The 67,912-nt window shown below is 44.8% G+C and overlaps 1 protein-coding gene across 1 annotated transcript; it reads right to left on the bottom strand.

Annotated features, from left to right (window-relative positions):
• Positions 1-8,373: 8,373 nt before the first annotated feature.
• Positions 8,374-65,766, bottom strand: LOC126981390 (uncharacterized; the record flags this gene model as incomplete). The annotated part of the gene is made up of 4 exons (XM_050832407.1): positions 8,374-9,302; positions 12,557-12,723; positions 36,265-36,401; positions 65,591-65,766. Coding segments are annotated over 4 exons (615 nt in total), but the record flags the coding sequence as incomplete, so codon positions are not given.
• Positions 65,767-67,912: the final 2,146 nt, after the last annotated feature.

The following is a 67,912-nucleotide window of genomic DNA, read 5'->3' as shown; positions in this document are numbered from 1 at the left end:
ATATCTCCGTCGTGAGCAGGGCTCGACACTCAGCCTGTCAGGCCGCAGAGCCGCTGCCAGAGCTTTATCTATTGAGTAACGGAGCAATGTGTGTGTGTGTGTGTGTGTGTGTGTGTGTGTGTGTGTGTGTGTGTGTGATTATCTGAACATGGGGTAGGGGGTAAGGGGTAGGAAAGGCCGATCATTGAAAAACTTTTATTGCTATATACTGCAGAATAATACATGATAAATTGTTCATCTGGTCCGCTGACTTAGGCGCATGCGTCACGGGGTCGTCGCCAAGCTGCTGCCGCCATGCACGTCCTCACACGCCACCACCACCACCGCCGCCACCATTCCCACACACCACTCGCTCACACTCACCAACATTACCACCACCACCCCCATCGCCACCACCACTTTGGCATTCATTCGACACACACCACACCAGCACACACCACTCGTTCACACCTCACCGCCACCACCACTGTGCCATCCACTCCTCACCCACGCCCCTCGTTCACACCTCACCAACATCACCACCTCATCATTCATACCTTCACCTACAACACTCACCAAGACTGCTCCTTCACCTCACCACCACTATACCATCACCACTTCTTACCACCAAGACCACTGCCTCAGTAACACACTCAGTCACACACCATCTCAGCCACCACTTACACCTTACCACCACTACCACAAAATCCACTCCTACATCTCAGTCACCACTCACATAACCTCACATCCCTACTACCACGACCACTACAGCTCTCATCACCCTTCCCCTCACGTCACCACGCCATCAGCATGCGTCACCTCAAACTGTCATTCCCTAGTCACCACTCAAAACAATTCACGTCATCACGCTCTTCACCTTACCCAGCTCATTCACGCCCTGCCCACGCCTTGCACCCTAAGCTCCCTAATTAACATCTCGCATTCACCACACGCGGCAGTCAGCTGACGGCACCGCACACAACCATCACCACATACTCCTCCAGCACACAGTCACAAAGAGTCACAATTTAGCATTCAAGTGTAATAGAGACTGTGATGATTTAGCCTAGTTGTACTGAAATAACAATGAAGAATAATCAAGTCTCCTTTGTGCCTCAAAATTACAATAAGTAATCATAGTTATGCGTGGTAGGATGACGGATTGGCGGGATTACCAATACCTCACCCTAGGATAATTCGGGTGGATGACCATTATTTAACATTTCTTCGATGTTGAACAATTAGTTTCATAAGAAGACAATTTGCAGAGCTTTCATGAATACAGTCGGTCAATGCACCTCACTGATAATGATAACAACAAAAAACATGTTAATGAAACCGGTAATAATGATAATAATGATAATAATAATAATAATAATAATGATAATAATGATAATAATAATAATAATAATAATAATAATAATAATAATAATAATAATAATAATTGTGAAGGCAACATGTGCTGGCTGGAAAATGTTGCTCTCGAGGTCTCGGCTTGATGTTCGGTAGGTGTACTTGGCAAGTTAGTGCGCATGCGCCATGAAAGAGAGGGTAGGAGAGTGGGGAGGCAGGACGCTCGACTTGATGCCCCTCCGTCCTGACGGCACTAGAGCTGGCCCTCGGAGAGGCCTTGAGACGCAGTAAAGAGAGCCACAGCTCGAGATGATTCTTGGGAAGCCAAGTGTTCCTCATCTCTCACGTGTCGGATCAGAGGTCACGCCAAGCCGAGTCAGCATCGTGCCGAGTCCTCCAGGCCCCGGGGAGGAGAGTGACTGCTCCTTCTAGCCGCCACTCTGTTAGTAGTTATTAGTGGTATTATTAATAGTTATAAGTAGTGCAAGTTCCTGGCGCTCTCATTTTGTTCTGCCATCGTGAAAATAAAAGTTTACCCGTGGGAGTATAACGCTGTTGTATGTTTTCACAAAATAACAACAGGTGTGTCAACTTAGAAACACTATTGCAACCTGCTATTGCTCGTCATTCAGTGTTCTGTATGTGGGTGCCCGCGCGTGTTTTGTATGTATATAATGTTTGTTTGTTTGTGTGTGTGTGTGTGTGTGTGTGTGTGTGTGTGTGTGTGTGTGTGTGTGTGTGTGTGTGTGAGACAATTATATGACTGGCCGACCCGTGGCGTCAGAAATGTGAAGTGAACTTGCTTGTGCTCCGTGCCCCGGGGAGGTGTAGAGGTGAGGGCCAAAGCGGCAGGCGTAATAATCTACCGGGTGGTTGGAGTTGTGGACACAAGCGCGACCCCCCGTATAAGGCGGAGCCTCAGTTTTTGGAGGGTCAGCTGGCTGGCCGGTTGGGGAATATGTGATCCTCCCTAGACCGGAAGCTGTTATAATTACTGAAAGGTCTAGGGTGAGGAAGCCCGACTGTAAGTGGTGTGGGGTTGAAGGGGGTCGGAGCCCTCTCTCCCCGTCGGAAGTCAGTTTAAGATAGATTTACTTGACTAAATCTAACCTAATTTTCCTCAGCCAGACAGCCACTCCTCGGTAGATTCAGCCGTCGCATTGTGGTGGGGACACCGCTAGTGTCTACAGCCCCAACCTGGCTAGACTTGGGAAATTGTAGCCAGAAATGACCTATTTGTAGGAGGGCGGCTTAGAAGCTCAGAGGTGAGGCAGCTGACTAGTGACGTCTGACCGGTAGCGTGTATGATTCATTTTGTAAAACTATGGTTCCTCTGATGCACTTCAGAAATGGAAGGGGAATCGTATTTTGATACTGTGTTGGTTTTGTAACACCGGTGAACTTTTATATAACATATTTGGCGCCGACTGTCCCTTGGTGCTAAATCACGACGGCAAAGTCGCAAAGCGCGCTCCCCCTCCACCCTTGCGGAAGGTCACCGTCCTTCGATACACCTCCGGAGACACAGCATCGGCCACAGCCACGCATTACAGAGGGCGGCCCTCGGGTTCAGGGGGAAGGTAACGTGGTAATTTTGAGTAAGGCTCACAGAGCACAATGAAAACTCCAGGAACTCTCCCACCACCAGTCCCCTCCTTCGGGCTGGGGATGGGGTGTTGCTACTCTATCAAACTAACATAATGAATATTTGCGAATGCTAATCTCAAGGTCATTTGGATAAACTCTTGGCAATACCTGGTTTACACCCTACTGAGGTTAGCAGGATTACTGTCACTTTTCATCCTCTCACTCCTAAACTACTCCAAGCCCAGCGTGTGGGTCTCGAAAACAAGTAGGGAGTCGCTCTAGCTGGCTGGGAGTTGACTCTGATACATACGTATGGTGCTAATGCCTTCATAGTTAAGGATAGGTTTTGAGTGGAAAGGAAATCAACTCTAAAGACGTGAGTCGGGTAGAGTTTTCTGTTAAGTTTTTAAGCTCAGTTGCGCGCCTTGGTCAGCGCTGACGGCTTAGGGAAGCGAGTGTACGAATATTTTAGCCCAACGTCCAAAGTTCTGGCTCAGCTTCTCCCAAGCGAGCCCCGCGGGATTACAGCGCTTCCTCGTGTCTCCCGCGGCCAGCACGACCCTGCGGACCCTGCGGCCTGCACTGGGAGCACTCTTTTTTTTATCATCCCTTGTACTGATATAATGTGCTGAAGGTGGCTTTCAAATTCAATTAATACTATTGCAAATTTTTCATACCCGGCACATCAATATTTATAATTACATATTTTAGCAAGATTTATTTTAAAATAGCAAATAATGAATAGGCTGCATGTGAGTGAAGGTTAGGACAATCAATGTGCGAGAGGCGGCGCCACTGCCAGCTCCCTCCGGCCTGCTGAGCGGCGGGGAGCAGTGCACACACGCCCCGCGGCACACAGCCGATGGGTCGCCAGGACTTCAGCGTTGCTCGGCACCGTGGCGCGCCGCGGGGACACATGGGGCTGGATCCTCCCGGGGCTTGTCGATCCACAATATTCGTGTCTAATCAGAGTCCGTGCGATCAATCGTTAACCTTAAAAATATAATTCCCACTAATCACATTATTAATAGTAATAATAATATAAGACGTAGCGTCACTATTATGCCGTCATAAAAATAAATGTTCATTATCACTTGGGGATCAAACAAGAACAATCAGTCACTCAGGTCTACACTTCCTCCAGCAGCCATCCAGGAGGCGCGGCTCCTCGTGGCTAAGGTAACCTCGAGCTCATGTGATTCTCCTGCGAAGATGATGAGAATATTCCTACGACACAGCCGGCGCCGAGTGTCCTACAGGCAGCTTATACATGATTACGGCGCCTTAGTGTCCTAAAGAGAGACAGAAAAAACAGACACGAACGGAAAAATTCATACCCAAAAGGCGTCATATACCTAATGCAGATACAGTATTATAATATGGCATTACCAGGGTTTGGCGCATCGCCGGCTGCTGATGCGCGTCAACACGTTACGTAACTGTTGTCCCACAGGCAACTGATACGTGGTGCAGTTCAAGGCACCACCTACCAAGTGCTGCGAACAGAAGGTGGCACGCAGGCCCTACGGAGTTTTATTCATACAAAAGAGCGTTACTAAGTGTCCTACAGAATCAACGAAGGGTGGACGCGACTACCTGTATGTGTCCAGTATACGGGGGTCAGGGGCTCCTCAGAGGGTTCGTTTTACAGGGGGAGGGGAGGGGGAAGGGGGAAGGCTGGGGCACGAGCGGCTCTCTGCCTCTTCTGTGGCTGTACAAATGAAGCCAATGACAAGACTCTTCTGCCTTGCTTTTCCTGATTTTCGTTTTATATATTTTCTTAAAGACACCCTAATAATACACCACTTATTCTCTTGATGCTAAAGTCTCTCCGTAGACCCCAAGATAATGACGATGGAAGGCAGGAGAATGGTGAAGGCTCCTGACTCCTTAGGATGACGCTTGTACAACCATCTCTGAGGCCACCGTACTGTGAGTCCAGCCTCTTCTAACTAGCTAAAAAGACGGGGGGTGGGGTGGGGGGGGAGGCACGCGACGAGGGTGGGTAATAAGATAGGGGGAGGAAGAGAGACGGGGGAGGGGGAGGGGGAGGGGGTATAGCTTGATATGTAACCCAAACACATGAGGAACACTCAAACCAATACTGAAAAATAGATATGTACAAAAATATCCGATCAAATGAAGACCACTAAAACCTCACTCAAGTCAATGCAGAGGAACGTGACCTTAATTAAGTTCATAATACATTTTGTTCTTCCCCGTGACCAGTCTTGCAGCCTTTACTTTCATCAACGCGAACATTTTGGCAATTGGTCAACGGGTATAGCAGCAATGATGGCTCCTGTTGTTTGCTTGTTTGCTTGCGTGCTGGCTGGATAGTTTGCTTTCCTGCTTGCTCGTGTGTTCCTCTCCACTTGCTTGTCCTTCAATTCCTCCGACAGCTGTCTAGCTCTCCCTCCACTTCACGCACGAGGCCAACCTCCTTTTTTTAACATTTTTTTATCCGCCACAGCCATGGAGGCACAGCTGAAGAGGGACGTGAAAAGGCGGGAGTAAAGAGGAGAATGTGAGGGTCATAGAAATTCCGGTAAGAGAGAGAGAGAGAGAGAGAGAGAGAGAGAGAGAGAGAGAGAGAGAGAGAGAGAGAGAGAGAGAGAGAGAGAGAGAGAGAGAGAGAGAGAGAGACTGGACATAAAAGACAAGTTTGGGAAGCACAATAAAAACTGGGTCTACACGAATAAAGTGGATTAATATAGATATTTCCAGTGAGGTAAAGGAGGGCAAAAAGCTTCTGGCTCGATGTCGTGATGGGAAGGAGAGGGAATGCAAGATACAAGACGAAAAATAGAACAGGGCAGGCAGCAAAATGGTATACGAGGGAAGGGGAAGGGAGGTGGGATTTGAGGGAGATGACGGAGGGGTTTGGATGACCAGACGAGAATATAAGGACGTACTTAGTAATAGCCTTCACAGAGCACAGATTAAAAGTTACCGAAAAAAAATAACAGACGGCCTATAAGAAGACACGTCGCCATTTCATTATTTTTTGTTATAGGCGTTACAGGTACACAACACGAACCAACATCACGGACAACGGCGACACGTACAGGCACAGAACGGACACATGGGGCTAAAGAGGCACATTAACACATGCATTTCCACTAGAGCGCTAGGACTATTAAGTTTTGTGTGACCCTGAACTCTTGAAGCTTAACATCCTTCATCTCTATAGGGTCATCCAAGGGCAACACGGAGGCGAGGGCAGGGAAGGAGGGACTGAGGGCAAAGGGAAAAGGTAGGAAGGAAGGAAGGAAAATGTAGCAGTGTTGGTCCGCTGAGACTAAGATAGCAACGGTAATGGATCACGACACGGAGAGGAAGGAAGGAGGTAAAAGGAGGAGGAGGAGGGAGAGGAGGAGGAAGAGAAGAAGCGACAGGGCACCACCACCACTAACTCTCTTTGTATAGGGCGAAGGACAATAATGTTTTTTCCAGTATTGCTGCCGACGGCCGGGCGAGGAAGTGCTTTACCGGAAAAATGGCTCAGTTTAATCTTTTCGCGCCTGCAGGAAGAGAGTCAGCTGCGAAAAAATGGGAAAACGCTAATACTGAAACTGTTCGTGTGCTGGGTTTGAGTGTGTGTATGTCTCTGTGTTTTCTCTGTTTGTTTATGTGTTTGTTTACTTATATGTTTGCTTGTTTGTTTGTTTGCTTGTTTGTTTACTTATTCTTTGTTTGTTTGTTTGTGTTTTAATATGTGTAGGGTATGGCAGTTAATTCATACACATCATTTCAATTACAGAACTCTTTTTCATGTACTCAAAAAATCATGTCGCGGTATAAACACGAGATGTCAGTTATAGAATGTTTGTCAAGCTTCACTTCGGCTGTACCGGTAGTTCATTTCTGTGCTCTATTTCCCTGGATAGCTTTCCCGTCGCGTGAGTAGGTACCGACTGGAACGATTTATCTGTATGTGTGTGTGTGTGTGTGTGTGTGTGTGTGTGTGTGTGTATGCGATAGCTATATAAAATTATGTCTCCTGGGAGCAGTGACGCATTATTAAGCCGACCGACAGCGACGAGGACGAGCACGAAAGCTTCCTTACAGAAATCGAACCTAAGAGGCCTTATAAAAGTTACGCTACGGCTGCATGGTGCGGGCAACACTGCAGTCTCCTCTCGGGTTTTGGCACTGTGAGCAGGAACGCATAGTGAGGCGTGGGGTCGCGAGGCCGCTGACCTAGCTGATAATTTTCTCTTGAACTTAGTTTTCTTAAAGTGGTGACGTTGCGGACTTGACCTGCCACGCTTACGGCTGCAGGTACGAAGCGTCCTGAGTGCAGTGTTGCCACGCCACAGCCAAGGCGGACACCACGAATAGGACCAACACGGCGACACGTCCTTCGGTGGGGAAAAAGGTGGAGGAGGAGGACGAGGGGGAGGAAGACGTGAGGAAGTGGCTTGTTGCGTGCGCCAGGGGCTCTTGGGATGCGGGGTATAACTTTTTTTGAGCCGCAAGAGTGATGCAGAGAAAACGGGAAGGAAACATAAAGATGGGGCAGCTAATTAGATTAATTAGGTTGCTGCCTTGACTCAGACTACAGGGATGTGTACCTCTTGAGAGGGGAAGGAAGAGAAAAGAAGGAAGCCTTTTACAAAATGAAGGAAGTGTTTTATAAAATAAGTCAGAGGCACCGCTGAACTATATATGTGTGGGAGAAGAGTATTTTGAAACCGTGGGAAGAAAAAAAATAGTGGAGGTTGGGAAAGCTTTAAGAGTTAATGGAGGGGAAAAATCTATAATACGAGGGATCGAGAAAGGCCGGAGGCTTTCTGAGGGACGCTAGGAGCAACTCAGAGGGACACCGAGGCCAGAAAGATAATTCAGTGTGAGCCGCCTGTAAGTGGCAGCCGTCGTCGAGGAACAGTTGAAGAAAAGTGTTGCATGCAGCGTTCGGGGAAGTGAGAACTGAGACAGGGGGAGGCGAAGAGGCAACGGAAAACACCTGACAAAAATCTAGAATGAAAGGAAGGACAACAAAGAAAGCAAAAAGAAAAATGGCTGTGAATCATAACGAAGAGGAACTGAAAATAATGAATGGGGATTTGAGAAAGACGAGATATAGGGAAAAAAAAGCAATCAATTTTAGTTAGAGATTAGAGATAGCGGAGGAGTAATTGGAGAGATCGAAGGAAACAGAGAGAGAGAGAGAGAGAGAGAGAGAGAGAGAGAGAGAGAGAGAGAGAGAGAGAGAGAGAGAGAGAGAGAGAGAGAGAGAGAGAGAGAGAGAGAGAGAGAGAGAGAGAGAGAGAGAGAGAGAGAGAGAGAGAGAGAGAGAGAGAGAGAGAGGAGAGAGAGAGAGAGAGAGAGAGAGAGAGAGAGAGAGAGAGAGAGAGAGAGAGAGAGAGAGAGAGAGAGAGAGAGAGAGAGAGAGAGAGAGAGAGGAGAGAGAGAGAGAGAGAGAGAGAGAGAGAAGTTTTGAGAGAGAAGAGCCGAGGAGTCTTGGGGCGGGTGTTCAGAACTGTGGGGCTTATACCAGTGACGGAGGGAGGTGGGTGGGTCACTTGCTGGTGTGGTGGTGACCGTGACTTGGGTAGTGGTTGAGGCAGGGGTGGTGGTTGTCCTCTTGGTTGTCTTTACAGGGGCAGTGCAATGGAGTGAATGGGGGAGTCCTGGTTGAGTGTGTTGTACTTTTGGCTTGGCTTGGTGGGGAAAGTTTGGTTGAGAATACTGCTGGTGAAGGGGGTGGGAGAAATGGGTTATGACAGAGTGATGACATGGTGGGTGATAGAGAAATAGGGTTTGTTTTGTTTGTTTTTGATGATTTGATTTGATGGAGTGGGTGAAGAAGGAATGATGCTTGGTTTATCGAAGTGGTGAATCTGAAGGAAAGATTGAAAGTCTGATAGATAGCATAGATAGCATAGATAGCTAGTGATACAGGTGATTCTGATAAAGGTGTATAGTGTGGTTTTGAGTTTTCAGGAGGTTGAGATGTAGATGGTTCTGATAGAGACGCTGGAGGAATGGTATTGGAGGCTGAGGAAGTGAGATGGGACTGCAGGTGTTGGCTGCTCGGAAAGTGGAAGAGTAGATGCTTCTGATAGAGACGATGGAGGAATGATGTTGGATGCTGAGGTGGTACTAATGAAAGATGATAAAGGGGAGGAGGAGGAAGAGGAGGAGGAAGAGGGGATGGTGTTGTTGTTGTTGGTGGTGGCTGTTGTGGAGGGGGTGGTAATGGTGGGGGTGATGGAGTGACGGGAGAACTAGACTCTGGGGCATTACAAGTAGGCGGGTTTGCATGTACAACAGAGGGAGCTCATGTTGCGGTACAGCGATCGCCGGGTTCTCTTTTTGCTCCAGATGCTGAACATGTCCTCGCCGGTGAGCGCCAGGTTTCGCGAGCCGGCCTCCTCCTGCCATAAGGGGAAGAAACACAGACTTTAAAATGGATTGCTGCTCTCTTTCTCTGTTTGTTTGTCTGTCTCTCTCTCTCTCTCTCTCTCTCTCTCTCTCTCTCTCTGCGTGTGTGAGTGTGTGTGTGTGTGGGTCTACACACACAGAGAGAGAGAGAGAGAGAGAGAGAGAGAGAGAGAGAGAGAGAGAGAGAGAGAGAGAGAGAGAGAGAGAGAGAGAGAGAGAGAGAGAGAGAGAATATGAGTGAGTTATCGAGTGATTTTGTGTGTGTGTGTGTGTGGCTATATAAAGGCACGTATAATTGTATTTGTCGTGAATGCACTATTGAAATCTGTGTGTCATTACTTTGAAAAGGAAAGGTGCCAAGGGCCGCGCGAGCGTTACTGAATATCGTTGCTATATTTATATTTTTAAGAAGCGTTGCAAAAGATGAAAGGTTTCGAAGTATTTTTTTTTTTTTTACAGCTAAGGAGACAGTTCAAGGGCGTAAAGAAAAATATATAAACAAAAGCCCGCTACTTACTCCTCCTGAATAGAGGTCAAAGGAGTGTCCAAAAAGAGAGGTCAATTTCGGGAGGAGAGGTGTCTCATATGCTTATCCTTGGAATCTCACCCCCGCAGCCTTTTCATACCCTACTTAAAGGTTAAATACTCGTCTATAATGCGTTACGAAATCATGAAAAATAGCTGCGAATCATAACGAAGAGGAGCTGAAAATAATGAATGGGGATTTGAGAAAGACGAGATATAGGGAAAAAAAAGCAATCAATTTTAGTTAGAGATTAGAGATGATAGTTTTACCAGATTTTAGACATAGGAGCGAAATTCAAATAGTTGCTACTTATGTTTCGGAACACAAACAATGCTAGTCAAAGATCTGCATAACAACATGACATTTTGCTTGACTTAATATTCTTCTGTAATAAGCAAAAAATATCCTGATAACTAAATCTAAGTTAAGTTAAAGAGCTATTTTCCCCAGGCTTTAGACAGAGGATCAGAATTCTCTCAGCACGTGAATTTCAGAGCTAAGCTAACGAAAATATCCACCTTCCCTTACTGTAAAAAAAAAAAAAAGGATATCCTCGTAGTTGCGTAGCAGTAAGAAGAGGCTTAAGAATACTGACACAATGCTTGTAAATTTTCTGACACGGTTGGGTCATTAATATATATCTGTCTTGTCTTATGATCCTCTCGTGCAGCGCTAGAGACATCGTACACTTTGTCTCATAATTGGTTGTTCTGGGCGAGGAAAGTTCAGCAAATAATGGAAGCTTATCTACGAGTGTTATTGAGGCTTATAAGTATACATTTGTCTTGGTTTATCATTCTCGTGCAGCGCTAGAGACATCGTACACTTTGTCTCATAATTGGTTGTTCTGGGCGAGGAAAGTTCAGCAAATAATGGAAGCTTATCTAAGAGTGTTATTGAGGCTTATAAGTATACATTTGTCTTGGTTTATCATTCCCGTGCAGCGCTAGAGACATGACAGTACGCTCTCTCTCGTAATTGATTGTTCTGGGCGAGAGTGTTCAGCCAATAATGGAAGCCTGATTAAGAGTCTTGTTGAGGGGCCAATGCACTCTTCCTCCCCTCGCCGCAGTTATTTTTTTCTTCCTTGATCAGATCCTGTTTTTGTCGCTGCACGTTTCCTTTCCCTTGACCCATTTCCATTTCCTCCTTCCTCTCTCTATTTTTTCCTCCTTCTATTCTTCTCTTTCTCTTCAAGTCAAGCCTTTCTCCCTCTCCTCTTTCGCCTCACTTCTTTCAGGTTCTCTCTCTCTCTCTCTCTCTCTCTCTCTCTCTCTCTCTCTCTCTCTCTCTCTCTCTCTCTCTCTCTCTCTCTCTCTCTCGCTCGCTGGCTCGCTCGCTCTCGCTCTAGCTCTCACTTTCCCTCTCGCTCTCGCTCTCGCTTTCGCTCTCACCCTCTCCCTCTCTCTCTCTCCTGATCTTATCCTTTTGCTATTCACCTTCATCTCTCATTTACCTTCGATCTCTTTTATTAATCCTTTTTCGTACCTTATCTTCACTTTTTTGTTATGTCCCCAGTCATCCTCTTCTCCTTCCTCCTCCTCCTCCTCTTCCTCCTTCTCCTTTTTCTTCTTTCTCTCTTTCACGTCATCATTCTTGTTTTCTTCCTTCTTTTCACCAACTTCTTTCTCTTTCTGCTCTTCATCTTTTTCCGCTTTCTTTTATCTTTTATTTTGCGACCTCCTTCCGTATTATTTTCTTCCTTTTTCTTTGTCCTAATCTTTTCTTCTTTATCTTCTTCTTCTTCTTCTTTATCATCATTATCATCCCTATTGACGTCATCAGTATGTTTTCTAATTCTTTTTCTTTCCTCTGCTTGTTCATCTTTTTCCTTTCCCTTCCAGTTCCCTTTATCCCTCCATTATTCGTTTATCTTTTGACTTCTTTTTCGCCATGTCGTTGTTTTCAGTTCCTTCGTCTATTCCTTCTATTCATATTATTTCCTCCTGTCTTTCATGTCCCTAATAAACATTCCATTACTCAGATTTCTCCATAAACATCTAAAGTTCTTCGGCGACCCTATTCTTTATCGTAACATTTCTGCATCCGTTTCTCAAATCTTTCGTCATGCAGTGGAGCGGTTTGTCCATCCACGAATTAGATGCTCGTTCGCCCATATCAAGCAAGCTCTCCCTTCCTGCCTTTGAGATCAGTACCAACAATATATATCAGTTAACTAGACCGCGTTCCTTACGAGCTCTGTATGAACCACCTTCCCGGGTTACTGTCTACATCTGACATATTCTATTTCCTCTTATCTATTTCCTCTGCTTCTTCTTCTCTCTTAACCCCTTGAGTGCGGATTTCCTACAGGAAGACATCACCAAGCTACAGGAATGGAACAAGAAGTGACTGCTACAATTCAATGAGGAAAAACGTAAAGTCCTGCACCTTGGGAGGGGATATCCAGCACACCAATACCACATGGGAAACACTCCACTATCCACCACAGAGACAGAGAAAGACCTAGAAATATATGTGACCAGGCTACCAGTCAAAACCAAATCCGTGCCAAATCTGTCTCTTATTTCTCTGCATATTCCTTGCCCCTCTGTTTCTTATCTTCTTATTCCATATTGATCTATTTTCTTATCCCAGCTCACTCAGTCCTCCTCTTCCTTCCTCTTTTCATCGTCTTTTTCCTCTCTCAATTCCTTCTCCTCCGCCTCCTCCTCCTCCTCTTCCTCCTCCTCTCCGCCCCCCCCCCACTTCATCCCCTACCTGTGGCATATACTCCTGCATCTCCTTTAGGATGGCCATAATCTCGTCTAAGTCCTTCTCGATGCTGCAAATCTCCTCCTGCTGGAAGTCCGGCTGTAGCGTCTTGCAGAGCAGCAGCTGGGAGATGATGCCGAGGCCGCCCATTCCGGAGGGTCCAGGCTTGTTCTCTGCAAGGGGGAGAGCGTGATTAGGGCGTGGAGGGAAGGGCGATAAGGCTAAGTCAAGGTGAAGAGCGGAGAGCGTGGTTAAGGTTTGGAGTTAAGGGCGTTAGGGCGAAGACCGTGGGAGGCTAAGAGTGAGGGTCGTATTTTAAAACATTTCGTCGCCCAAGTTCACATATTTGACAACGCTTTCGTAGGTGTTGTGGGCATTTCCAGGGGTAGTTTGATGACCCTGGTAGTAGTATGACCCTTCCTCTGTAGCATGAGCCTAAAGAAACACTCATTAGAACCCGATTGATCCCCTCTTTGACCTTTAGAAATAACTGATGTGAGAAGCGGAAGTGTCTTGTTATATCTGCCTAAGAATTGAGAAGGAGGAGGAGGAGGAGGAGGAGTGTAAATTGAAATGGAAAATGGAAAGTTAAGGAAGTGCAAGACGAATGAAGGTGTGAAACTGACGGTGCGGAGTTCAACCAAAGCACGTAAATTAGAGATTAAGATAGACGAGGAGGAGGATGAAAACGAGGAGGAGGTAGAGATACGGAGGAGAGGAGAGAGATACGCGAAAACCATGTCAAGGTGAGAACTGAAGGCGCTCAAGTAAGTGTCAGGGGAGATAATGACAAAAAGAGGAGGAGGAGGAGGAGGAAGAAGAGGATAAGTGGAAATCATGTCTGAGAGTAAGTTGATTCTGCTAAGTAATTGGAAGTGGGTGTTAAAAAAGGGGACAGGGAGGACGAGAGTGAGCGGAAATCAGGTGAAGGTGATTGGATGATGCGTGGGAGGTGCAGACAGAGGAGGAGCAAGGTCTAAACAAATGGGGAGGTCAACTCACGCGCAGATTAGGTTTCTTTAGATCTTGAGGAGGCGTAGAAGGAGGACGAAGACGAGGGGAAGGACAAGGAAAAGAAATCTAAGGGAAAATTAAGTCACGGTGTTAAAAGGTGTTGAACTGAATGGCAGGGAAAGATAGAGGAGGAGGAGGAGGAAGACGAGGGGAAGGACGAGGCAAAGGAAACGGAAGGGAAATCTAAGGGGAAATCAAGTCACGGTTTAAAAAGGTGTTGAACTGAATGGCAGGGGGAGATAGAGGAGGAGGAGAAGGAGGAGGAAGAGAAGGAGCAGGAGCGGAAGTGGAAATCATGTCGTGTATAAGCTGATACGAGGGAGGTGTAGACAGAGGAGGAGCAGAAGGGGAACGCTGACGAGGGGAAGGACTAGAAGAAAACTGAAGGGAAATCTAAGGAGAAATTAAGTCACGCTGTAAAAAGGTGTTGAACTAAATGTCAGGTGGAGATAGAGGAGGAGGAGGAGGAGGAGGAGGAGCGTAAGTGGAAATCATGTCGTTTATAAGCTAAGTTAGGTGAAGGTGTTGCAAAGTGAGGAGTAAAAGTGATAGAGGACGAGGAGGGAAAACGGAAACTCTGAAAGGGTAAAATTAAGCTGATGGCGCTAGAGTAAACATGAGTTGCTGTTAAGAAATTACATAAAGAGGAGTAATTGGTGTAACATAACTCAGCGCCTTCATTAATAGCTCGATTTCCTTAGGCCGCTCCCTCCCTTGGCATAAGTTCCAACAACATAATTCCGCCAGACCCCGTTCCGCCCACATGCCTCCATGGTCTAGTGGTTAGCGTGCCTAGCTACGAATCCGCTGGACCAGGTTTGAATCCCAGGCAGTCGGGCAGGTCGGTAATTGGGTACCTGGGGAAAACTGGGGAAGGTAAACTGTGGTACCCCGGATGTCACACGAGGGGAAGGATGAAGAGAAGAAAGCTAAGGGGGAAATTAAGTCACTGTAAAATAGTGTTGAACTAAATGCCATTGGGAGATAAAGGAGGAGGAGGATGAGGAGGTGTCGCGGGGTAATCGTGAGCGAGTGATAAAAAAAAGAGAGGATAAGCGAAATCAAGAGTATGTGGGTAAAAAAAAAAGTGAGTGTGGATGATAAGAGAAAATCCTATCAGTTGTGAGTGGAATCATGTTATGCTGAAGGGTTAACACAAGAGCGAGGGAGGTGATGGAAAATGGGAAATAGGGTTGTATAAATACGTAGATGTGACAGTGTGCAGAGAGAGAGAGAGAGAGAGAGAGAGAGAGAGAGAGAGAGAGAGAGAGAGAGAGAGAGAGAATGTAAAAGGTCGAGGAGGGATTCAGAAACCGAGAGGAGCAAGGAAAAGAAAGAAGAAGGAGGAGGAGGAGAAGGAGCAACCAGCAATAGCAAAGACGAAGAGAGAGAGAAACCGAGGAAGAGAGAGGAAAAGACAGTTGGTTGGTTGGCAGGAAATTCTTGGGAGGCGGCGAAGAAAAGAAAGAAAAGATCGCAGGAAAGAGGGAGAGGGAGAGGGAGAGAGAGGCAGCGGCTAAGGAGGACGCAGCGTAGAGAGAGGCAATTCAAGAGGCCTCGGGAGGAGCTACGACTTGAAAGCGGGCAAGAGGCGAGGCTAATAGCGGGTAAACAGAGGCTTTTGGAAGGCGGTGCGGTGCCGGCCGAAAGGGGCGAGGCGGGGAAGGGCCGGGAAGAGGCGCAAAGGTGTTGGATGATGCAGGTGGTGAGTGGCTGCCGAGAGAGAGAGAGAGAGAGAGAGAGAGAGAGAGAGAGAGAGAGAGAGAGAGAGAGAGAGAGAGAGAGAGAGAGAGAGAGAGAGAGAGAGAGAGAGAGAGAGAGAGAGAGAGAGAGAGAGAGAGAGAGAGAGAGAATAATAACTGAGATAGATAGATAGACATAAATAGATAGTTCGATGGTAGATAGACAGCTAGAGATAGAGATAGAAATAGATAGATAGATAGAGATAGAGAGAAAGAGAAAAAGAGAGATTGCTAGAGAGACTGCGTAGAGAGAAAGAAAAAAAAAAGTATCCGTGGCTTGCTGTGAAATTCATGAGGTTGAGTGAGAGTTTTTCATACATTTCTAACTGTACTTAAAAGAACACACACACACACACACACACACACACACACACACACACACACACACACAAAAGGCACTAATGACATGCAAGAAAAATAAAAGTGAAGCAGCGGAGAAAGAAAGAAAAAAAAAATACATATATTACACTCGAATGAATATTGACGATAGAAAAAATAAATATAAATAAAAAAATGCAAATTATGACCCCCACCCCCTCCCCCCCCAAAAAAAAAAGAAATTCAGACAAGGATATTTAGGTCAGCTCTCCCAGTGTTAACTCAAATGGCACACGTCCTGGAGAGGGAAAGAAACTCATCCGCCATCTCCAGCAAGGCTTTAGGAGAGATTCACGGGGGAGCATCACGCCTGGAGAAAGTTGAGTGTGTGTGCGGGGGGGGGGGGACACAGGTGTTGGTGAGTGGTGGTTGGGTGGAAGGGATTGGGGGAGGGAGGGGGAGCATGAGTCGGGGGTGGGTGGGAGGGGATCGTGTACGTGTGTGTGTGTGTCTGTGTGTGTGTGTGTGTGTGTGTGTGTGTGTGTGTGTGTGTGTGTGTGTGTGTGTGTGTGTGTGAAGCAAGAAAGATAGATAGAAAAAAGAAAGAAAAAGAAGAAAAAAAGAGAAAAACAGAGAGAGAGAGAGAGAGAGAGAGAGAAAACAGACAGACAGAGAGAAAGGGAGTAAACTGCAGCATTCCCAAACACGTCTCGACATGTCACTAACGAAGACACAATTTAAAGAGTGACATTCGGAAATCTATTGTACGCAGGAGACATTCAGACCATTATTCCTCCTCCTCCTTTTCCTCCTCCCTGATTCCATTCTCCTCAACATTACTCTTTCTTCCCTTCGCTTAGTCACTCGTTCACCCGTTGCTCAATTTGCCTTATCGTTTCTCGGTAAGGTTTTTGATTTTTTAGTGAATATGTGTTTTTTGTTTTATGTATTGGAAGATTCGTCTGTCTGTGTCTGTCCGTCCGTCTGTCTGTCTGTCTTTGTTTTTGTGATTTTCTTTCTTCCTTTCTCTTTTTTTCTTTCTTTTTCTTCTTTTTTCCAGCTAATTTTCTTTCTTTCTTCATTTTCTCTCATTTTTTCTCATTTTCTGTCTTTCCTTTTCTTTCCATCTAACTTTTTTTCTTTCTTTCCTTCTCTCTTTTTTTCTTTCTTTCTTTCTTTCTTTTCTTCTTTCTTTCTTCTTTCTCCTTTTCTTTCATTCTTTTTCATTCTTTTCATTTCTTTCTATCTAACTTTTTCTTCCTTTCTTTCTTTCTTTCTTTCTTCCTTCTTTGTCTTCTTTCTTTTCTCTTTCTTCAATGTCTTTCTTTTTCTCTCGTTCTTATTCTCCTGCAATCATTGTGTTCCAGTCTTTCCTCTTTCTGTGTCCTCCTCCTCTTATATATCTTCTATGTTCGTTCTTTCAATATATTTTTCCTCCCTTTCCTTTCTCTAATCTCTCCCATTCTACAATTTTCACTCTTGCCCATATGTTCTCCCTCCCACACACAGCCTTTCGTTTTTCCCTATAGTCTATGTATCTTTGTATTTTCTGCTCTTGTATGTTTCAATTTCCCACTTTCTGTTCTCTCCAATTCTCTTTATCTCCCTCTCCCATTTTTATCGTCACGTTTTCATTTCTAAAGGCTTTCGTTCCTCAAGTTATGTATGTCCTGTTGTTATTTGTTGCGTTCTGTTCTTTGCATTTTTTTTTCCGTTTCCTATCTCCTATTCCTTGCCATATCTTCTTCTATCTCCCCACTCTTCCATATACAATCTCCCAGTTCTTTATTTTTTCCCCTTACTCAAGCCCTTTTATTTCTTTTGCATTTGTATTATTATTATTATTATTATTATTATTATTAGCTTTATCAATTTCCTCTTTCCCTTCATCTTTTCTTCCCCCTCCTCCTCCCTTTCTGCCACCAAACAATAGGTGAGCCGCCCCTGGCAGGCCCGGAGCTATATAATACACACCCTATAGGAAGGCTCCCAGAGGAGGGACGTCACTGTCAAAGGGGAGACGGAAAGGAAAACTCTTAACCCTAAAAGTGAGAAAACCGTTTTATTATTTCGCATTCTCGGGGCGGAGGTAAAAATATTCCACTATGGAGACGACTTCTGGTTGTGCAGCTGCCAGCATTCAATTATACGTATATATAGAAAAGATGATTTTTTATTTAGCTTCACATTATCACTGGTCGTCATGTCATTCGTTAAAGCAGTGATATTCAGCATGGGTGGATGAAATTATGTGCTAGGTAGTAGGTGGTCGGCTGTCTGGACAAGCTTGTGAAAGAAATATCATCATTGTAGTGTGGAATATATGTTCTGTCTGCGTTGCTTCAGTGAAAATGTCGCCCAAATGGAGTCATGAGCCAATATCACTGACTACAGGGAAGTATATTCTGGCTGACTAATTAAACTAGTGAAGAAAAGTGAGACTACCTTTTCTCTTTCCTATAGATTATAAGCAAATGTTCTGCTTTGAAGTGGGAAAAAAAGACTAGTGACTTTAACCCGTCCGCTGCGATTGGCACGGATTCGGCTTTCACTGGTAGCCTAGTAACATAGAGTCCCAGGTCTTTCTCTGCCTCTGTGGTGGATAGTGGAGTGTTTCCCATGTGGTATTGGTGTGCTGGATATCCCCTCCCAAGATGCAGGACTTTATATTTTTCTACATTGAATTATAACAGCCACTTTTTGCTCCATTCCAGTAGCTGTAGGAAATCCGCAGCCAAGGAGTTACAGTGAATAGCTTTTTCAGAACCTACACTAAAGGTGGACAACGCGAAAAACGAGGTGAAAGAGCTCTGAGTTAGGTTCATTAAACTTCTTGAATTGGGTCCCTAATCGCGGATATACTGTACCGTGAGTGAACGGAAACTGGCGGTGTAAGAGCAGGGGTGGGATATCCAGGGGTCGTTACGCTAAGCCCAGTTCACACTTTGCCGACTCTGGGCCACGACAACAGAGCGACTCGAGGTATACGAGGTTTTGGGTGTGAAATGTTGATGTGAAAGGGTCGCACATGGTCGGAAAGAGGTCTAGAAACGATCGCCGGATGTTGATGATATTTTTACCGACTCCGACTCCACAGAACTGATTTAATCTCTTCCTCTCCCCCCAAAACTGCTACTTGTCAGGATAAAGACGCAGAAACGGACCGCAATTGAGCCTGAAAAGTAGCCGCTCCTCTCAAGTTCCGGGTCGAGATTAACAAGTAATTAGAATAGTTTCGTCTTCTTTCGTACCATTCTTATTTCATTGAGGCTTTTCTTCCTTCCTCGCTTTCATCCTCCTCTAAGTTTCCTCTCTTCCTCGTCTTCCAACATGGTCTACAGTAATATATTCTCTCTCTCTCTCTCTCTCTCTCTCTCTCTCTCTCTCTCTCTCTCTCTCCCCCCATGAAATACTGGCCCTCTGCTCTCCACTATGTACGCTAACCTTTAATTTTCTTCAACTGCATAACTTGTATTTTTTTTCGCCTGTAATTTCCTCTTGTTCTTCACTATAAAAACGGTCCTCTAATTTTCTACATTTCCTTGATTTCTCCAGACTTTCTGACGCTACCATTTCTTTTCTCTCTTATTCTTCTGTTTTATTTTTTTTTGTGCAACTTGCGACGTAAAATCCTATTCATGTACCCTTGCGTCCTGTTATCACTGTTATATGTTCTTCCCCATTCGTTCTTTTGCCTCTCCACTCCTTCTTTCGTTCCCATTATCCTCTTTCTTCTCTAATCCCTTGAATCGTCCTTTACTCTTTACTAACGCATTGCTTCTGTCCCCCCTTTTATCCCTTTTTTTGTATTAGTCCTTAGCTATTCCTTGCTTTCTTTCTTTCAGTCCTTCTTTTCACTTTTATCTTCTTCTCCCCTTTCGCATACTCTACATCCTTCCTTTCCTTTTTCCTATTCCATGCAGTTTTCTTTGATTTATATTCTTAACTTTATTCGGGCATTCCATTCTTCCTATACGATTTATTTCCCTTTCCTCTTGTTTCCATATATTTCTTTTTTTTTCTCTTTTTCCTGTCTTTTTCTTTCTTCCTTCACTCTTCCCTATTCCCTTAACTTCAGTCGTTCATTCCATTCTTCCTGTCATACTTATTTCCTTTTCCTTTTGTTTCCATCTATCTCCTTTTTTTCTCTTTTCCTGTCTTTCTCTTTCTTCCTCCCCTCTTCCCTCTTCCCTTACATAACGGACATCTTCCTTTCCCTCTTCTGTTCCTTATTTCATCCATCTATCTCTCGTTATTATTGTTTTCTATTCTATATTTTACTTTTTTATACCTTCATTTTAATCACCTCTTGTTCCATATCCATTTGTTCCTTTGTTTCTCTCTCACACACTTTCATTCACTTCATCCCTTCTCTCCAACATCTCTCTCCATCCTTCTTTCCTCTCTCGTCTCTCGTTTTTTTTTCCTTTTCGTTATTTATTCTCTGTTATCTGTTCTCTCCTCCCATTCCTTCGTTAACTTTTCTCGTTCTTCTCTCTCTCTCTCTCTCTCTCTCTCTCTCTCTCTCTCTCTCTCTCTCTCTCTCTCTCTCTTACTCCTTCCATCGCCATTTCTTCCTATACCACAAAATTAATTCTTTGCTTCGTTTCCCATTCCATTCCTTTTATATATCTTTTTTTTTTTACCATGCTCTCACACGAATTTATACCTTTACTTCTTTTTCTTCACTTATGCTTTCCACCTTCAGTATATTAAACTTTCAATCTTATTCAATTTTCTTCTTACTTCTCTTTCCATTCATTCCTGCAAACTTCCTTTTCTCAACTTGCACCGTCTACCGCACGCTTATTCTGTTCCTATCCATCTTCCTTAAATTCCTATTCCAATTCTTTCTTTTCTCGACTTCTTCTTATATAAATCTATTCTATTCTTAAGCCTCAATCTATATTTCCGACTAGGACTCAATTCTTTTCCCGTTTTCATATTAATAACTTGCAACATCTACATCTTCCTTCACCAGTTCATCTATCGACCTCTCCTCAAGCCATTCCTTCCCTTCACCCGACTTGCATCTCGTCCTCAGGTAGATTAATGACTTTCCCGTATTCACCACTATGGACTCTTCCTTCCTGCGTCACGAGGGTTCCATTCAGACGAACTCAGGCAAAGGTCTTCATCAGGAGGCGGCTGTCTGGCGGTCTGAGTGAGTCAACAGCCCGAGGGAACACCGATTCTCCCGAGACAATGGCCCGGGAGAGGGGAAAAGGACGCGAGAGAGAGAGGGGAAAGGGGCGCGAGAGGGCAAGAAAAGGAGGGACCGAATGGATGTGTGAATAGGTGGCTCGTGTGTGTGTGTGTGTGTGTGTGTGTGTGTGTGTGTGTGTGTGTGTGTGTGTGTGTGTGTGTGAAGGGTGTAACAAAAACGGGTATTCTCATTTTTTCTCTCTTTTCATCTCTTTTTCCTCTCTCTCTCTCTCTCTCTCTCTCTCTCTCTCTCTCTCTCTCTCTCTCTCTCTCTCTCTCTCTCTCTCTCTCTCTCTCTCTTGCGTGACTATCTTGTCAATCTCGTTTCATAACTTGGGTCTCTCCTCCTCCTCCTCCTCCTTCTCCTCCTCCTCCTCCGTCTCCACTTCCTCTTCCTCTTCCTTTTCCTCTTCCTCCCGCTCCTCCTCATATCTACCTCCCTCTTTTTATGCTATCTTTAGGCTGTGTGATTACCTTCTCGTTTTTATCTCTTCTTTTTTTTCTCGTTTTTTTCATTTTTTTCACGTCCACTAAAGTCACCACCACCACCACCACCACCACAACCACTATCACCACCACCACCACCATCCTCACAACCACAACTCTTGCCTCCAACACCAACACCACCACTATCACCACCACCACCACCATCCTCACAACCACAACTCTTGCCTCCAACACCATCATCACCACCACTATCACCACCACCACCACCATCCTCACAACCACAACTCTTGCCTCCAACACCATCATCACCACCACTATCACCACCACCACCACCACCATCCTCATAACCACAACTCTTGCCTCCAACACCAACACCACCACCACCATCACCATTGTTATACTACCACCATCGGAAGACATAATTTTTGCTATTTTTTTTCTTCCTCCTTCTCCTCCCACTCCCCTTTTTCTTCATTTTTTTCTGCCTCTTTTTCTATCCTTTAACTACCTCCTTTGTATCCCTTCTTCCTGCCTCCCGTCCTCTTCTTCCTCCTCCTCCTCCTCTTCCTCCTCCTCCTCCTGCCGTTTGTTTATCATTAAGAGGAAGAATAACCGCAGTCTCTCTTCTATGCCTCCTCCAAGGGCCATTCTCTCCTTCTGTTAACCGCTCCTGTAAGTCTTTTCATTCTCTCTCTCTCTCTCTCTCTCTCTCTCTCTCTCTCTCTCTCTCTCTCTCTCTCTCTCTCTCTCTCTCATACCCCCCGACACACACACTTTTATTTCCTGTCTTTTATCTCTTTTATCTCTTTATTTTTGTCGGTGCGTGAATTTCCATTGCATTTTTAGAATATTAATTAATGGGTCTGGGCTACAGTCGCAAGGTAATGGCCGCTTGGTGCATCAAACAGCCCTTGCACGTACGCTGTAAATGGAACAAGCAAACGACTTCTATTCTTTGCCTAACTCCGTCCACTCCCACCACCTAAGGCCCGCTCCCCCCGCTGGGCTGTCCTTTCTCCTGCCCGCCCGCCCGCCTAATGGAATAAATTAATGGTAGACGGTAATGGGATCGGGGGGGATGATAAGGCGGGAAGAATGGCCGGAAGTTAATGGGAAAACGTCGATGGTTAGTTAATCTTTGGTTATAATGAAGGTACTTTTTTGTGGGATGAGAATGGAAATGAATGGGTCGTGCGAGGGAGGGAGGGAGGGAGGGAGAGAGAGAGGGAGAGCGGGAGGGAGAGAGGAGTGATAATAGAAGTCTTGATGCTGAATAGGCTAATGAGGAAAAGAGAGCGTGTGGAAGGGAGATAGTAAGAGAGAGAGAGAGAGAGAGAGAGAGAGCAGCTAATGGCCGAAATTATTTTTGAACGCGTTACCTTTGTCACGTGTACAGCGGCAGCTCAGGGCATTTTGTACCTTAACGACTTCACTGTAAAAGGCGGGCGAGTCAGCTGTCCCTGTCTCCACCTCCCTTTTCCCTCCCCCGCCCTGGGACGGAGGATCCAATGAAATTAACCTGGCCGCCCCAATCTTCGTAAATCCTCGTGGGTGTTTTCAGAGGCTCGGTAAGTCTTGCACGTACACGGCGCCTCTCTTGAAAGAAATGTAACTTCTCAACCTCTTCTTCCGGCACTTGTTTTCGCCGGGAGAGGCTTTGATGCCCCGCCGCCCTTCCCCGCAATCTCAGGATGTGTATATTCCCAGAGGACTTCGTACTGCCCATGACCCTGACTTCGCTATGGTTGACGCAGCTATAGATAACTTTGACCAAAATGAAGAGACACTGGATGGCAAGTTAACCATTACAGACAATTCCTGAAGGTTACAGGAAACAGAGATGCCCTTGCTGCCTTTGTCTCGGACCACATTGTCAATGTTGCACCCAGTATGCTATCGGGAAGCAGAGAATCATCCTTGCTGGGGGTCTCTTGAAGGCCATATCACTCAACGTGTAACATCAACGGAAGCAACTACCACTCCAAGCCTCTTCATTTCTCAAGAGGATGCAGGTACAGGAACGTTGCTTCATGCCATTACTATCTTCCACTCATGATCGCCTGGCTATTCGAAGTGATGATAATTGTGTTCTGGTGCTGTTATTATATAATATTGCAGCAAGGATATGCTCAGTGAGTTTGTGTACATGCACACTTTTCCTTTGCCTTTGCACATTTTGCAATAAACTAATCCTTTTTTCCTTTTTCTTTGGGTATATATTCTGGTACATATTTCATAACTCCTTGTTCATACGCCTCCACAAAAATATTATACTTGTCTTGCTCCTCTCTTGTTCTCTTGACTTTTCCCAGTCTAGCTCTCCATAATATTTCCTGAGATTTTCCATGTCTGCCTTCTTATAGTTTAACCTGTTTCTTTTATATGATTCGTCTCCCTCATTTCCTTCCTCCTTTGTTTCCATCTCTGTTATTACGTGATCACTCCTTCCCAGGGGGCACCCATACCTTAATTCATTCAACAAGTGCATTCCCTTTGTAAACACCAGATCCAGTCTCGCCGATTCGTCTTCCCTTCTGTATCTCGTGTTTTTCTTCACCCATTGCATCATCAAGTTCTACATCGTGTGTGTGTGTGTGTGTGTGTGTGTGTGTGTGTCTTTTGATTGTAATGATGGTGATAATAGTGCAGAGAGAGAGAGAGAGAGAGAGAGAGAGACAGAGAGAGAGAGAGAGAGAGACGACAGCCAGCCAGCCAAAAATGATCGCTCACTTTTCTTTCTTATCACCATATTCAATTTTCTGATTCACGATGGTTGTGGTTGTGGAATTGTTGTGGGGGTGGTTGTCGTGGAGGATGGGAGTGATCAGTTACGTAAGTGTAGTTTCTATGGTAATAGTTAGTAGTTATTCAGTGTTGAGGTGACGCACGAGGTGACGGCCATGGTAGTTGTGTTGGCGGTGGTGTTTGATGCTGATCGACACTTGGCTGCGGCATCGTAATTTTAGACCCATCGCTTGCAGGTAACATCCTTCTCGTGTATCAGCCTCGTGTCTCCCTGCCATGCTGAGTCCCCTGCAGTAAGAACGGTCAGCAGGTCTGTTGAGGCTGGGCGTTTAACTCGCTGCTAGATCATCACTGTGTCTTAAATGATCCGCCAAGTAACGTCACGAGGACCGACCGACTCGTGTTTCGAGATAAGCCTACTCAGCACTCTCTCTCCTCTCTCTTTCGCCGCTGATTATATTATGGGCGGCTGGTGATGACGGGGCAGCGACTGGATGAGTTAAAAGTGTTATATATGAATAAAACTCAAGGGTGTGTAGCTGGTGCCTCTTAAGTGTGACTCGATTCGAACTCTTGCATGAGACTCGCGTGCGAACACTTGGACTCGTCTTTTCCGCCTCGCTGGAGACACCAGATGAGGGTGACGGGATGTTAAATACTTATATAACCAAGGACTCCGCCTTTCACACATGTTTCCTTCACAAGTCCTTGAAAACTGAATGTTAATGAAAGTGTCTCGCATTCAAAATACAGAAGTGAGACGGTCGGTGTGGTTAATATGGTCTCGGATAATAATTTTGTGGTTAATATGGCATCTGTATGGTCAATCACGTGACTTCTGACTTGCTTCCTGTCATCTACGCGCCCCCAGAGGCTGACCGACGCGTGAGGGCCGAGTATTGTTGCTTAGTGATGACCGGGATTTTCGCTTTTCCTCGTGATTGCGTGCGTGTGTGTGTGCCACGGCGGAGAGGCCCACGTGAGGGGCGGCGGGCGGGCCAGGCCGGGGTGGAGGCTGCCAGGCATGGGTAAGTGACTGACTGGTGGACGTGACGTGTTGGCGGAGAGCAAGGTGCTGGTGGCGGCCATTTTATCATTCTCCTCTCCCTCCTCCTCTTACCACTTGCTTTCCCTCTGTTTTCTTCCATCTCCTCGTCGTTGTCGGCCTCATATTTGCCCTTATCTTCCTTCATATCCTAATCCTTTTTCTAAATTTTCCAGTTTTTTTTTCTCCTTTCGCCTTCTTTCTTCGCTCTGCATTCCTATATTATCTGCGTTATAAGCTTTATATCATCACCCATCTCTCTCTCTCTCTCTCTCTCTCTCTCTCTCTCTCTCTCTCTCTCTCTCTTGGTAGGTGAAAAGGTTACGGTTTGTTTGTGAAATTAACCTCAAAATTCCTTCTCTTGTTTCTTCCTCCTCTCTGCAACCTCCTGTGATCCCCTCCTCCCTTCCCTGACTCCTAGGTTGGTATTGTCAAATGCTCCCACCCCTCACACCAACTATTTCCAAAGGCCAAATAGGAGGTTAATCGAGTTCTAATTAGTGTTCTTTTAGGTTCACGGTACAGAAGAAGGCTCAGACTACCACCAGGGTCATAAAAGTACCCCTGGAAATGCCCTAAACTCCCACGGAAGACTAGTAAATTCCGTGTTCTTGGGCGCAGAAATGTTTAAAATATGGCCCCTACCTTCTCCTTTTAACACTGCCCATCCGCTCCCCTTCACTACTCAAACCCCCCCATCAGTACCCCCTTCCTTCCACCAACTCCACCTCTTCCTCCTCCTCCACCTCCTCCCATCCCATCCCCTGTCTCTTCTAGTCTCGAACTACCATTCCACTTGTTACTCGTTACATTTTTTTCACTTTCCTTCCCTCCCTTGACTCGCTGCCCCTCCCCCTCCCCCTCCTTCACCCTCTCGTCATCCCCCACATCCCTTGCTTGGCGTTTCCCGTTATCCCTTCTCGCTCCCCCTCTCTCCCAGTCTCTCCCCCTCCCTCTCTCTCCCAGTCTCTTCTGCCCCTTCCCCTCTCTTCCTGTCTCTCTTCTCCCCCTCCCCCTGTCTCCCCTTCTCTCCTCCATATTCTACCGCGTCTGCTTTCCCCCTCCCTCCCTCCCGTGTTATCACCCCTCGCCCTTCACTTCCCTCCTTCACTATGGACTTCATTCATATTAGATAATGACATTGTTTTATAGCGCAACAAGTAGTTATCTGCAGCTTATGGTAGAAGTACTCAACAGGGAGAGTCTACAGATATTGCTAGAGATTAATAAGAAAAACAAGTTATGCTCAACAATCCTGCTAAAATCGAACACATAATCATTCAGGCGCCAGCTCTACTAACAGTCTAAGAGTATGTATATATGTTTAGGGTAACTGAAGCAAAGACATTTCACTATAGAACTGGAGGAAAACTAAATTGCCTCAGGAGTACTTTCGGAAAACAAATTAACCTTGGGAGGGACTCTGTGTCGTTTACGGAACATTTACATCAACATTAGGACCCAGAAGGCACAAAGCAAACGCAAAGAAAAACGACTGGGAGAGGCTTGTGTCTCGGCGTGGAATAATTCATACTGTCCTGATGATATTCCATGTGTGTGTGTGTGTGTGTGTGTGTGTGTATATCTTAATTGTAATATTTATGATAATAATGAGAGAGAGAGAGAGAGAGAGAGAGAGAGAGAGACGATGGCTGAAATTCCTTCTGATATCATATAAGAGGTTTGTGCGTACCAGCATACAGTTATTACTTACATTTTTCGACAGTCTTGGCTTAGTGCGTATTGCTGCGTCTGCTCATGTCCGGAAACCATTGATCAAAATCGCACAACTGAATTTACGGATAAAAAATATAGATATACACTGCCACCCGCGGCCGCCAATACTTTCGCTCCTACTTCCCGCTCAAACACTCAGTGCCACTGGTGGCCGCTCACTGAAACACGAAACAGGAGGGCCAATAACACCTGTGCCTTTTGTCACGTGACTCGTGGGCCAATCACAGCAAGCCCCTAAGCCCCCCCAGGTTAGGCGGGGCGGGGCGGCCCATTTGAATTTGTTATTCATGGTGGTGCCGGCGGGCTTTCTGTTCTCTGGAAAACAGTGTTGTAGAACTATTCGATTGACTGCAGGGGATTTCCGAGAACACAGTGTTCTTCCCTCTACCGTTATCTGCTACACCTGTGGTGGAAGGCGCAATATTAAGTCCTGGAGGAGCTTTCTTCTTCGAAAAAGGTACGTGCAGGCGAGGCTCTGGCCAAGAAATAGCCCATTGAAACGAAATATGTAAACAGGGGGTTGAGGGTGCCAATTTAGCCAATGTTAGCAGCGTGATACTCTTTGGGCTAGTTTAAAACCGGGGTAGCCCAATGTGACGAAATATGGAAATAGGGGGGGTGGAGCCCCTTGTTAGGGGGTTATATAATTATTCATATTTTGGTATCGTTCAGGGGGGTCGCCCCCCTCATTATATATCAGCGAGAACACTTTGGGCTGTTTTAAGGGTGGTGAGCCGCGTCTTTGGGCTACTTCGACTTCTGCCGCGCTGCGCTGGCACAGATATGTATTCAAAAGGCTTTCTTTTGTTTATACAATTTTCCAAGAGATTTTGAGGTTAGTACAAGAAAATGACTACTCATTTCTGTGTAATACATTGTGACTTTGGTCGTGGAGATATTTATTTTCACCTTGAAATGGCTATTTTGTGATTTTGAGACCAATTCGGTCCAGTGCCGCTATAGCTCCTTTGCGGTGGAAAAAAATAAAATGTCATCACGTGATAGAACATCTTGCACATTTAATTTTCTGCTTGACGAGACTTGTGGCTGCGGGCGGTGCACTGTGTGGTGATGGCTGTCTTGGAGGTGGGCGGCGATGAGGGTCGTGTCAGGTAGCATCGAGGGTAACTACTGGGTGTGCTTGCTGTTGAGGTGACGTAGGTCATTATTCTGGTCGTTGTGGTGCTGGTTTTCGATGTGTCATGCTTTTGAGACATCGCTTGCAGGTAACATCGTCGTATCGTTTTCGTGTAACAGCTTCATGACTTTATGCCGTCCTGAGTTCGTATGTAGTAAGAGCGGTCAGCAGGTCTGGTAGTTTAAGGACGTATTTCTAGAGAGGGCGTGGTAGTGAGGAGTCTTAGAACATCTGATATAGGAGATCATAATAAGTTCTGGGAGTAAGTGTTATCTGTATATGCAAAGAGGGCGTGGGATTAATCCAACGCTCGCTTTGCATATACAGATAAAAGTCACTCCCGGAACCTTATTATGATCCCCTATATCAGAGGTTCTAAAACTCCTCACTACCACGCTCCCTCTAGAAATACGTCCTTAACGCGCTGTAAAACCATCAGTGTGTCTTAAATGAACGTCAAGTTACATCACAACGAGGAGCGGCTGACACGAGTTTCGAGACAAGCCCACTCGGCAGTCTTTCTCTCCTCTCTTTCCCCGCTGATTATGGGCGGCTGGTGATGACGGGGCAGCGACTGTGTTAGAAGGAAATGTAATAAATTAATCTAACAAGGCTGTGTAACTGATGCCTCTTTAACTGTGACTCGATCCGAACACTTGCATGAGACTCGCGGTCGAACACTTGGACTCGTCTCGTTTGCTTCACTTTGGAGGTACCGGATGAGGATGACGGGGAGGATTAAATATACTCTCTCTCTCTCTCTCTCTCTCTCTCTCTCTCTCTCTCTCTCTCTCTCTCTCTCTCTCTCTCTCTCCCCCATGTATACGTTATCTTCCTACTTTCTCAGACTCCTTTACCCTCATACCGTCACTTCCATAATTCCCCCACTTATTCCCAGCTGTAAGAGGCTCTCCGTGATCACCTGTCTTCCGCCGTGACAACGCCTGTTAATTAAAGAGACAGATGGCTCCTTCCGCCTCCAGCTGCTCAAGAGATGGCACGTCGCCGCTCGGGGCACGCTTCTTCGTCTTTTGCTATATAGTTGCTTTTGTGTTTGTTCGTACCGCGGACTCGATGTTTTATTTCTTGACTCCATTTTTTCGTTTCTCGTCACAGTTTGGGAAAGATGTATTGTTAGGTAGTTTGTTGGTGATCTAGTTTGTTTTGATTTAGTTTTTTTTTTTAGTTATGTAGTTGTTATTTTTTGTTAGTTATATATTTTGTTAGTTTGTTAGTCTGGTTTTTAGTTCTTCATATTTTCTTAGTCATTCACATTTTCTTACGGGTTTACATATATTTTTACGGTATTTTCTTTGTTAATTATACTTTTTTTAGTCATATTGTCCTCGCCCTTTCATATTTTTTTAGTCATGTTTTCTTATTTTTTTTTTATAATTTCTTAGTCCTTGTTATTTTCCGAGTCACTTTCTTTGTCATATTTTCTTATACTTTCAAATATTCTTAGTCTCATATTTTCTTAATTTTTCATACTTTCTTAGTCCTTCAGATTTCCTTACTTATAGTTTCTTAGCTTTTCAAATTTTCTTAGTCTCAAATTGTCTTAGTCTCAAAAATTTCTAGTCTCATTTTCTCTGCTTTTCATTCTTTTTTAGTCATGTATATTTTCTTAGTGTTATTTTCTTAGTCTCATAATTTCTTAGTCTTATGTATTCTTAGTCTCAAATTTGTCTAGTCTCATTTTCCTCGTTTTCATACTTTTTGGTCCTTCATATTTTCTTAGTGTCATTTCCTTAGTCTCACATTTACCTAGTCGTCCGTATTTTCCGCCGCGCCAAGCATCAGACCTTCCATCCCTTCATGTTTATTTTCATCATTGGTTGAGTGAGTGTTCCTTCTATACGTATTCAACATTCCTTCATCTCCATACCCTGTTATGCCATCTCTTCCTTTCTCTCTCTCCTTCTTCCTCCCTTTACGCTTCCCTCCTTCTCCGTTTCGTCCTTTATCTAACGTTTATCTCTTATTCTTTCTTATTCTGTTGCAACTCTTACCCTTTATGTGTCTTCCGTTCTTCCTCTGTTTGAACTTCTTTTCCTGTTCCTATTTTTTATCTTTTCATTTCTTTTATCCTCGTCTTGTATTTGTTATTTCCTTCCTGTCTTTCTATTTTCTTCCTCTTATTGTTTCATTATTTCGTTTCGTATACTTTTTTTTGTTCATTTTTCCTTCCCTTCTTCCTTCCTTCCTTTGTCTTATCTCCATTCCTCTCGATCTTGTCTTTCTCTTTTCCTTGCGTTTTTCCTTCCTCTTCTTTTTTCTTTATCTTCTCTTCTGTTTTCTTTACATTTCTATTTTTCATTCCTCCTACATTCCTTCCTTCTTTCCTTCCTCTTCTTTCCCTCCCTCATTCCTTCTTTTCCTTCCTTTTCCATTCCTTTTTTACCTTCCTTATTTCATTCATTCTTCCTTCCTTTCTTCCAGCTTTTCTATTTTTTTTTCCTTTCGTCTCTCCTCCTATCCATCCATCACATTCTTGCCTTCACATACCACTCCATCATCTCTCTCTCTCTTTACACCCTCGTACCTACCCATTTCTCAGCACACGCCATCCTGCACTCCATCCTACACAGACACACACATATACGTACTCCCTGCGGGCCCACCTTCCTCCCTTCCTTCCATCTTCTTTCTCCGTCTCGCTCTCATAACGAAGGCTTTACATCTCTGCTCCCCGAGTCATGGGTTATATTCACGGTAAACATGCCGGTATTGTCTTCCTTCTCCTTCTTTGTTTATCCATCGGCTTGAACTGAAGGAGGTCGTGAGAGGAAGGGAAGGGATGGGATGGGATGGGAGAGGAGGGGATAGGAATGTCAGTGTGCCTCGGGTGGATCGTTGGACGTGTGTGTGTGTGTGTGTGTGTGTGTGTGTGTGTGTGTGTGTGTGTGTGTACAGGATGGGAATTGAAAGGGGACTGTGTGTGTTAGGTAAAGATTGTAGTTTTGGTAGTAGTAGTAGTAGTAGTTGTAGAAGTAGAAGTATTGAAATAACAGAGGATGGGGAAAAATAGGAATACAAAAAAGAAGGGAGAATATAAGAAATGGATAATGATTAGGAAGATGAGAATGATAATGACGAGGACGAGGACGAGGAGGAAGGGGGAGGAATACAGAAGAATACATAGATACAATAGATACCATGATGCCTGTTGGTCTATAGCGAAGGTACCTGTTGCGTTACTGCTACCGGAGGAGAAGGAAAATGAAATTGGGGAAAATAGAGAAGCTGGAGGAATGGATAGCAACATTTTTTTCGTATGTAGTTACCAATAATGATAAACTGACTAAAGGTTTGGCGTAATTGGAGGAAACAAGACAAAAATTAATGAGTTCATGTTATTTTAGCTTAATCATTCAAAAGGGACATACGCAGGGGACGGGTTGCATGGCTTACCTTACGACGCTATATCTGGGGATCCCTTCTCATTCCACGTAGCTCGATATAGGATCACACGAGCTTTGTGGGCGCCCCCTTAGCCGCCTCTATTCAGGATTGCCTCATATTTACACAATCCGGCGAGCAGGGTTGGTTTCTGGAGACCGTGCTGCATGGCCATATTTCCCGAGTCGGCGTTCACGGACTATGCAGGTAATATGCCTCGATTCAGCTCCTTATTCTTAAACGTATCGGGCTGCCATTACGACCATTTCCCAAGGCCACAGAGAAGATTAGTCGAATTTTCATGGGTGTTTTTTCCCGTTCATTTTTTTTACAGCTCAAGGGCAACAGAAAAAATAATGTAAAGAAAATAAACCCCGCTAATCGCTGTTCCCACAAAGACAAAAGTAATGAGCCGCGTAAAACTATCACTACGATCACAAAACAGTCCATGAAAATCTCAGCAACTTCTACGGGAGGCTTTTCAAACAGGGGAGCCGAAGAGGAGATGTATCAAGCCACCTCTCCTCCCGAAATTGACCTCTCTTTTGGCCACTCCTCTGAGCTCTTTTTTTTTTTATAGGGGCAGTGTTTAGTGGGCTTTTTTTCCTCATTACTATTTTATTTTGCCTTTGAGCGGTTTCCTTTACTGTAAAAAAACGAAGTTAAATATACGAGCTTCAGTCTCACGGAGCAACCACCCTCTTGACACTTAGGGCCAATTTCACAGTCCAACACCTTGGCTTTGAAGTCGCCCGAATCAAACTATTTAATCTTCTACACTCCATTATAGTCAGGTTATCGACGCAACATCAGATGCACAAGAGATTTCCCGTATAGCTTTCCTCAAATTTGTTAACTTAAATATCATCACCAAACACTGCACAAGGAATCTTCGAAGTCTTTGGTACTGGTACGGAGGCTTACTAACCCATCATGGCGAACTGTGAAAGTGACCCCAAGTAACTCCAGCGATGCCCCATGATACTGAGATGACACTTAAAACCATCGACGTCAGTTCACTTCGACAATTCGCTATTTACTGTCCATGTGTCACAGCCAGGCGAGGGGACAGTGCTGCTTCTCTCCTTTTTGCTACGTTTTCGTTCGCTGCGTTAGTCGTTTTCGTATGCATTGTGCGGGGACCAGTTTTGCGAGGGCTGATAACTCTGTATTCATCTCTCTCTCTCTCTCTCTCTCTCTCTCTCTCTCTCTCTCTCTCTCTCTCTCTCTCTCTCTCTCTCTCTCTCTCTCTCTCTCTCTCTCTCTCTCTCTCTCTCCTATCAAATATCTGTTTTCCATCATTCGCCCATTTTACTGTTAATTGTTTTTCCGTTTCAATTTTTTTCCCATTTTTGTGCCTATCTCCTGTATCTGCGCGGGGTCTGTGCTGCCTCCCTCCGCTCTGCTTTTAAAACGATGCTATTCAGTGGAAGACAAAGGTAATATATATTTTCATTAGTAATGTTCAAGCTCGGTGATATCCTTGGAATGACAGGGTTTTGAACACCTGAATCTTTTAACACACATGTGCTCGGCTTGGCACAGCTTTGCTTTCGGATTCTGCGTGCCTGTCTGTTCAAGCCTTCATGTATAGGTTGTTTTTGTTAGTATGTTTGATTTGTTTGTCTAAGCGTCTGTCTGTATGGTTGTCTAGGTGTATGGTTGGTTGACTGGGTGGTTGTCTTTTTGTCTGTCAGTGTGCTTAGCTGTTTGGTTAGTGGATTGGTTATTTTTTTTCAATTATCACACACTTATCTTTGGTGTTTGTGTCTATTTTTTTTTTACAATAAAGGAGACAGCTCAAGGGCACAAAAAAAGGAAACAATAATAAAAAAAGCCCGCTACTCGAAAAAAGCCTGCTACTCCTCGTTGTTATATCTATGATCAGTGAGGAAAGTTTCTATACTCTGTTAATGCTGTAGGTTATAGTTAATAGTGTTAGTGTAGTGTGTAGCTATTGTGTTATATTTTTTTTCACAGCAAGGGAGGGAGCTCAAAGGCTAAAAAAAGAAGAAAAAAAACATAACAGGAACGAAAAAGCCCACTAAGCTTCCAAGTGTATATAATAGTGTATGTAACAGCGTAAATAGTATATGCTTAACTTTTCTCCCTCCTATTCTGCATGTTCCATTTATACCTGTGTGAATGCGTAGGTGTGTTCGCCATGTTCATCTCTCCATCTACGCAGCATCCATTTGTCCCAGTCATACAGTCCACATATCCGTCAGCAGATCAGTCAGCGCGCCAGCCCATCACTCCGGCGGCAGGGCTGATGGTGTATGTCCGTCTGTCTGTCGCTGTCTCTATGTCTGTCCCTGTCCGTTTGTCTCTTGTTTGTAATTCAGCGTCCGTGTCAGTCATTCAGTCATCCAATCGGCCTGTCTGTTTACTTGCTGCTACTCTCTCTATATCTATCTATCTATCTATCTTTCAATCTATCTGCATGTATGTCTGTGTTTATTTATCTGCTTCTGTATTTATTTTGTGTGAGGTCTATCAGTCTGTCTGTATCTTTGTCTTTTTCTCCTTTTCTCTCTCTCTCTCTCTCTCTCTCTCTCTCTCTCTCTCTCTCTCTCTCTCTCTCTCTCTCTCTCTCTCTCTCTCTCTCTCTCTCTCTCTCTCTCTCTCTCTCTTTGTCTATATTTACCTGCTTGTCTATCTTTTTTTGTGTGTGTATCAATCTGTCTGTATCTGTGTTCATTATTTTGTCCTTTTGTTTCTGTCTGTGTCGCTTGGTCTGTGCCTCTCTGCGTCTGTCCGTCTCTCTTTTTCTCTCAGCGGCATAGAGCAAAAATCGAGGCTCCCCATATTCACCACTCGGGTTCTTCGCTCCCTCGGTGGTAATTACGGACATGATCGGGACTAAATTTAGCGTCCCGGCCCCAAGACAGCACAAGTTTAACCTCTAATTTAGGGAGAATGAACCCGCCGGCCTCCTGCACCTCCTCCTCCTCCTCCTCCTCCTCCTCCTGAAGTTAAAGGGAAGTTAAAGTAGGAAGTTAAAGGGAAACCGATGTAACACATTGGTGCGTAGAAGTTTTTTTCGATAATAGAGTCGTCGATCACTGGAATAGACTCCCACCGTCAGTAGTTAGCGCACAGAGTATCAATAGCTTCAAGTCTTCATTGGATAAATACTTCAGGGATATACGATTATACTGACCCTTCTTCGCATGTTTTCAGACAGATTGCAGCAAGACCTCAACCTAAATCCATATTATTCTCCCCCACAACCTAGATTGCAAGTAGCGTAAGTTAACAATAGAGTAAAGCAACAGTTAATGTCCGCATGACAGGTGGAGTGAGGTGTGGGTGCAGTAAGGTGACAGGGTACTGGTAAGTGCATAGTACCGCCGATAAAACGAGGATCAAGCGTCCACCTGTGCCCCTGAAACTACACCTCACCCATCGTGAGTATTAGGGGGGATTCTGGGGCTGCCCTGTGTAGGCCACTCGGCCTCTTCCAGTCTCCCTGTGTTCTATGTTCTTATGTTCTTATGTAATGAAGTAATTTTCCCCCACAGCTTAGGTTACCAGTAGTGTAAGTTAAGGGTAGTAATTTCCTCTTATTTCTCTCTTTACTGTAAAATTTATATGTCCCTTACTTCCTTAAAGGTACATGGTGTTCTCTTCTAACTATTTCCTGCCGGAGGGAGAGGTGGGTGGGGAGGAGCCTTCATCTATTCTGTCCTGTCCTACCACACGTAGATTACTAGTAGTAGCGGTAGTAAACAGACACCGTCGCCATAGACCGATAGGTCTTCTGGTATCTGTTCTTCCTATGTATTCCTCTTCCTCCCCCTACACCTCCCCCGTTTTCTTTATTCTCCTCCTCCCCTTCTTTCTCATCTTCCTCCTCCTCCTCTTCCTGTTTCTGTTTTTTTCTTTTTCCTTCGCCTCTTGCTTATCCATCTGTTCCTTATCCTTTCCTTCCTTCCTTATTTCCTTCCTTCATTCCTTCCTTTTTTCCTTCCCCTCCTACTCCTCTTCTTCTTCCTCCTCCTCTTCCTCTCCTCCTCCTCTCCTCCTCCTCCAGCTCTTCCCCTTTCATTTTACCTGAAGGGGAAACAGGAAGAGGAGGAATAGGAAAAAAAGAGGAGAGGAGGAGGAGAAGGGGGGAGGGTAAGTGAGTTCTGGCGACATTTCTTTAATTAACATTTTTTTTCGTTACTAAATTCGAGCTTAAGTGCTGGCGTTCTTTTTTTCTCTTAATTAATGAAAGTTCTTCCGTGGTGATGAATTTTCTGAACTTTTCTCTCGGGAGGCGCGCGCCGTGGCATGAATTTCCCTGTTGTCGGCGGCGTGCGAGGTTCATTTGAATAGTTAGTTGTAGCTTATATGTGGCGTTTATCAGTTGATGGCTGTTCCTAATGAAATGTTAGACTTTTCTTGGGTAGTTTTTTGGTTGATGGGAATTATATTTTCCTTTTTTACGTGGAACATAAATTTGTGTGTCCTGTTACACGGACATTGCCTCGACTCGTAAAGGCAGGCTGGGCCTCCACCCGGCTGATGTCAGATGGTATTGTCACGTTAGCCTGTCATCGTGCCGTCAGCTAACACACACACACACACACACACACACACACACACACACACACACACACACACACACACGAGGACAATAATATTATATAAACTCTACGGGCGCACCGCTCCGTGAAACACCTGTCCGTTTCAAAGGTTAATCAACAGGCCTTCTCGCAGGGTTGCCACGTCATATTAACCAACACTAAGCACAAAGCTGTCCACTCACCATAATGTCCGTCATGTCAGCAGGCATCGGTCACCTCGCAGGGAAGGCACGTCAGATAAAAAGGCATTTGTTTTACTTGACTTCGTGGTGGTAAATTAATGATTGCCGTAAACTCTCTAATATAATAAACTTGAACTAACACCGACTAAAAATCCGTTCACTCACCGTAATACTCCGTCATGTCAACCGGCATCGTCTGGACGAGGCGTTTGCCCTTGCGCAGCTCCCTTGACATGAGCTGCGTGCAGGAGAAGAGGTGCACGAAGTTCTGGTTGTCCACGGGGATGCCCTCAGCCACGTCACTGCGGAGAGGAGTAAGGCTACTGAACTTAGAAGGGAGAGCAATGGAGGGGAAAACACTGGGAGTGCTTGGATATAGAAGGTCATTGAGGGGAGAGTTGAAGTAGGTTGTAGAGGGGCGGAGGAAGGTCAATGACGTTAGAGGAAAGGGGTTTTCTGAAGAGAGGAAGTGGGGTAGTGCGGGGTGGAGGAGGGTCAATGATGGGGGAGGGAAGGGAATTTGCTGAAGAGTGGAAGTGGGTTAGTGAGGGGTGGAGCTAAAGAGGGGAAGTAGGTTAGTGAGAGGTGGAGGAAGGTCACGAAGGTTTAGGAGGTTATGGACGCACAGAAGGTCACTGGTAGGTATAGGTCACTGAGGGATACAGAAAGGTCACTGAGGTTTAAAGGGATGGCAGGTTGCTGAGGGGAAACGGAGTAAAGGCCACTCAAGTTTGAGGAAAATATGTTGCGGGAGAATTAAGGTCACTGAAGGAAAGAGGTCAGGCGACCGTGTATTCAGAGGGAGAAAAATTATAATCCTTCGTGGAAGTTTCCTTCACAGTAATATTGATGATGATGATGATGATGATGATAAAAACAATAATAGTAATATCAGCTGTAAGCATAATAATAAAGTTATTAATACTATGATTTATTATCGTTATTATTATTATTATTATTATTATTATTATTATTATTATTATTATTATTATTATTATTATTATTATTATTGTTATTATTATTATTATTATTATTATTATTATTATTATTATTATTATTATTATTATTATTATTATTATTATTATTATTATTATTATTATCATCATTTATGTGTAACTATTATAAATATTTGTCTATCTTCGATCGATCGATCGACACCTTGTACTTTATATATATATATATATATATATATATATATATATATATATATATATATATATATATATATATATATATATATATATATATATATATATATATCCCGCAACATCGGGTCTCGTGTTCATGAATACTCATGTTTCTTCCTGCTCTTAATTACTCGGCCGCCGCTGGTTCGCCTTTCCTGTTTGCCTCGTTCGTTTCTTATCATTACGCTTCGCCCTCCGCCCTTTGATGCCCGGGGAAGCGAATATTTTCATTCATTAGTCTGCAGCTTCGTTCATCTCGTATATCTTCCAGTCACGGAGTACAAGAGAGGAGAAAGAGTTCATCCTTCCTAGCAGTAGAAGGCAGCGTCACGTATGTTACAAAAAAAAAAAAAAAGCAAAAACTGGCGCCATTAAAGGGGCGTTAGTGAGAGGGTGGACGGAGGGAGGGAGTAAGGGAAGGTAGAGGGGAAGGGGGGGGGGGGCGTGCCCGAGCATTTTCCCATTTGTTTGTTTACTTCCGCTTTGTAGGAAAGAAACTGTACGCGTGAAAAAAGGAAGCAATAAAAGACGCGTCGCGGCACTCCTGAGTTTTCTTTAGTTTTTCAAGAACAGAAAACTTTTGTCTTCTGCTTTGAGAATGCAGGAAGAAAGGAGGCAAGCGTAGTCCTTTCCAGGGGTACTTTGCATACTAATGAATTCCCAGCAGGTGACGGTACCCCCCCCCCCTCCCCTTACCCCCCCCTCCACTACCTCCCTCCTTCCACTCTCTCCTCTACCTCCCTCCCTCCATGGCTTCCACTTCCTTCATCCACTACCTTCCTCCACTCCCTCCACCAGCTCTCTCCCTCCTTCCACTCCCCCCCTCAGGTGACAGTCCTCCACCCTCCCCACCCGTTGACCTTCCCACCGTTCCCTCTCCTCTGCCTTCACTCCCTCCCTCCCTCTCTCCCTCCCTCCCCTGCCGCCGTTAAGTGCAGTATGCCGCTCCCGCCGCCGCCGCCGTGGACCCCGCCGGCTGCCACGCCTTTAATCCCTGTGCTTTGTGGGGATTTTTTTCCTTGCCTGTGATATATATACATGAATTTTTTAACCAATTTTCCAGAAGCCGTCGGTATCCACAATGCTCTACAAGGGGACTAACGGACTGGTGGCGGGGGCTGAGGGGGGTGGGTGGGAAGGGAAATAAAGCAAACACACACACACACAGCACGGGGGTATACAAATAAGGTGCCCGATAAACAGTAAACAACACCAGAACAACTAACGAACCTACACCATACATCTGTACACTCCTATTGTCTTTCCTTCTCCCCCGCCTGTACCTTCGCCACTAACCCACTTCCTCTTCTTACTAAACCCTTAATAAAAAAAGACAGTGAACAGTGACGCGACAACACACAAGCTGACGACTAATTAATGGCAGGCCTGGAACAGTCTGTAAAAAAAGGTTAAATAGTTCATGAGGGAAATAGTTTCGCTCCATAAATTCGACTTGTTTTGCGTTTTTATCCCTCTCACGACTTGGCTTTCAACGGGAGGGCATTTAGATATACCTAGACCTAATTTGATATAGTTTTTGGCGTCATCAATTAGTGGGGCAGCATTTTCAGATAATTTTTTGATGTACAGTTCTTGCTCCGCCTTCTTTCACTATCAATACGTTAAATGGACCGGCTTTGTATGCTGCGAAACGCGTACCCTCTTCTTATTTTCCTTATTATTTGACATTTAGTGTGAATGGCAGCGTTTTCAAATGATTCTTTTATACAGCTGTTCCTCCGCTTCCTCACCATAATCACGTTTAAGGGAATGGCTTTGTATGCTCGGAGACGCGTACCTTCTCCTTATTTTCGCTTCCTTGCACATGAGACCTGTTGCTGATGCCTCCACGTAACCTCTAGTATAGGAGGGGGGGGGGATGGGGAGTGCGGGGAGTCACTATACAGAGCTTCTAGTGTAGTGGGTGGGTGCGGAGGGGGAGGAGAGAGAGGGTCACTAGACTACATGCTAGACTCTTCCAAGGCGTCACTAAATACTCCTTTGCTGTCCCCGCTGATGACTGTATCGTTATTATTACGGAGAGGTAGATATAGATAGATAGGTAGATAGATAGATAGACAGAGAGAGTAATTTTTTTTCTATTCTCAATCTATTTGTGTCACAGTCTTTAGTCTTTCCTATGGGGGCGGTGTGAGAGCTGTTGGCTTGTCTTTCTATGACGGTGTTGACGTCCTTAATGCCTCCTGAGCTCCTTGAAGAACCATCGGCAGCTCTTGAAGGCGGGAATTATGAAAGGCTGAGGAGTAGCGTGGGTGGAGCTTTGTCTATGGGTCCGTATAGAGTCGTGATGGGATTATTTGTTTACGTATCTCATAATATTCTTAGATAAGTTTACCCTTCAATTCTCCTTTCTCCTTTTCTTGATCTTCTTGTTCTTCTTCGTCTTCATCTTCATCTTGTTCTTGTTCTTTCTTTCTCCTTCTCTTCCTCTTCTCCCTCTTCTATTATTTCATCTTTATCTTCAGCCTTATCTTCATTATCATCCATTATCATAATCATCATAGTCTTCATGTTCTTCGTTTTCCTTGTCTTCTCGTCATAATGACTTCATAACGTTATATCATCTGCATCATGGACCTGACTGTATGCTCATCTTGTGTATATATGCCAGCCCCCCTTCCACAGAATAGCCGTGGAGTGCCTCGTTTGACTCCAATATTCTGTTTTAATGGTTAGTTTATATGACAAGCGAATCGTTACCAGACTTCCAAACTAGGATATCAGCAGGTCAGTCTCTTCTGTGCTAAGGTGGTGATTACGGCTCATATTTGTGGCCAAGATTCCGATCAAAATTAAATGAAAACCACAATTCCTATCAAAACTTAAGCCTTTTCCGTACCTTTCATTCAAGTGGAAAGCATCACGACCTCACTTCGTTGTATATAGACCTTGGTACCTAACACTCGTCGCGGCTTTCATTTTGGACATCCAGTTGTTCCAATCCACTTTACAACCGCTTTGCACATGCCGCCGTGATCGTTGAGGAGACGCACGATATCTCGGTGATGGCCGCGGAGGCCCCGAACGAGCACGCAAAGCCGCCGGGACTCATGGTGTTTGGGCGGAGATCAGTGTGCAAGTGTGTGGCAGTCTTTGGGTAAGTAATGCAGCGAGTGTATGTGTGTGTGTGTGTGTGTGTGTGTGTGTGTGTGTTTACATGGGGGACATTCAAGAACTTAGAGAATTTCACGTATTTTGGTATCGCCGCAGTGGGCCCAGCTGTATAGACCATTGACCTGCTTGGCTCTTCGACTATTGGACATTGGCTTCTCTTCTCACGAATAGATGACTTGGTCGGTATGTGTGGCGGAGGCTGAAGATTCCTGCCTCACTAAATGCTTTCAGTCTTACGAAAATACTTGAAAAAAGAACACAAATTAGTTGTTTGTGAAGGTAGTTTGACGCTGTTTGGTAAGTTATTTTATGATCACAAAATTAATGCCTTCAACTAGTGACTAACTGGTATTCTATGTATATCCTGACCCATGACTTAGGGTATAATGTGAGTTCGTACGCACCCATCCGGTTAGTTCTCAACATGAATATAACAGATTTGGAACACTTAGCTGAGGTATACACTCAAGCTTCCTCGCCTCACTCATCCTCCTCATCTCGTCCTCCATTCATTTTACGCTGCTTCACGTAAATTTAAACCTTCCATTCACAAAACCTAACTTCCCACGCGCATGTCAGCTTAGTCACTTCCCCCATGAAACTTAGTTAAGCTTTACGTTCATGTCAGCTTAATCTCATCACTAGAAATTTCAGCACTGCAAAATCACGTCAGCTTAACACCCTCACTTATCAAACTTAAGGTTAGCACGTTTACGTCAGCTTACACTCCCCCACTCACGTAACTTAAGCTTCCTATATTCGCTCCAGCTTAAGCCCCCTCACTTATGAAACTTTAGCTCCCCACGTTCTCTTCAGCTTAGTCGAACTCTCTTGAAACTTTAGCCTTTTTTCTTTCACGTCAAAGAAATTCTTCTCTTTCCTCCCACGTCATATTTCTTCGCCTACAACGTCCCTCCCCCCTCCCCCCCTCCCCCCCGTCCCTGTTACCTCTTCCTTCCTTTTAACTCAAAACTTTTTCAATATGTCTTTGCTTAATTTTCTTGCAAGTTTCATCTTTCCGCTCTCCCTCTCTCATTTTCTCTCACAAAAAAGAAGAAAGTTTGACAGAATCAACTTCCCAGCGGCACAAAGGTCAAAGGACGGCGGTGAAATTAATGTTTTCGCCGAGGGACATTGATCTATGGCGGGGCGGCGTGTTGAGGTGTGTGTGTGTGTGTGTGTGTGTGTGTGTGTGTGTGTGTATTGTTAACGTTAGTGAGTGTAGAACAGGCTGGGAATAGGGCACAGAGCTTCATTACTGTTCCCGTCAGTGTTTTCGCCGAGGGACATTGATCTGTGGCGTCGTATGGGAGTCGTGTTAGTGGGGGTTTGTGTCTTAATGTTAACCTTAGTGAGTGCAGAACAGGCTGTGAATAGAACATAGTGCTTCATTATTGTTCCTGTTCATGTTTTCGGAGAGGAACTTTGATCTGTGGCGTCGTATGGGAGTCGTGCAAATGGGGGTTTGTGTCTGTTAACCTTAGTGAGTGCAGAACAGGCTGTGAATAGAACAAAGAGCTTCATTATTGTTCCCGTTAGTGAGTGTAGAACAGGCTGTAGTTAGAACAAGAGAACTTCATCACAGCAGGATACATAACGTCACACCACCAAAGAATTTCTGCATAAACACCTGAAGACAGTGTGTGGTTTGTGTCCCTCATCGAGTCGCTGTTTGGCGGGGGATTCGTTTACTAATATTTGGGAAGGGGTGGCTGAGGAAAGGCGTGCAGGGGTACCGGCTGCGTATTTCCCTTCTCTTCTGTCCCACTCTTGAGCAGGTCAGGTTAGGTTAGGTTAGGTTAGGTTAGGTTTGGTTTTAGTTGGAGTCGTCTTGGGTAGTATTGAGTGGGAATCACAATGAGAGTATTATCCAGAACACCCCGTGGTTGGTTTCGAAGTGACAAATAAGGACACGAAAAATACAGAAAATGATCGAAGATGGAGAGGAAAAAGTAAAGTGAGGAGGAAATGGTTACAAAAAGAGTATGATAAAGTACACAATAAGAGAAAAAGATGACAAAAAAAGTAGAGTAAAAGGGCTGAAAAAAAGTAAATTAGGAACTGCAGGTCAATGAGAAAAACACTTACAGAAGAGTACAGTATATTGATGCGTCTTCACTCAGGAACCACATACCCTTAGAGAGATTGGGATATGCATACCGGCCACACCAGATATTCACGGCGTCTTTAACAGTGGTCGTGGTGAAGGGTATCCGGACAAGGGGTGATTAACGTTGTCTTCTACAGCCCGGACTTGTTATTTGTGGCTCAATGGATCGACCCTCCCACCCTGCCTGCCTCCCTCCCTCCCTTCCGCTGTTATTAGTGGCTCAAGGGAACCATACATATTTTTTCCTATAACTTTTCATGCTGCTTTTTAATTATGCTAAAGACTTGTTTTTTTTTAATGTTTTCGTGTATGTCGTTAGTTAATTTTTTATGTGTTTTTTTATTGTTTTTGTATGTTTTGTGTTAGGGTTTATATGTGTTTTTTGTGTTTCTGTGTTATTTTACTTTTTATGGTATTGTTTACGACCGTATCGGATTCTTTTTTTCTCCTTTTTCTTTTTTCTTTTTTCATTGTTTTGTTTTGGTTATTTCCACCTTTATTTATTTTTGCTATGTCAGTTTTTGTTACTATTGCATATCGGATGTTTATTTTTTACTTATATATCCCTTTTTTCTTTGTATTTTCTGTTTATTTTTTGCTCATCTGGTTTTTCTTTGCATTTTCTCTAACTTTACTTTTTTGCGTAGTTTTGCCTATCTCCATTTGTCTATGTTATCCATCTTATCATCTTCAGACGGTTATTGTTGCTACGGTGAATCGGATGGTTATAGGTATTTACCTCTTAATGTATCATAATGTAATCTTAATGTAGTCTTAATTCCTTCAAAGTCAGTCCCTCCTGCTCCCTCGTGTTCCCTTTTATCTCCATTAAAGGTCTATGGATGCTTAGTTATTTTCCCCAATGTATCATAATGTAATCTCAATGTAGTCTTAATTCCTCCAAGTCGTTCCCTTTTACTTCCTTATGTTCCGTTATCTCCATCAAAGGTCTATTGGATGCTTAGTTATTTTCCTCAATGTATCTTAATGTAATCTTAATGTAGTCTTAACTCCTCCGAGCCAGTCCCTTCTGCTCTCTTATGTTCCCTTCTCTCCATCATTGTTCCCTCGCGTCCTCCCTTTCCTCTTTATCGGTCCCTTGTGCCTCCCCAGTACGTCCTTCATTCTTATTCATGTCCCTGTGTCACCTTCGTTCATCGCGTGTCATTTATTCTGTGTTTTCCTTTGCGTTCCTCCTCCTCCATCATTGTTCCCTTGTGGCTCCCTATCCTCTTGATCGTTCACTGGTGCCTCCCCCTTTTCTCTCAGTGCGTCCCATGAGTTCCTTCATTTTCATTCTTGTCCCTGTGTCACCCTTTTCTTATTTCGTTCATCGCTGTCATTTGTTTATTGTGTTTTTCTCTCGTCAATGATTTCTTTGTATCTACCCTTTTTCTCTCAATACGTCCCATGAGTTCCTTCAGTTTCATTCTCGCCCCTGTGTCACCCTTTCCTTCCTTCGTTCGCTGTTGCTGTGTCATTTGTTTAGTGATTTCCCTTTGTCAACTTTATCCCTTAGTGTGTCCCCTGTGTTGCCTTGTGTTGCCTCCTGTTCCTCCTGTGCGTTCTGTGTCATTTTGTTCTTTGTTTGTCGCCCGTCTCGTTCCTTTCTCTTGTCTTATTTGTCGCTTTTTCCCTTTGGTTTGTTCCTTTGAGTTACCTTCTTTGTGTTCTTGTGTCATTTTCCGCGTCTGCTACACGTTATTTTTATATACTGCTATTGGTAATCTGTTTCTCTCTGTGTCTTGTCACGTGTTAATCCCCCTCTTCTTTTTCTTTACAGATAAGGCCGCGGCTCAAGCACCCAGCAATAGAAAAACACACCACCGTTCAAAGATTAAAGTAAGAGCACTCGAACGGACTGTCGAATTCGGTTAGTAAAGTGTCGCGATACTCCCACCGTGAAAATATTTGACTCGTAGGAAGGAAGACATGCCAACAAAGAAAGGCTTTTCGTGTTTACCCGCGAAAGTAGTGAACAATGAAGACGATGTTTAACTCTAAGGGACCTGGAGATTACCAGCGAAAGTGATGGACAATGAAGAGGCTGCTTAACTCTAAGGGATCTGGACTCCATAACGGTGAGCTAAAATGCCGTTATTTTTTGCTTTTTCTTTTACTAAACGTTTTGGTATGGCTTTTGTGTCACCCTGTCTTCATAACGTGTCCTTCTAACACATCTTACGCATTCCCTTCTAGTAACTAATTCATTATGTTATTTTCTCTTTTGCTATTCTTGTTTCTTGAATGCCTCGTGTGTGTCGGCTTATGAATAACGCGACATTTTATCATATTCTACATTCTCCCTTCTAATAACTATTCTGATATATGTATTTCTTTTGTTACTCTCGTCTCTTGAAACTCTTATCACGTGACATTTTATCATACTTTACATCCTCCCTCCCTTTACGAGTGTGTTATGGTGATGTCTTTAATAACGTGTTTTTTTGTCACATTTTACAACCTCTTTTATTAACTACTCCAATTCATGTTTATTTTTGTTTCTTTTGCTACTCTCCTCTCTAGAATGCCTCGTGTGTGTCATCCTATCTCACTAACAACGTGGCATTTTATCATTTTACATTCTCCCTTCTTGTAACTATCCCACTGCGTTTTTTCTTTTGCTACCCTCGTCTCTTGAATGGCTCGTCACCTCATCTTTACCTTGTACCATCCTTCCTCTACTACCTCCTCCCTCTCAGTGTGTCCTTTGTGTCACGGTATCCTGTTAGCGGCTCTTTACTTTTATCTTTTCTCCCACCCTTATAATCTGGTAATTGGGAATAGTCTTCACTTTTCGTTCCCTCACTAACGAGAAGCAACCTAGGTCTTCGGATCTCCCCCGCCTCGCTCCCATCCCTCCCCCGACGTCCCCGCCCCACGCCTCGTTAACTCTCTAATTGGGTAGTTGAAGGTGGTTAACTTGGCCCCCCACCCAGCCTGTCTGTCAAGCTCGCAACAAGAAGCCGAGTTTTGATATAATTTTGTTTCCCAACTCGTAAAATTGAGTGGAAAATGGAAGATTGGTAAGAGTGGTGTTGGCGGTGAGATTGGTGAGATTGGTGTGGTGTATTGGTGGTGAAGAAGTTGAATGTGTGTATAGGTGGTAGGCGTAGGTGTTGCTGTTGGTGGTGGTGGTGATTGTGTGATGAGAAGTGTGTGTGTGTGTGTGTGTGTGTGTGTGTGTGTGTGTGTGCGTGTGCGTGCGTGTGAAATTCATGTCCATTATTCAGGAGTCCACTTAGCTAGTTTGTAGTTTGCTGGAATAATAAATACATGTACGTACATTCATCAGCGTTATTATGAATTATGGTGAAAGTGAATTATGGTGAAGAGAGAGGAGGTGACACTCTTGCACTGCTGATGATGAAAAAGAGGAAGGTCAGCGGCTGTGTTGATAGTGATGGTTGATGGTGACAGGTAATAATGCAGCTGTGATGAGGATGGTGACTGGGATTGTGGAGAGTGCTAGGTGATGATAGTGAGTGGTAGAGCATGGGAGTGGTAGTGACAAATGTTTGGGTGATGGTGTTGGTAGTGAAGACGACGAAGTAGATGAAAAATAAGAAGAGATACAAATTTAATGCATCAACGGACTTAACCTTAGCAGACGCACTCAACAAACATACCCAGACATCCTTTAATAATTCTTCCTTTATCTTTACTTTTCTTCCCTCGTGGGCAATGGTCAGACAAGCAAACGAGAAATAAAAACAATAAATATTCCGTTTTCTCTTTCTGCGTGGGCTCAGTTTTGGTTTCTTGTAATCTAGGCGCTGGAGGGGCGAGCGAGTGCCTCTTTGGGTCGTATCCTTTAACATTTCGGCGCCCAAGTACACACATATTAGACAAGGCTTTCGTAGGAGTTTTGTGGGCATCTCTCTCTCTCTCTCTCGATCCACTCATTTTTTTCGGTACTGTTCTCGCGGATCGATTTTCTTCCTTTTGTTTTCTTGGCCGGAGCAGCGCGGGAGCCGTAGCATAAGGTAGCGTTGCGGAGGCCCGGGCGAGGGGAGGGCGTCTTGCGAGAGTCTTCAGGCAGGGGGGAGCCTTGTGGTAGCCCTTCCGAGGCATAATTAAGCTTCCAAGAGTCTTCAGACCACCTCATGGACGCCGTGAGAGGCCTCCGTGATGAAGAGGAAGAGGAAAAGAGGAGAGGGAGGAAAAGGAGGAGGAGGAGCAAGGGAGGGAAAAGAGAGAAATTCGAGCGAAGGCAGGATAGAAATAGATTAAAGAGTAGAAATAAATAATGAGAGAAAAGAAGTAAAAGGAAGGAAGGGAAAATGAGTAAGGGAGGAAGCAGCTAAACAAAGAGAGGAAGAAGGAATGATGAAAAAGGAGAGAACGGGAGAGAGAGAGAGAGAGAGAGAGAGAGAGAGAGAGAGAGAGAGAGAGAGAGAGAGAGAGAGAGAGAGCAAGGAGTGGAAAGATGGAAAGACGGAAAGGGGAATCTTAAGTACGGAGACAGGAAGAGGAGAAGGAAGAGGCAGAGGAAGCGAGGGAGGTGAGGAAGGGAAGAAGAGGCAACTGAGAAAGAGAGAGCAAGAATATGAGGCAAGAAAAATGTAGAAGAAAGGGGAAGAGGAAAGGAAGCAAGGGAGGAGGGAAGAGGAAGAGGAGGAGAAGAGAGAACGAAGACCCGAATGATAAGAGAAAAAGAGTTGACGCATTTTGACGAAGATGATTGGGTGAGGCGGAAAATTAGGAATCTTGTGCCAGCCAGCCAGCCAGCCAGTAGCGAGGGGGGACTTAAAAATATGGAATTAATGGGTATATTCTATCTCGGGTCCATTCCTACATTGTCCAACCACCCAGACAGAAAGATAAGAGGCAGAAATAGATGGAGGAAAGAGGAATTGATTGAGAGAGGAAAAATTATGCTGGAGGAAAAGACGGAAAATGGAGGAAGGAGATAAGAAAGAGAAAGGAGAAAGGGAGAGGAAATAAGGGAGGAGAGGAAAGAAGGATGAGAGAAAAAGCAGAAGGAAAATACGAATGGATGAAAGATAAGTTGAGGAAGAAAGGAGAGGAAGCGAAGGAGGAGAGGAAAGAAGGAGAACTGAGGAAGGGAGGAAGAGAGAGAAAGGAGACTGAAAAGAGGCAGAGGGAAGGAAAGAGGAGAGGAAGAAGAGGAATAATGGAAAGGAAGAGGAAGGAGGAGCAGACGGAGGAGGAGGAGAAGGAGGAGGAGGAGGAGGACTGTTCTACCCCCTACATACAAACAAATCTAAAAGTCCCTCATCAAATCGGCTTGCTTTAAAATCTTCCCCAGATATCGAAGTTAGTTTAAAATCTTTCTCTTCTTTTTCTGTCTCCTCTTTTACTCCTCTCACCGCCCCTCCTCTCTCTCTCCTCTCCCTTCCCATCCTTCTCCTTCCTTGCATCGTTCTTTCTCTCTCCCCCTTCTTCCTTCCTTCCCCTTCCTTCCATTCTTTTCCCTCCTCTCTCCCTTTCCTTCCATCCTTCTCCTTTTCTCTCTCCTCTCTTTCACGCTGCTTCTCTCTCCCCTCTCCCTTCTCTTCCCTTCCTCCTTCCACTCCTTCCACTCCTTAGACTTTCCTTCCTTTCCATCCCCTCTTCCTCCTCTCCTTCCTTTCCTTTCCCTCCTTTCCCTTCCTTTCACCTCCCCTTCTCCCTACCCCTTCCATTCCCTTCCTCCCCATCCTTCTCCTCCCTAAACCTTCCTTCCTTTCAATCTCCTCCTCTTCCCCTCTCCCGTTCACAGTCCCTTCTCCCCTTCCCTTCCCTTCCTCCCCATCCTTCCCCCTCCCTCAGCCCTCCTTCCTTTCAATCCTCCACATCCTATAATGACTTAATAATAACCTAAGAAACTTTGATAATAAAAACTCTGCTCCCACATTAATGAAGAGACGGAGGGAAGAGAGGGAAGCCGAGGTGAGAGGAGGAACAGAAGCACTACGAGGAGGAGGAGGAGGAGGAGGAAAAGAAGATAGAGGAGGAGGAGGAAAAGAAGAGGAAGAGGAGTAAAAGATAATGAAAAAGAAGGAAGCAAGGGGATGAGGAAAAGAAAAAGAAGTTGGAGGAAAAGAAGGAGGAGGAGGAGGAGGAGGAAAGGGGATGGAAGGAGAAATCAGAAGAGGTACAGGAGTAGAGTTGGAGGAAGACGAGAAGACAGTGGGAGGAAGACATACGAGAGGGAGAACGAGAGCAAGGAGGAGGAGGAGGAGGAGGAGGAGGAGGAGGAAGAGGAGGAGGAGGAAGAGGAAAAAAAGGCAGTTGTTAATTATGATGACAAAGGAATAATGATAGAAATAATAATAATAATAAATAAAAATAAAAAATATCCACAAGAAAAACAAAAATAAGGAGAAATAAGAAATAAGAATAAGAAATAAGGAGAAATAAGAAATAAAGAAAAGAAAAAAAATAAGGAGAAATAAGAAGAAATAAGGAGAAATAAAAGATAGTTAAAAAATAGGATAATAAAGTATCAATAACAACAACAATAATGATAATAATGCGAAATAGAAGATAATTAAAAAAATACACAAAAAAAAACAGTAGAAAAAAAAGCCGAGGATGGGATAATGACGGGACGGGAAGAGTTCGGAAATCAATACCCGCGCCCCCTCCCCCCCCTCCCCCCCCAAAAAAAAAAGGGTATTAATTTGAAGATTTTGTAGATGTGATTAAAACAGTGTACGGCGTCCTGAAGAAACTAAAAATAAAAATAAAATATCTAGGGTTGGATATGGGGATGGACGGATGGATTTCTTGAACTCTTTTTTTTTTTTTTTTTTTTTTTTTTTTGGCGTGTCTGTTTTTAGTATTTCACCCGACTGTGTTCCGGCATTCGCTTTAGTAGTAATGGGAATAATGGGAAGATGGCGCCACTATAAAACACTTGCCTGCGCCATGACGGGCTGGGGCCGAACACCATCCAGGGCCCTCAAGCAGCCTACCGGCGCTATAGGCGTAGACGTAAAATATAAAAAAAGAACGTCCCAAAGAAAACGCCCTCCCGCACCCAGAATTGCCGTGCCCCTATAGACGTTAGCGTTCATGGACTGCCACACTCTCTCTCTCTCTCTCTCTCTCTCTCTCTCTCTCTCTCTCTCTCTCTCTCTCTCTCTCTCTCTCTCTCTCTCTCTCTCTCTCTCTCTCTCTCTCTCTCTCTCTCTCTCTCTCTCTCTCTCTCTCTCTCTCTCTCTCTCTCTCTCTCTCTCTTCTCCCTTTGCCTGTCTCTTGCCCTGCTCCCCCCTCGCCCACACACACCCACCCCCAAAAAATCCTTCTAATCCACAGATAACGAATTGATCACATTATTACTTCGATTACATTATTACAGCGTGTCATGTCACTCAATACTGATTTTCCTGCAGCATAAATTAAGTGCCCCGTCCTTAGGAAAACACAAAAGATATCTTCGTAATCTATAAGGAAGGAAAGGTTTAATCTCATTATTTACAGCGTATATTTTCATTTCACTCAACGCTTCGATTTTTTATGTAACGGGAAATTGGGAAATAGAACGTCCCTTTCTACGGTAGCAATGGAAAAGCTGGATTATTCTTCTTATAGACCTTTTCCTGTCTTTGGTAGAAGCGTGTTATGGGAGGATGACTTTTCTTTTTACGTGTGTCTAGTCTTTCCAGCTCCTCTTACGGCAAGGGAGGCAGACTGTGGATAAAACAAAGCGAGAAAAATGACTTGCAAAACATTACTCATACGAAATTGGAAACGGATTTTTATTTTTACAACAAAGGAGACAGCTCAAGGGCACAAAGAAAGGAAACAATAATATTAAAAAAAGCTCGCTACTCGCTGCTCCTAAAACGAATCCAAAGAGGTGGCCGAATGAGGGGTCAAAATGATGTCAACCAGGGATAATTTTTTGTTGTCTCCTTCACTGTGTAGAAAGAGAAAGGGCCCCCATGCTCGAGGTCAGGGACGCATGATTCCGTAAGCAGGTGTATGGCGGGGCGGGAGTCAGGCGGGCAGGTAAGGGACATAACCCACAGCGCCTCAAAGGGATCACACGAATTTTATTTTTTCCCGGCATCCACGTCCTTGAATTACCCTCCTTCGTCTTCCTCCGCTTCCTCCTCCTCCTCTTCCTCCTAATTCTCTTCCTCCTAATCCTTCTCCTCTGTCCCTTCCTCCTCCTCTATTTGCTCGTCTTCTTTTTACTCCTCCTCCTCCTCCTCCTCCTCTTCTTCCTCCTCCTCCTCCTCCTCCTCCTCCTCCTCCTCTTCCTCCTCCTAATTCTCTTCCTCCTAATCCTTCTCCTCCGTCCCTTCCTCCTCCTCCTCTATTTGCTCGTCTTCTTTTTCCTCCTCCTCCTCCTCCTCCTCCTCCTCCTCCTCCTCCTCCTCCTCCTCCTCTTCCTTCTCCGCCTCCTCCTCCTCCTCCTATTTTTTGCAGATCTCCTTCTCCACCTCCACATTTTACTTTGTCGTCTCTCAATTCCTCCTCCTCCTCCTCCTTATTATCTTTTCTTTCTCCTTTAATTTTCTTTTTGCTTCATTTCATCTTCCTCTGTGTCCTCAGCCGCCCCATAGTCTTCTTATATCACTTTTCTTATTTTTTCCTTTCTTCTTCTTCTTTATCTTCTTCTTCTTCTTCTTCTTCTTGTTCTTCTTCCTCAGCAACCCGCCACCTCTACATCACTTTCTCCGCTTCCACTTTCTCCAACTTTAACTTTCTTATCATCTCTTTCCTTCATCTTATTTCTCTCACTTTCGTCGCAGTCCATCTCCTTCCCCAACCCTACCATTCCTCCTCCGTAATATATAACAGTGCTCTCTCTCTCTCTCTCTCTCTCTCTCTCTCTCTCTCTCTCTCTCTCTCTCTCTCTCTCTCTCTCTCTCTCTCTCTCTCTCTCTCTCTCTCTCTCTCGTGTGCGTGTGCGCGCGTGCGTGCGTGCGTGCATGGCTGCGTGCGTGTGTCCGTTTCAAGAAGCGGTTCAGAGAATGATTTTGGTAATATGAGGCAATAATTTGCGTTTAAATGCATTTCATCAAAAAACTTAACATTAATTTGATAATGGAATGAGTTGACTAGTTTCACATTCTTCCCTTTCCTCCACTCCTGTACATATTAATCGTATGAAGTGGGTGTTCAGAGGAAGGCCAAATCATTCGTATTCCAGTGAAAGATACGGAATGGTGAATATTTTATCAAAAGTACATTTATTAAAGAATAAAATAAGGAGAACCAACGCAGCCGTGCCACGAGACTGGATAGATTTGTGTGTAGAAAGTTAAGAATATGGATGAAAATATTGGGCAGAGACAGTAACCCAAGTAACGTTGCTGCCGCCTTGAAAAGATAAGACTGAGAGGCGGGGAAGGGATGTGAATGAATACCTGTTGGGTTTCGGCTACACGCTCCTCAGAGGTGCGGCGTGAATGGAGTCCATCCACCCACACACGCATGCAAGGCATCTCCGGGCGGGGACGAATGAGGGTCATACGCGGAGACATATGATGGAGGAGAAGCAGTGGCGGATGTGATGTGAGCGCTTTATTGAGGCTGAGTTGGAAAATGCATTATGAATTTTCATTTGAGATTCTTTAGGGATAATCTTAACGTTGAATTTATATGAGAAGACCAGACGATCATCATCTATGTTGAAATAATACGCAGGAGGATAAGTCTGTGAGTACGGGAAAAGGCAATTTCTATGGTACTGGGGAGAATTTAGGGGGGGGATTTCTTTACCAAGAAAACTAAGTCCTTGTTATTACATTTATTTTGGCCATTTAGTATACTTAAGAATATCGTGTGTCTATTAATTTTCATGAATGTAGTACTTGTATCGTCAGCAGTGAAGCAGTGGTGCGTTGGGTACACCTGTGGGGATTCATAGCTAATGGTCGAAAAGATGTATGGACAATGGTCGTAAAGCAGCGCACTGGAGTACTCGTTTTCCTCAGACCCGCGATGCAGGTATGGAAGGACACTGATAATATACTACAGCCGCCGTCAAGGGTATACGCGAAGAAAGAAACAAATCGTAGGGAGATGTTTTAACGCACACGGCCGTGCCAGGCTTTCTGTGAAATTGTTAAAACTCCAAGGCGAGGCTGAAAGTTGCACCATATTTCCTGAGAGCGAGAGAGAAAGAAAAGGATTAACCATTATTCAGTTCAGAGAGCAAAAGTCAACCATTCGGCTCCCACCTGTTGAGCTCTCAGAAGATTACGAATTACTTTTGCTCCTGAAAATTGTTTCAAATGACTTAGAAGAATTGCAGTAGTTACTCTTCCGTTGTGACGTGCTGATTGTAAAAATACCTTGAGCACGAAGGCAGGAAGGTAATATTACTCGGAGGAGAACGGAAGTTGACAAGTTAGCGTGAGAACGGTTCTCGAGAATGGATATGACGGCTTAGATCATAAACTTTAAAAAACTCGAAGTCAAGGAGATAACAGAAAATATAATGAAGTTTTGATAGTAGAAGTTTTGTCAAATGGCCGTGATGAGGAAGGAAGAGCCCAGAAGCGGCCGTGGCGTGAATTTTAAGGAGATGCTTTAGGGTGAGCGGCCCTAGAGTTATAGCACACGGCAGCGCGGCCATCCGGGGCCATGAAGACTGGGAAAGAGAAAAAAAAGGTTATGAAAATTTCTGCCAGGCTTCAATAATTGCGTAAAGTATTTTTGTCTATTACCTATTCGGATCTCAGGAAAGATGTTCAAAGGCTTGACTGTGAGGCGCCGTGTGTGTGGTGTGCGCTGCGTGCCTTCACGCCGCGACCTAGCAAAATGTTTTCTCCTTACATAAACTGAGGACATTATTTATTGGCCACTCAGGATATCGGGGAATAATCTGCATGATTGCCGTCGCACAATATAATACATTCGGTCGGAGCAAAAATAAAGCAGCTGTTGCTTCACCGCGGATGCGAAAACCTCCACGCAAGGATTTTTCTCAACAGTGCTTTCGTCTGTTCGAGTTAGGAGGTAATGCGGGGCCGAAAACCGTTTCCAGCCGTCTGATTTCCTGCCGAGCGGCGGTTGGAGGCAGATTACCTTGCATGGCCGCGGCGGCTGACCGTCTGCGTTATCTGTACGTCTGTGAGGGCTTGGCTGGCCTGCGTGAGTCTCTCTTCCTGTTTGTCCGTCTATCTCTGTCAGTACCTGTCTGTCAGTCTGTCTGTGTGTTTGTCTGTGTGTTTGTCAGGTATTCGTTTATTCAGTCAGTCAATCACACTATGTCTTGTCTGTCTGTCTGTGTTTGCATGTGCGTGGCAGTCAGTCAGTCAGTTTCTCTCTCTCTCTCTCTCTCTCTCTCTCTCTCTCTCTCTCTCTCTCTCTCTCTCTCTCTCTCTCTCTCTCTCTCTCTCTCTCTCTCTCTCTCTCTCTCTCTCTCTCTCTCTCTCTCTCTTCATCCCCCCTTCCTCTTTCTATCCTTCACCTCCAGCCTCTTCCTTTCACGTATCAGTCACTCTCTCCATCCCTTATATCACTCGCTCGCTCCCTCCCACCTTCCCTCTTCTCACACACTCACTTGTCGACTCTTGCTCCTTCATTCTCTCCCTTACGGCGCCACCCATCAACCCCCTTGCCTCTCCATCCTCTTCACTCTTCCAATCTCTCTCTCTCGCCCATGTTTTCCTCGCCTCCCTCCGCCACGCTGTCAGTCCGACCCTTCATCTTGTATCTCGGGCAATACTGAATGCACGAAGGTAACACAGCCTCGTTCTGCTTACATTGCCCAACTTACGTATTGCATAAATGTATACCGAATATTATTATCATCATCATCGTATGTTTGCTGTTTTGCGGATAAGTGGAATCGAGAGTGGGATAATGATGTATGGTTTTAAGTGTGTGGTATAATGATATTTTTCGTACAGTAACGATGGCAGTTCATGGGCAGAAAAATATATATATATATAAAAAAGCTCTGGAGATCGATCAAGGATTAAGTATATATGTATAATGCGTGTAAATTGCAGCTTCAATATAGTAAGTCAGATGCCAAATAAGTGTCAATCGTATTTCATCCCAGAGGCGCTTTTCCGCTTCTACTTTATTATTCAAATGAAAGGAAAAATAACTAAAAAATGCGTGGGGTCCGGCCAAATAGATTCACTGTCGACACACACATTAATCTTCTTTGCTCGACTCAATGGTACCTTTCACATGAAGCCAAATACGAGCAAAAATAGATCCTTTTAGTATTAATCATCATTAATATCACTCAGTATTTATAAATGCATGAAATCTTTTGATTCGCACAAAATTCACTGTTGTTGAATAAAAATAATTATGTTTTTTCGTGATCCGTACCAGCACCATCGAGAGAGAGAGAGAGAGAGAGAGAGAGAGAGAGAGAGAGAGAGAGAGAGAGAGAGAGAGAGAGAGAGAGAGAGAGCACAAATCACATTAATCTTCCCTATACTATTAAACAAATTTTTTTACGATTGCATTTATCCCTAGTGAGGGTGTTCCCATATCCCGCCATGCTTTTCCCATATCCCGCCATGCTTTTCCCATATCCCGCCATGCTCTTTTCCTGCCTTTGCTCTGATATCCATGAATGTGTGTTAGCCCTTACCGGTCCCTCTCTCTTTAAGCCTTCTCCCAAAAGGGTTTTCCACGAAGGATATTAAAAGGAGCCACGACATCTGATTTCACCCTTTTACTCCATTTGGCGTTCTTCGAAATAAAACCCAGAACCTTACTTGCGTAGTTCTTAGACGGCAGAAAATGGATGAGAGATAATAAATGAAGACTAGACGGAGAACGAGGAGGAGACAGAACTACGCTGAAGGATGGGATAAAGTGGAGAGGAAGAAGAGGTGGAAGAGAGAGGTAGATAAAAGAAGAGTGAGAAGATGATAAAAAGGTAAAAACTTCTTGGAAACGGAGAAACGGAGACAGGGAAGAGACAGAAAGATAAGTAAGAGGAGTGGGATGAGAACCTTTGCTAATGGATGGAGAGATGGGGCTTTGTGAGGATGAGTGGGGAGGACTGAGGACAGAGGAGAGGGTGCGAACGGGATGCTGGGAAATGTATATGTAGGTTAGACCCAACATACCACATAGCAAACACCGTGGAATGAATAGGGGGCGGCGGGTGAGGAATGGAGTGAGGCTGGGGTAAGGTTATAGTGGTGTTGGTGTTGGTGTTGGTGGTGGTGGTGGTGGTGATGGGGGTTGTGGTGAAGAATAAGCGGTGGTGGAATTGGTGGTAGTTATGGTGTTGGTGGTGATGATGTGAAGAAGGAAGACTGGTGATGGTAGTGGTGACGAGTGATGGAGGTGGTGGTGGTGATGGTGATGAAGGAGAGTGGTGGTGATGGAGGTGGTGGTGGTGATGAAGGAGAGTGGTGGTGATGGTGATGATGATATGGAGGAGGAGCAGGAAGGATGGTGACGATGATGGAAGTGGTGGTGGTGGTTGTGGTGGTGATGGAGGTGGTGGTGGTGGTGATGAGCGAGGGCTGGCCGTGACGAGGGAAGCAAACAGGCGCAAAGAGGGACAAGCGTGAGGGGAAAGGGAAGCAAGTGAGAAATTTCCCCTCTTTTTAAAACGCCAGAACCTGCAGACAAACGACCTGTATATATAGTGTTGTGTTGCGCCCGGGACGTGTTGCCTGGGGTCTGTGTATTATCGGGTTTTGCAATACGCGAAGTGTTCCTGTATTCACCTCCGAGTCTTTGTATTTGTCTGAAAACTAATTAGATGTATTTTTATAAGTATCTGCTGTGATTTTTTTCCGTTTTTCCTTTTTCCTTTTATTAGTGAGAAAGATGTATAGCCGTTTGCACTTAATATCTCCACGCACGCCCCGTGTAATTGCCTGAAAACGAACGTATAATTTGTAGACGTATTTATAAAAGTATTTTCTGGGATTATTTGCCACACATTTTCCTTTACTTTCTTTTTATAGCGAAAAGGTTTGCATCCACCCACCCCGCCCCGCTGGCCGATTGTAATTATCTGAAAGCTGACGCCAGTGGATTTCAGTGTTTGTCTGGTGATTGTTTATAGTGTTAGACAATATATAAATTGTTCCATTATTCACACTGACAAAAGGATTCCTCTTTGATTATTTGATTTATTACGCAGTGCACAAGCCCCGCCATTTTTACACAAACTTTCCGCCGCTTAACTTTTATCAATCTGAAAAAAAAGAGACGCACTTAAGCTCTCTCCTGCGATGATTTGCGTAGATATTTTTGTCATGAAAACTTACTAAGGGAAATTAATGTAAAGCGAAGGCTGGAGGCACCCGAGCCGCTCCTGAAACACCAGACCACCTGCCCTCAGTGGACTTCCGTATAAAAAGATAGTAATATAAAGTGCCGTCTGTGATCATTTTATTTTCCATGCAGTACACGAACTGTTATAATTGACTATGACACACCATCGCTTACTGAGAAAGTCTGAAAAAAAACAAAGCCGAAGACACACCATAAAATCTCTCCTGCAATATTTCTTTAATTTTCTTTCATACTGTGGGAGAAAGAAAAATCCACGATGTTAGGGAAATATAAAGGGAAGGATGGAGGCCAGCGAGCCGCTCCCGGAAAAAACCCCGCTTGCCTCTGTAACTCTGATAACTAACGGAGGTGCTTTTTATGTTTTGTGTAATTACTTGCCTCATTATTTATGCACTACATGAACTGGACCATAATAATCACATATATTCCTTTAATTGCTCTTTAACAATCTGAAAAATATCGCAGACTTTTCTGAGTTTCATATGCAATTTTTTAATACTCTTTTTGTGAAATGATGGACTTCAGTACGTTAGGAAAATATAAAGGCTGGAGACCGCTGAGCCGCCTCTTTGCCCCAGTGTGTATAGTCATGACAAAAGAACGTCGCCTTAATAGGAAAATCTCATAAGCTGATTGGCTTCTTCCGTCTGAGGCAGCCCATTGGTCGAGGGCGCCGTGTCAGCAGTGCCGAGCCTTACGCAATATCGAGGTCGCAGGTCCTATTATATATCTGTAGTATTTCAACCCTTCTCAACAATTCTCTTCGGGTCAGCACGGTCCTATGCTTTACACTGCCTCTTGGCAGAAGGTCGTGTTATATATATCAGCAGTATTTCAACCCATACAAGTAGTGGAAGAGTTCAACGGGCTTAGCACCCAGGTAGCGGTTTCCACTACCATGGATTCCTTCAATAAAAGGTTTGATATATTCATGGGTATGGAGGATAGGCGATGACAGGTTTACAGGAGCTACCATTTGTAAACAGACTGGCACCTTGTAGACTCCTTATGTTGTTATTCTCCTTGGGTTCACGGCAGCAAGACAGCGACACACCAATTGTATGTCTCCCTCGCACACCATTATGGAGCAGGAAACGCCGCCACACGCCTTGGCGGAACACGAAGCTCCGCCAAGCAGCCCCACGAGGGAAGCCTTTGTTTGGGCGTGGTTTCAAGGCCACTAATTAATCTAGCATTTCTGGAGGAATACCAGAGGCCGGGAGACCTTAGTGGTGGTGGTGGTGATAATAGGTGCAGGTGTGGTGGTGGTGATGGTGGTGGTGGTGTGTGATGTATGTTTCCTTGTTTTATTGCTTGAACGTTTGTGCTTGTGAGTGTATTTCTGTGTGTGTGTGTGTGTGTGTGTGTGTGTGTGTGTGTGTGTGTGTGTGTAGGCACGTTGTCAGGGGCGGAGGAGGGGTGCTGGATGGATGGATGGTCGGCGAGGTCCTGTGCACTGGCTCGTATCCTCTCGCTCAGGGGCGGACGAAGAAGGAGGAGGAGAAGGAGGAGGGAGAGGAGGGGAGGAGGAGGGGGGTGGCAGACGAGGCCGTGAAGAATGCATGGAGGCGGGCGAGGCGGGAGGCAGCGTCGGGTGCGGCTGTCGGGTGGGAAGACGGCCACAGAAAAAGAGAAACACCGAATTCTTATCCTGTGTTTCTTCTATTTCGTCTTCCTGCCCCTGTGCCTCGCCCTCTTTCCTGCTTCTCTCTCCTCTGTCTTGTACTTTCCCATTGCTGTCGAGTGCGAGGGTGCCCAGAGGAAGAAAAAAACAGCTGCATTCATATATTGTTTCTCCTACATTCTTTTTATTCTGCTTCCGTTCCTACTTCTATTCCTTTCGACTTCCTTCCTTTCCTCTGCCTTCGCGTACCTCCCTATTGCTATCGTGCTATCTCTCCCTCTCCTTCCTGATTCATACCCTTTCATTTTCTTTGTACCTACGAATATTCTTTTTCTTCTGCTTCTGCTCCTTCTTCTTCTATTCCTTTCGACTTCCTTCCATTCCTCTGCCATCTTGTGCCTTCCTATTGCTATCGTGCTATCTCTCCCTCTCCTTCCTGATTCATACCCTTTCATTTTCTTTGTACCTTCGAATATTCTTCCTTTCCCTTCACCTCTTCACTGGTTTATTGCTTTCATCATCCTGGGAGTCACGTTACTCATTGTTCTCTAAGTGTCCAGTGTGTGTGCGCTCTAAACTTGAAGCGTGTTCCATTCTCTCCTTTAAAGTTACGCTGGAATATGACATGGTTTTCCCGGAAGTTATCTAAGCACTACGCCCGTCTCTGTCTCTGTGCCTGTCTGTGTCTCTCTCTCTCTCTGTCTCTGTATCTCTCTCTCTCTCTCTCTCTCTCTCTCTCTCTCTCTCTCTCAACGTTAGAACGCTATTCACTTGGTGCTAACTTTTACGAGCTTTTGGTGGGTGTGAATAGAGAGAGAGAGAGAGAGAGAGAGAGAGAGAGAGAGAGAGAGAGAGAGAGAGAGAGAGAGAGAAATTCATCAGCCTCCCTCCAGTGTTCTAATTAACATTTCTCTTTCTTGACGCTTTCCCCCCCTAGCCTCCTTCCATAAGTTCTCTCAGCTGCTCATCCACCCGGCTTAGTAATTTTCAACTTTCTTTTTTACATGTTTAGTCGGTGAAACTATAAATCACATCCTGCCCTTTACTTTATTTTCTCTCCGTCACTCTACGCCTCCACTCGCTAAGGGACACCGCTCTCTACCTCTGGAGTTAGCTATGGGCAGTTAAATAAAAAATCCTTCAAAGGGGAAACACACACTGACGGTTGTATGTAGCAAGGTTGACTGCGCTCACTGAAGGAGACGAGTGAATACGATGAACGAGGATAAAAATAACAACAAAAAAGTAACACACGGAATATATTATGAAGTGGGATTTAAGAGGATAACAAAGGGGAGAAAAAGGTTTAAGAGTACGTCTCGTTGTAGTAGTTGGAGGTTTACTAGCATTTATATTGTTGTTGTTATTATTATTATTATTATTATTATTAGTGGTAGTAGTAGTAGTAGTAGTGGTAGTAGTAGTAGCAGAAGTAGTATTAGTAGTCGCTATAGTAATAGCAGTAGTAGCAGAAGTTGTAGTAGTAATACTTTTAACATATAGTTGCAATGATTAAAATATCATTACTGAAAGAAATAATCTGTAAGGAGTAATTATAGTAATGTGAAAAGCATCAGCATCAGAAGCAATTAAAACTTATATGACACAAAGCTGAAAACCCAATGTGATAGTAAAGAAAAGGAAAAAAAAAGAACTTCTGAAACCTATTTGATTGCCATAGTCCTGTAGCTTTACGATTACCTAAGGAAAGAGAAAAAAAAGCCCCTTTAACACGAAGTTGACCGTCTCACACGTGCCAGGCGGGTCGGTCGGACTTGGCGTTTCTTGCTTGATTCAGTTCCGCCGTTTGGTGCTGACCTGGCGTGTTCGGTGGACGTGTGTTGCTGAGGCGTGTGTCGGAAAGGCTGTGTGCTCTTCCTGTTACTTGGTGTTGTTGCGGTTGTTGCGGTACGGTTGTTGTTGCTGTTGTTGTTTTTGTTGTTGTTGTGTTGGGGTGGTGGTGGTGATGGTGGTGGTGGTGGTGGTGATGGTGATGATGATTGACGGTATACTACATAAGATAACAGGCACATACTTAAGATTACACACACACACACACACACACACACACACACACACACACACACACACACACACACACACACACACACACATAACCTTTAAATGTAAGAAAAAAATATACAGCGTGCGTGGCTCACCAAGATCAATGCTTGTATTTACATAGAAAGGAAAAAATGGTGCCGTGAAGGGGGCTATTAAATAATCATGAATGAGATCGTCGATATTTTCTTCGGACGTAAACAATTCTATTATCGAGGACTAGGTACGAATTTCCGACGTTTATCTTTGTTTTTTTGGTATGTTTGTTTAGCTTGTGTTCGTACATTTGCACGTCTGTCTGTTTTGCATATTTCATTAAACTCATTTTTTTGTATCTATGTTATTTATTTATTTATTATGTTATTATGTTATTTATTTATTTATTTATTTATGTATTTATTTATTCTTTGTGTGTCTAGCTTGCACTGAGTTAAAACACTAATCACTTTCCTTTAGCCAATCAGTCAGTCAGTCAGTCAGTCTACATGCGTGAGTGAGTCAGTAAATCGGTTAGTCTGTCAGTTTCAGTCAATATAACTATCTGGGTTAATTTTTGTGTCGTTCTGTTTGTAAGATTTTGAATATGCCTTCCTTTCACACACACACACACACACACACACACACACACACACACACACACACACACACTCTCTCTCTCTCTCTCTCTCTCTCTCTCTCTCTCTCCCCCCCCCCGGCATGGTTTTCCTTGTGAGCCAATTTCCTCAGTTTTCCCCAATTTTCTCCCCATCCCTTCAGAGTTACTGGCTCCATGGAACATTAATTGACCTCGTATTTAACGGACTGTATCGAGTTTACCGAATGAGGAAGTTAAGCGATATAACAAGCCAGGGGGAAGCACGAGCATGGAATTGACGGGCCACGTTCAACGCCAGGATCTCTGTTCAAAGCTTAGGTTGTAAGAACGGTGGAGAGAGTCTTGCGATCCAGTATCAGCTCGCGACCCGTATTTTCAAGAACGTTTTACTAGCATATTCATCAGGGGTGAGGGGGCTGCGGGTGGGTGTAGCGGTCCTCCCGAAGATGAAGCTGCCGTGTGGAGGGGCTGTGGTCGCCGTTGTTTAGTAATAGATTGGGTATTTGTGTTTATAGTACTTCTTCAGACGTAAACAAATCTATTCTCAAGGAGTAGGTACGTATTTCCGACGTAGTGAATAATTTTGTACCTTGAAGTTGCGGGAGATATTATTGATGGGTATTTTTTCAGACTTTGCAGTGTTGGACAGGAAAAAAAAATGTTCTAAGAAAAGATAAAAATGATAATATTGCCAGTACAAGGAAGTGTAACTATTGAGGAAAGTTTAAGAGGCAAGAACCATCCGCTTCGTTGCCTCCGTCAAGTTGTCTCGCGTCGTCTTGCATTTTGCTCATTATCACTAACGAGCGTTTAGGCGCGTCTCATTAAGGGCTCCTTCCCTCCCCGGCCTTGATTGGTTCCCCGGAGGAGCAGCGGCTGGCCCTCGGCGGCCCCAAAATATTTGATGACTCGATGGCTACTTGTTAGTGTTACCGAGCCATATTGGGGCATCGGGCTCAGTTTTCTTTATTTTCCCTCGTCTATTGATCAAATTTTCTTTCATAATATAGTGTGTGTGTGTGTGTGTGTGTGTGTGTGTGTGTGTGTGCTTGTGTGCGTTTTTTTGTGTGTGTGCGTGTGTGTGATGGACAAGGGTTGGCAGCAGCATAGCAGCATCAGGTGTGGGGACGCATGGACTGGCAGGTGTGTACTGAGCGGCGTGTATTGGCGGCACCTGCAGCGGTAGGGGGGGGAGGGTTGCCACGGCCAGGTGTGATGACTGACGGACCAAAGACCTCTGAGGCAGCCATCGTCAGGCTATTTATGGAAAAAGTTTGTTATAAAGTTTGTTATAAAATGCACATCTCCAACATCTCTGTGTTGATAACTTTGATTTCTTTGCCCTCACCTGCCAGTTATCGAACGCTTTCCCCTTCTTAGATTTTCGTTCCATGTCTTCAGCTTCCATTATCAAGTTGATGTTCCAACATTTTTTTATTTCACTGTGGTCGACATCCACGTAATGAAATGTGGCACGTGACGCACACAATGCAATGCAAACGGTTAGCTGGCTTGCAAAGGCGAGTGACAGGCTGGCATTATAAAATGGCTGCTATAGCCAAAGCAGTGCACGTCATAAGTCCTGTCGTGCACAAAGGGACAGCGGGACATGAAAGCCAGTGAGTGATCCGCGAACGCTTGCTGTTATGAATATTTAGTGTTATTGAAGGGGGAGGACAGGCGAGTGATTTTGGTGTGATTTACATACACGAATAGCCTACATTGCAGAAAATCTCTCTGGGAACAGTAATGAAAGGTCAGCCACCCCCTACGGTCAAAGCAGCTCGTCTTTCAAGTAATCTGTTGCGTAATGTCGGTCCCCGTGCACTGGCCAAGCCGCACAGACTGATTGCCAATGAGCAGCTTCAGGGCGCACCAATCCGGCGTGATCCGTCCTCGCAAACCAATCAGAGCAGATACACTTTCTCTAGCGCTGCCGTGAACCCTGCCTGCCCCTCCCGTGTGGACTGTGTCTTCCTGGCATTTTTATATGTATATTCTCTCTCTCTCTCTCTCTCTCTCTCTCTCTCTCTCTCTCTCTCTCTCTCTCTCTCTCTTTGTCCCCTCATCGAGTAAGGGAGGGGGGAGGGAGGGAGGGAGACGGACGGGTAGGATAGGCTGGGTGGGGGTGACGAGTGTGTGGGTCGGGAGGAGAGGCAGGAGGGGTCAGGGAAGGGCAGGGAACGAGACGGAGGAAAGGACGGAAGATAACGAGTCATCTGCTGAGTTGGAGAGACAGCAGCTCATCCACTGGCAGGTGCTCAGGTCAGGGTGGCGTCAGGTGCTCCTGGTGCTCTCTCTTGATTGAAAAACTTTGGGACACACTTGATGAAAATGAGGCTGTGGCGCGAGACAATAACTGCTTAACGAAGCGTTGTATTTGCTGTTATTTTCTGCTTCGTTATCTTATTTGATAACTGACGACAGTTTGCATTTAATTTTCTTCCTCTAATAAGAAAATAATGGTGATCTATCAAGGCTGCGGGTTGTAACAAAAACAGTGTAAGGCTTGTGACATATCGGCTTACGAGAGGAAGAGCTCAGAGGATCGCGGCTGCTCGAGGCAGAATAGAACTCTTCCACTTGTCCTTTCTCCGTGGGTCGCAGTTTTAAGAGAATACATCACTTGCCACTTTTCTAGACTTCCCTTTATGTTGCTTCCTTGTATCGCACAAAAAAAAACAAAAAAACTTGCCCACAGTTCCAGGAACTGTCGCGCTTGCACTGATTATTCGCAGAATAACCACAGTAATAAAGGATCTTTGAACACCTGATCCGTGACAAAGCTCTGTGTAACGATGGTCAATTCAGTGAGTGGTGATAAATCGACAGTCTGTCAGTTTCATTAACTCAAAGATAAAAAGCTAAGATGCAGTGTCGGAAACAGTAGGAAAAATAAGCGAAACCTGGCGCCCTGGCTAACATGGGTTTGTTACCCATTAACCTACAATTTGCCCTTGATATATTTCCCGATGCATTTGTCTTCCGTGCCTCAGAAGTCGGGAACAACAGGCTAACGCGTCTTTCCTTCTCCAGGTTTCCGCGGGGTTCACTGTTATCCATTTATTGATCATCCCGCATGGGTGATAAACACCTGTTCGCTGTCGGGGTCTTAGTCTGTATATTCGCGGTACACAATATGTGGTACAAGCAAGAACTACCAAATGTGACGGAAGTGAACGGCATCATATTCGCATTTCCCTTTCGCCATTACGTGGGCCGGGGAAATACGGATGAAAAAGTTAACGCACTTGTTCCCAGGGCGCTAATACTTTCCCAATGTCACGTCCACACATTTGACGTCCCGGGAAACTTTTTTGTGTGCATTTTATGATTTACTAGAGTTTGTGCAGAGTTAGTCAATGTTCCTGTTTCTGTACAGGGAAACACTGGGTGGATCAATGAGAGAGAGAGAGAGAGAGAGAGAGAGAGAGAGAGAGAGAGAGAGAGAGAGAGAGAGAGAGAGAGAGAGAGAGAGAGAGAGAGAGAGAGAGAGAGAGAGAGACACACACACACACACACACACACACACACACACCGTATATGAAAGTCAGATAAGAGTTACTGCCATACATCAACCCCAAAAATTACCCGGTGACAAAGCTTACGCACACCCCTCTTTTCCTGCGCTCATCAAGTCGTCAGGTAATGTTGAGGGAGTTCAGCCAACGTGGTGGTGTGCTCCGGTGTGCGCCTGGACGTGAACTACAGCGCATCGCCATTATGCCCCTGTAGTGATTATGTCAAGCGTGGGAAGAGGATCAAAGTGGGCCACTGAGCTAACGAAAGACAAACAAAACCAGAGCGAAACCCATTTAGCTAATCACCCTGTCGGTTCCGGCTCATCTGATGCGAATGATTATACACAGAACATCCCTTTCATCCCTTGATATTCTTTACCGTGTTGTGAGAAAAAAAGCGGATGAGAGCAGTCTGCGCTTCCTAGAATGGGTGGGCGTTGTACACGTGCGAGAGTGGAGGCGTGGAGGGCGGCGTGGGGGCGGAAATAATGCACGAGATTAGAATACCCACGAGACGCCGAGGAGAGAAGATGACACAAAGGCGTGGGGACGATATTACAAGAGAGAGAGAGAGAGAGAGAGAGAGAGAGAGAGAGAGAGAGAGAGAGAGAGAGAGAGAGGAGATTGAAGAGAGATATGACGTATTAAATCACATATGTAAAGACAGACAAACAGATAGATAGACCGACGGAGAGACAGGTAAACAGACATACATACATATACACATACATACAGACAGACATACAGACATACACATAGACAGAGACACAGACAAACACGGAGAGATGGACATACACACTTCACACACGGACACACAATCCCCCCCTCCTTCCCCCCACACGCAGACCACACCCACACACACACAGATCCCCCCCCCACACACACAACCCCCCCCACACACAGACTCCCACACAAAACACAATGCCCCCAACACACAGGCACAGGTAAAGAAGACAAACACCACAGACAGACAGACAGACAGACAGAAAAACAGGCTGACAGACAATATACACAGCGGACACAATACACAGCGGTTCACGGGGGATACTGGTCACTCACTTTTTGATCGAGGGCAGGAGGAGGCTGGAGGCGTGCTTGCAGGTGTCGACGCACTGCCGCCTCACTTTCCGTATCCTCTCCCTAAGCTCCGGTCCGTCGCGACTCTGGCCCACGCAGATGAGCAGGTCACGAAAGAGCGCCACCTGGGAGTTGATCTCCACCACCAGCTGCGGGAATGAGGAGGAAAAAGAACGTTAGGTGACGAGGGGAAGAGGCAAAGAGAGAGAGAGAGAGAGAGAGAGAGAGAGAGAGAGAGAGAGAGAGAGAGAGAGAGAGAGAGAGAGAGAGACAGGCAGGGACAGACAGAGACAGAAACAGGCAGAGACAGACATATAAAAACAGAGAGAGAGAGAGAGAGAGAGAGAGAGAGAGAGAGAGAGAGAGAGAGAGAGAGAGAGAGAGAGAGAGAGAGAGAGAGAGAGATCGTTCTATCTCAAGAGTGTTTGTTCTTGAGTGAGGTAGATCATTGTATAGGTTGCTAGCTAGTAAGGAAGCTTAGATTGATACCAAGACATATGAATAGATTGAAAATGAACAAGAAGGGTAAATTGACATAGACAGATAGACAGGCAGAGGGAAAGAATAGTCGACATGATTGGTCAGATATAAGTCGGTGTCAATATCGTCTGCGCGTCATTAAGATATAAGTCGGTGTCAATATCGTCTGCGCGTCATTAAGTAGTTTTTGCAGGAGTGTTCATGCGCGGTCATTATTCTGCTCTTAATACCGGCGACAGCGAGAGCATTAGTGCCGCCCACGGTAATGATGAAAGACTTGCAATGACCATAAATTTACATCACAACAGAAATGAAAATAACTGAGGGCTTAAAAGTGTATTTCTCTCTCTCTCTCTCTCTCGCTCTCGCTTTCGCTCTCTTTGTCTTTTCTTCGTTAGTCGATTTCTAAATAGGTTTGTGTGTGTGTGTGTGTGTGTGTGTGTGTGTGTGTGTGTGTGTGTGTGTGTGTGTGTGTGTGTCTCTCTCTCTCTCTCTCTCTCTCTCTCTCTCTCTCCATCAAAGCTATACCAGGAGCTCATCGCAATAGTCATGAAGTCTGAACAATAACAACAATAACAACAAAAAAAACGTAAAAGAGAGAAGAAAATAGAAAAAAAAAATAGTTCCCGTCACCCAGCAGCACTAGAGTGAGCGAGTAGCGTGACCGCGGCGCCCCACTCACACCCGGGGAGGCTTTGGGTGGGTGTGAAAGGGGCAGAGACAAAAGGTGGCTGGAAGAGTGTGGGTGGGGGAGGAAAGGTGAAGGGAGGAGGAGGAGGAGGAGGAGGAGCTTAAAGGAAGGGACGATGAAGGGAGGATAGAGTGAAGGAAGAGTGAAGGGAGAGCAGTGTGTGGGTGGGGGAGAAAAGGTGAATGGAGGAGAGGTGAAGGGAGAGGCTGGGTGACAGTAATGGGGAGTTTGAACGAAGGGTGAGGGAAGGGAGAAGAGGGAGGGAGGGATGAGGGGAGAGTGAGGGAGCGGAGAGGGGGAAATAGAGGAAGTTTGAGGTAGGGATGAAAAAGCAGAGATGGAAAGTGAGGGGAGAATGAGAGAGAGAGATGGGGTGAGGGAAGGGTGATGGAAGGGGTGAGGATAGGGTGAGGTGAGGGTGTGCATGAAACGTTCGGAAAGGTGAGGATAAGAACGTTTTTTTTGTGTGTGTGTGTCGATGTGTTTGGAAATTACTTTGTGTTGGCGAAGTGATTCTCTCTCTCTCTCTCTCTCTCTCTCTCTCTCTCTCGCTCTCGCTCTCGAACACTCTTTCTCTCTCGAACTCTGAGTGTCTTTCTTTTTTTTTCTAGTTTTGTTTTCCTGTATCTCTTTGTGCCTGACTGTCCTTGTTAATCCGTCTCGTTCTCTGTCCCTTCCTCTGTCTGTCTCACTTTTTTCAAACCTTCCTGTCTATTTCTGGCTTTGTTTGTGCCTCTGTATATCTTGATTATTCTCTCTCTCTCTCTCTCTCTCTCTCTCTCTCTCTCTCTCTCTCTCTCTCCTTTATTTAGTTATCTTTCAATTTTGTCATTTCTTTCCCTCGCCACCAATTTTTCTTTCAACCAACCTCTTCTCTCTCTCTCTCTCTCTCTCTCTCTCTCTCTCTCTCTCTCTCTCTCTCTCTCTCTCTCTCTCTCTCTCTCTCTCATTTTTCTTCCATTTCCTGTTTTATTTTCTCTCCCTTTTTTTTCTACATCTTACCCTTTCTCCATCTTACCCTTCTTCCTTTTATTCCTTCTCCAGACGTTTTCCTTCTTCATTTTATATCTCCTCCCCTTCTTTCCTTTCCTTTTCTCTCTCGTCATCATTCCCCCTTTTCTCCATCTCTCCCT

This window comes from Eriocheir sinensis, chromosome 48 (assembly GCF_024679095.1).
Source record: "Eriocheir sinensis breed Jianghai 21 chromosome 48, ASM2467909v1, whole genome shotgun sequence".
Classification (NCBI taxonomy): domain Eukaryota; kingdom Metazoa; phylum Arthropoda; class Malacostraca; order Decapoda; family Varunidae; genus Eriocheir; species Eriocheir sinensis.
The sequence above is the reverse complement of the archived record's forward strand: the minus strand, read 5'-3'. Positions and strand labels throughout refer to the sequence as shown.